Raw genomic sequence first — 72,089 nt, forward strand, 5'->3', positions numbered from 1 at the left:
TGGCTAAGTTAAACATCTGATACTCTGTGAAGTTATATTTTTCTGCATGCTTGGGGTTTGAGTGTGTGGTTGTGCATATTTGTACATTTTTTACATTTTTAATATTTTTGCCAGGTGGGCTTTAGTACAATAAAACTAACCCCTTTCATCTTTAATTCAAGAATACCAGTCACGCCTAATTCTTACAAAATGCACACAGTCAAATACATGCTGAATTTACCATACAGCATCCTTCTAAAATTCAAAACCTCTGCTAAAGCCAAACGGGGAGTGGGGAAAGAAGTAAACCAGTCCATCCCTCCTCACATGGCCTTAACAGAAATTTGGGAGCTAAGTTGGAGATTCGAACCCACAGACTAAGGAGAATTGGAAGTGGGAATTAAATTAATCCCAAGACGTAATTTAAAAACCTCCAGTGCAGGTTTTTCTTGTATTACAGTGTTACAGCATTAACATGTCCATTTTCGAAACTAGTCTGTTTTTAAAACAGAGTGAGGTAACTTGAAACAGTTTAAAGGCCCTATCCCTGAAAGAATTGACGCATGTGGTTAGGAAACATGAAATGCAAAAGCTTTTGGCGACAACCTTGATTTGAATTGGGAGAATCAGAGGTAAGCGTAGAACCCGAAACAGATAAACTAACTGTAGCAAAAATACAGCTGAAGCAGAAGAGACTAGAGCTAGAATTCCAGGCTAATGTGTGTGTGAGAGAGAGAGAGAGAGAGAGGGGACAAGGAGCGAGAGAAAGAGAAGAAAGGGAGTGAGAAGGAGCATTCCAAAGACAAAAGAGAGAAAGGGGGAGGCAAGGGAGGGAAACAGAAAGAGAATTTCAGTTAAAACAACTTGAGCTGAGAGGGAAGGCTCTGCCAGCGGGGGGATGACCCCTAACTCAGGGCCAAGTGCTGAACTTTTAACATTCTGTCAAATGATCCCAAAACCTGAGGAGGGAAATGTGGAAGTATTTTCATCTCATTTGAGAAGCTGGAAAAGTAAACTAAATGGCCAGCAGAATGCAGAGTGCTGCTAATGCAAAGTAGGTTAACAGGCTAGGCACACGAGGTTTATACCATGGACTCTGAAGAAGAATGATATGGACTCGAAACGTTTCTCTCCACAGATGCTGCCGGACCTGCTGAGTTTTTCTGGCATTTTCTGTTTTTATTTCAGATTCCCAGCATCCAGAGTATTTTGCTTTTATTTGAGGTTTATACCATGAAATCTGGTGAAAATTCAGCAAACTTTGAGATGACAGAGCAAGCTATCCTCTGCACCTATGAGCTAGCACCCGAAGCTTATCGGCAGAAATTCACAACCTTCTGAACACAACCTGAACAAGCTTGCATAAAGTTTGAAAGGGTCAAGTTTCTTGCTTTTGACCACTGGAAACAGGCACTTAAAATAGAGACCACCTATGAAATCCTCAGAGAGATAATTCTCCTCGAGGAGTTCAAAAACTCACTCCCTCTATCCATAAAGACCCAAGTGGAAGAGCAAAGGGTCTCCAGTACCAGGCAGGTGACAGCTCTGCCTGATGATTATGAACTTGTCCACAAGCCCTTGTCCCAAGGGAAAACCTTCCCTTGTCCTCCCCAAAAGCATAAGATGGATAGAAGGTGAGAGGGTGAAAGAAAAGTGAACAGCCAGGGGAAGGAAGGGAAAGCTGGCAACACAGGGTTTCCCCACTCAGGCCAAAAAGGAAGGTGCTGAGAAATAGGAGCAAGGCCTGAAAGCCCATGTGTTTCCATTGAAATGAGGTGAATCACCTTTGAGATGATTGCTGGAAGTTACATGGAAACCCCTAGGATTTGTCCAGGTACAACAGACCAGTACAGGAAAAGGGGTCTTGACGGACAACACAGCAGACATGGCTGTGGCTTTAACTGCAGCAGTAAGTCCTGGTGAAGACACCACTGTGAGGATGGAAGAAGTTAAATCGATCCCTGAGAATTACTGAGAATTTTTGTCTCAGGGAAAAGTGACCCCGTACCCCTTGAGTGAGGCGGGTAAGCCCATAGTCATACTCAGGGATACAGGGGCCTCCCAAATCTTTCTGCTGGGGAAAGGCATGACTTTTCTACCAGAGAGCGCATTGAGTATTGGTGAACAGTCTCAGAGTTAAGGGGGTGGGGATGGTTGGAGGGTTTGGGTGTATACAGCCATACATTTATATCAGGTGCACGTGAAGTGAGGCTGTGGGGATTGTCCATCGTTTACCTGTGGATGGGATTGACCTGCTTCTCAGCAACAACTTGGCAGGGGTGATGGTGGCAGCTGCCTTAATGGCCTCATAGAGTTGAGGTCAGGGAGACAGAGCAGTTACAGCAGAAGGTCTCTGGCATTTTTCCTCACTGTGTAGTAACATGGTCAATGGCCAAACAAGCCCCATCAGCGGAGACTGAATTAGCATCACAGATGGGTGACCGTACCATCTGGCTATCCAAAACTTCTTTCAGAGATTTATATGACCCAAAGGAAGTGATAAGCAGATCTTCCTTGGTCAAAGTCCAGCCCAGCAAGCTGACTCGGATTTAAAAGAATTAGCACAAACTGCCCAACCTGAAGCTGAAGCAGAGGGAGTTCCAAAGTGCTACTATTTAAAAAAATTGAGGTGCTGATGAGTAAGTGGAGAGTCCCCCCTCACAGACCTGTGAGCGAAAAATGGACAGTGGTCCACCAGGTAGCAGTGCTGCCGAGGTACCAAAGGGAGCTGTTGAGGATAGCCCACGAAATCCCTATGGCTGGGCTTGTAGGTATCCTAAAAACCCAAGCCCGCATTGTTACTGGTCATGCCTCCACAAGGAAGTTCCGTGAAACGTATCAGGTTGTGAGGAAGCCTCAAACTGTAATAAAATCAGCGCCCCTAATTCCCATACTGGATCTTGGGAAACCATTCTGTAGGGTGTTTGTGGATTGTGTGGAACCCCTGCCAAGAACAAAAGGGGGCCACCAGTGTAATCTCACCATTATGGATATGGCTATCTGGTTCCCAGAGGCCATACCCATGAAAACCACTTCTGCACAACAACTGGTTGGAGTCATATTCAGTTGTAAAGTGAGACTTAATAATCTTCTGTGGCGAGCTGTGTGGCTCTCTTAAAGTTAATTTACATTTGACAAATGCTGAAGCAGTGATACCTTAGAATTATTTTGCAGCATTCATTCATAAAAGGAAAAAAATGGAATTGAACATATTGAGCTTGGCTGAGCGACACACCAATAGTGCTTCCATCCAAGTATATGTACATTTTTCCTGAATATACAATTCAATATACAATTGCAATTAATTTAATTTAATTTGATTTTTTTGCGATACCCTGAGGTGGTGAAAGGTGCTATATAAATGCAAATTGTTTATTTTTTGATTGCGATATATTTTCACAAAAAAAAGAAAGAATTTTTTTGCTAATTAGTGAATGAGGGAAATTTCTGGGCATTTATCAGATTCTGTTTAGTCACTTACAGAATTACAAACCTGGCTGAATGTGGGCTTTGAAGATATGTGTCATAAAGTACCTGCTCATTTTGAAAAAGAGTCGAGTGCTTGAAAATTAAGTAAAATAAAACTATTGCAAAAGCATAGCAGCTTTTTTTTTCTGTGAATTGGAAAATGGCAAGACAGGAGAGTTAAGATTACATTTAGCAATCCCCTCATCAGCTTGTCCTTGTTCGGAACTCCCTCGATAATTTAGGGCCTGTAAGGAATTAAAGACGAGGTTTGGAAATAAAATAATTCTTCCCACCAAAGATGGTGAGAATATGGAAATTTCTGCTACACTGAAGCGAGTTCTGTTAGTGCCTTTTTAAAAGGGAATTATATATTTGCTTGCAAAGCGAAACAGTCAGTGATTTGGGAACTAAGCGGTAGAATGGAATTGAACTTGTGGCTCATGGAGACTAGCACTGACACATACTTGATAGGCTGGATCACATGTTCCATATTGTACCATTCTATGATTCTTGAAATAGGACTGTGGTAAAACAGAGCAAAGAAAGAAGTTGCATTTACATAGCATCTTTCATGACCTCAAGACCTCTCAAAACATTTTACAGCCAATAAAATACTTTTGAAATGTGTCATTGTTGCAAGTGTAGAAAACATGGATAATATGCCCACAAACAGCAATGCTATAATGACAAGATGTGCTGTTTTTATTCATGTTGGTTGAAGGATAAATATTGGCTAGGAAGCCAGGGAAGAACTCCCTTGCATGTCTCCTTGGGTCTTATGTGTCTATCTAACAGATCAAACTGCACGTCGGTGTAACATCTTATTTCAAAAGATGGCACTTGCGATAGTGCAATACTCCCTCAGCACTGATTTGGAGTGTCAGCTCGATCTTGTGCTCAAGATTTTGGAGTGGGACTTGAACCTACCACCTTCTGACTCAGAGGTAAAAGAATAAAGGTGGAGAAGAGCTGTAGTTGTACAAAGAAGGTAGAGATAATGTGGGAAATGGCAAATGATGTGCAAGTGTTCAGAGATCTGGTGCTCTACATGCTAGATGAGGCAGTACCAAGTATGGATGTATGCTCGTAATGGCTTATTGGGACAGCCTGCATATTTGCGGATTTAAGTATTGGAATCATGTGGCAAGATTTTAACTTACACAAAACTCATTCACTTAGAGATTAAATTGGTTCCATAGAATGTTACAGCAGAGAAACAGACCACTTGATCCATCAATTCAATGTTTTACTCCATCTAAATCACCTGGTCTAACCACATTCTCCTCTTTGTCTCCAAGGCCTTTAATATCTCTCTTTATAAGACAATTATCTAATTGTCTTTTATAAAGATTTGTGGGCTCAGCTAGATTCAACAACAATTTGCAAAAAAATCCACATTTCACCCGACCTCGGTGTAGATTTTTTTCCCAAATATCTTTCATTCTTTTTAACGGGGTTGTATTGGTCAAAGACTCAATAGAAGAGAAATGTGTTAACATGACATGTTGGAAATAAAATTTCAAGTCAAAGTGAGAAACATGGATATCTTCAGGCAATTTCAATCTCACCACTACATAAGAAAATTTGCTCAGAATGAACCTTTCCTTGGTTTATGCCTTGAGGTCTGTGACAGTTGTTAACATTGAAAGGGGAAAGAATACAAGTGAATATGGATGAATGCCAACAAGGGAAAAGATAGCAGGGGTGGAATATTCTGGTAGCAGAGAGGATGTTGGCAACAAGACTGGAAATGCACAGCACTTCCACTCAGAGGTGGGAAGGCTGGCCATGTGCGATCACGTGGTGGCTAGCCAATTAGGTGTTACGTGTGAGGAACATGGCAAATCATGTGGATGGGAAGTCGATGGCCTGCTGTTAACTCACAGGATCGAAGATTTTGGCACCACATTTAAAGAGTATCTGGACAGGCAATCGTTGTGTCAAGGCAGCATTTGACCGAGTGTGGCATCAAGGAGCCCTAACAAAACTGGAGTCAATGGGGATCGGTGAATAACTCTCCACTGGTTACAATCACACCTAGCACAAAGGAAGATGGTTGTGGTCATTGGAGGTCAATCATCTTTGTCCCAGAACATCATTGCAGGAGTTCCTCAGGGTAGTGTCCTAGGCCCAACCATTTTCAGCTGCTTCATCAATGACCTTCCTTCCATCATAAGATCAGAAACGGTGATGTTCACTGATGATTCACAATTTTCAGCACCATTCACAATTCCTCAGATACTGAAACAGTTCATGTCCAAATTCAGCCAGACCTGGACAATAACCACATTTGGGCTAACAAGTGGCAAGTAACATTCATGCCACACAAGGGCCAGGCAATGACCATCTCCAACAAGAGAGAATCTAACCATAGTCCTTTAACATTCAATGGCATTACCATTGCTGAATCCCCCACTATCAACACCCTGGGGATTACTATTGGCCAGAAACTGAACTGGACCAGCCATATAAATATTGTGACTAGGTCAGAGGCTAGGAATCCTGAGGCAAGTAACTCACCTCCTGACTTTCCAAAGCCTGTCCACCATCTACAGGACACAAGTCAGGAGCGTGATGGAATACTTTCCACTTGCCTGGATGAGTGCAGCTCCATCAACGCTCAAGAAGTTTGACACCATCCAGGACAAAGGAGCCCGCTTGATTGGCACCACATCCACAAACATTCACTCCCTCCACCACTGGTGCACAGCGGCAGCAATGTGTTCCACCTACAAGATGCACTGCAGGAATTCACTAAGGCTTATTGGACAGCATCTTCCAACCCCATGACCACTACCATCTAGAAGGACAAGGGTAGCAGACACATGGGAACACCACCACCCAGAAGCTCTCCTCCAAGCCACACACCATCCTGACTTGTAAATATATTGCCGTTCCTTCACTGTCGCAGGGGCAAAATCCTGGAACTCCCTAACAACACTGCGGGTGTACCTATGCCACCGGGACTGTAGCGGTTCTAGAAGGCGGCTCACCACCACCTTCTCAAGGTCAATTAGGAATGAGCAATAATTTTTGGCCTAGCCAGTAATGCCCACATCCCATTAACAAATAAAGAAAAATTCCCTACAAGCCAGGATCACTAGTTGGTTGGATTCTCCAGTCCCGCCAGTAACAGGAATCAGGCAGGTAGGAACACAAAATTGCGAGTGATGGCACAAGCCCATTTTCTGCCGGTGGCAAAAGGGATTGAAATTTTCTCCTCCCAACTTTCATGGCGGGTTGTGTTTCCCAGTTCTCCATGCAGGCAACCACATTTGCATCCCTTTGTATCTCATGGATGCTCATCAAAAACCAAGCCTGCCAGAAACACGTTCACACTCCACATCTAATTGCCCCAGCAGTGGAGTATTGGACTGTTCTGATTCACGACTGATATAAGTGGCCGCAAGCGGCGAACTAAATTTCACTCGGGACTTTGCGGTATATATGTGCACTGTTCGCCTACCGTTCACTGTACTGCCCTCACGGCTGCTCCAACTTGTTGCTGAGGCTGCTCGGCAAGACCAGTGGGAACAGAAGTGGGGGGAGGGAGTGACTGGACAGAGGCAAGGGAAGCAGTGGAAGGTACATGTTTGATTAGGGATGGGGGTTGACTGGCGCCTGGGAGGGAAGGGGTGGGCAGAGACACATGACTGGGAGTGGTGGGGGTGGAGGGTGACTGCGGCTCAGGAGGGAAGGAGTAGACAGAGACACATGACTAAGGGGTGGAGGGCATTTAAAAGAGGGGGGATAAATGTAAAGTGTTCCTGCGGCCATGCACATCATGCTACAGGGCTAATCCTGGCATGCCTGTCTTGATCTCAGTCCAGGGACGGGGAGGGCCTATCTCTCCTGTGTCGATTGTGCACAGCATGGTATGCAGGGCGTGATCAATCCCTCACACGTTTAGGATTGGGGGGCTGGTGGCTTGGTACTGATTGGTAGATGGCACAGTCACAGTCAGGGGAGGAATCTGCAGCCTGTAAATGGGAACTGGTAAGTAAGAGAGGGTCTTTGATGGTGTCATGGGAGGGAGGAGTGGTGGGTTCTCAGCAGGTCACTGTACATAAGGCCTCAAGATGGGGAGGGGTGAGTTCCACATGGGGCACGGGGACATCCACAGAAAAGGGTTCAGGGTGGCTGACAGGGATAGCGATGAGAATACTGATGGGCTGCAAGGTTAAATGGGGAGGCAAGAGAGTGATCAGAAGAGGGGGAACTTGCACATGATTTTCTCCCAGGGTCTTAAGAGGAATTTGGATGGTGACATTGAGGGGGAAAGAGGTTAGAAGCTGATATTGTAACAGAATTGGAGCAGCATCATTTTGACATCCGATGTAATGGCACTGTTGAAAAATAACTTTGGAAAAAAATCTGGGTGCTTGTGGGACGAGTTGACTTCAGCTGACTGAAGGGATACCCTAATAATTACCACTTCAGGACATGGAGAGCAAGGCTCAACTGAGACATGTTAGGAAGACTGAAATGCCAACTTAACAGGGAAGAATCCATGTGAGCTTGGGGCACGTTTGATTTGGTATGATTTGACAATTTGTCCCTCACAGAGGAATGTGAAAAGGTCAGAAGTCTCCAACTATTAAGGGTCCATGGTTACAGTACATATGTAACGTGCTTCAGACAACCCTACACATTTCAGTTGGGAGACATCGCCAAGCTAGGGAGTCTTTGTAAAGCCCTTGGGCTACCCTCATTCCAGACATTCTATCCCCAGGCCCTCCCTTGCAGTTGAAACGTAGCCTGAAGGATCATAGGTAGCTGACCTCCCCCCCTACCCCGCCACCACCTCAGGAATGACAGCGCATTCACACAGGGGGTTGGATTTGGATGAGTACATCCAGGCACTATAAGCCTCAATCAGGGCACTGTCAAGGCTGCTTCTTTTGGAGTACACTGGAGCCCAGCTTTGCATTAATGAAATGACAGCAAACATTGAGCTATGTAAAGCCTGAACCTCAGTGGGGTGGGTGGAGACCAAGGTGTGCCCTATGAGACTTTGTAGGGCTGCTTCCTCTCTTTCTCCCTCCTTTCCCCTCCCCTCGGTCAGCCTTCCCCTTTGACAGCTGCCACCCGATCTCTATCATCAATGCCTCCTTTATAATAGTTGATCAAAGCTCATATAAAATCCTTCTTATCTCCTCTCTGGTTCTTTTTTCAGCTATCTTAATCTTGTATCATCTGATTACTGATCCTCCTGTCAGTGGAAATGCTCCCATTAATCCAACTGCACTATTGGTTTGTTGGAAGGATATAATTGTATCTTCATTGCGGTGTAAACTTGGGCAGTGCATTCCAGATCACAGCAATACACATCATAAAAACCTCTGGTTCTTTTGCCAATAGTTACCTAGGCTTGGGTATGCATAATTTAAAAATTTGCTGATGTCACAAAATTTGGAAGTATTGTGAGGAGGAAAGTGATAAACTTCAAGAGGACATAAACAGGCTGGTGGAATAGGCAGACACTTAATGTAGAGAAGTGTCAAATCATACATTTTGGTAGATAGAATGAGAAAAGGCAATAAATAATGAAGGGTACAATTGTAAAAGGGTGCAGGAGCAGAGAGACCTGGGGTATGTGTGTACAAATCATTGAAGCTGGCAGAGGCACCTTGAGAAAGCAGTTAACATGGCACATAGTTCCCGGGCTTTATAAATGGAGGCAGTGCAGACATGATGGGCTGAATGGCCTCCTTCTACACTGGAACAATCCTGTGACTCTGTGATTCAGAGTACCAAAGCAAGCGAGTTATTGTGAACGTTTATAGAACAGTATTTCTGAAAAAAGAGATGTTTTTTGTCAAAGCTTTTCATCTTGCACTCATTGGGACAATTTGCAAGAAATGCCAGTGTCAGTGGAAACAACCATTTATACTGTGTGAGAAGGGAGTGCTGATTGGTTGGCAAGTGGTAGAGGTGTTGCTATGGGAATGCACCAGTGATAGTGAGAAACAGTTAACTGTTAAGCATTGCTTGAAATTTTAACTGGGCAGCTTGACTCTAATTGGTCAAGACATTGCCCTGGGGAATGAATCAGCAAATGGCTGTCACTTATTTTGTTTAGCTGAAACAGGCGCAATATGTAAACATGTTCTTTCTGTCTGCAAAGAACAGGGTCCTGTGTATTAATATATGTAGATTCCAATACACACAAATGAACCACACTGCGAGCCCAACTGACAATTTAACATTGGTTGTCAGCGTAATTCTTAGCACATTGATGTTTACTTAGCAAATGTGGTGCAATCATGGAAAAACATCTAATGTTGGACACTGTGTTTTGAGTTTTGCAATCATGGGCTGGTTGGGTACGGACTGTACCTTGCCTGTTGTGAAGAGCTGAAGAGACATACTGCTTGATACGATCCGTCAGTCTTTGGGATGTATGGCCTACATACCTAGCGTCACACTGGCACTGAAATTCAAATACCACATTACTCCTTTGTGTGATAGGCAGAACGTCTTTTTGACTTGGTGGCAGCATCCTGTAAGTAGCGAATACCACTTGTGTTTGGCCTCAGTTCTTGTATTGTGTTCAATTCTGAGCACCACACTTTATTAAGGATGTGGAGGCATTAGAGAAAGTGCAGAAAAGTTTTACAGGAATGGTCCCAGGGAGGAAGGATGTCACTTACCTGGATAGATTGGAGAAGCTGGAGCTGTTCTCTTTAGAGAGGAGAAGGTTGACAGGAGATTTGTTAGAGGTGTTCAAAATCATGAGGGATCTGGACAGTGTAGAAAGGGAGAAACTGTCCCCATTGGTCAAAGGATTGAGAACAAGAGGACACCCATTTAAGGTGATTGGCAAAAGAAACAGAGGTGACATGAAGACTTTTTTATGCAGCGAGTGGTTAGGACCTGGAATGCACTAATTGAGAATGTGGTGGAGACTGCAGATTCAATTGTGGCTTTCAAAAGAAAATTGGGTAATTATCAGAAGAGAATAAATTTGCAGGGCCCTGGGAAAAGGTGGGTGAATGAGTCTAGCTAAGCTGCTCATACAGAGAGTTGGCATGGATACAAGCTGAATGGCCTCCTGTGCTGTAACCATTCATTGATTCTATGATCTGTAGTTACTAACCCTTCTGCCATTGGAAACGTTTTCCCCTTATTCACTGTATCAAAACCATTCATGATTTTGAACACCTCTATCAAATGTCCTCTTAATCTTCTCTACTCTGAAGAGAACAACTTCAACTTCTGAAATCTCTCCACAGAACAGAAATCCCTCATCTCTTGTATTAAATTTCTTCTGCACCCACTCCAGGGCCTTGGCATCCTTCTTAAAATATGGTGCCAGAATTGAACACAATATTCTAGTTGAGGTCCAGCCAGTGTTTCATAAAGGTTTAGAATGGCTTCCTCGCTTTCCTCTGCTAATAAAGCCAAAGATCCCGTTTGCTTTTTGAACAGCCTTCTCAATTTGGCCTGCCACCTTCACATATTTGTGTACATACATCCAAGATCTTCCTGGTCCTGTGAAATGGTAACATTTAGCTCGTATTGTCTCTCCTAATTTTTTCCTACCAAACTGTATCACTTCACACTTCTCTGCATCTGCTATATCTCTGCTTGCAGTCTATGGCCTCCTGAGATCTGTTACTATCACTTCATTGTTTATATTCCTGATTTTGTTTCATTTGCAAACTTTTAAATTATGCCTACATATCTAAGTTCAGGTTATTAATGTAGAATACAATTATAGAATGGCTACACCAAAGAAGGAGCCCATTTGGCCTTCTGTCTCCGTGCTCTCCGTAAGAGTTACTCACCTGATCATACTCCCCTGCCTTTTTCCTGTAGCCTTGCAAACCCTTTCTCTTCAAGTACTTATCCAATTCCCTTTTGAATGCCATGATTGAATCTGCCTCCAGTCATACTCTCAGGCAGTGCATTCCACATGCTAAAACCGTCCATGTAAAAAAGTTTTCCCTTATGTTTGTACGCTACCTTCAACTGCATGACAATCCTCGTTCACTCTTCCAATACACCTCAACCGCAGGGTAGCCTTTGCCTCAACGCCTCCAAAGCACCTCAACCTTGAAGCCCAACAGGCGACCTGGGTGGGTGCTGTGCAACGTTAAAGTGCAGCCCGCCAAGTGCACACCTTATATAAGCTGTTGTGAAACATGTCAGCTTGATAGGGGCCAATGGTCCAGTGGTGGGGGTGGAGGTCGTTGGGGGGGGGGGTGGGGGGGGGGTTAGAGTCCAGCGGGTTGGCCTTATTGTGATATGCAGATGTATTACAATGAGGTTCCCGACATCCAATGGTGGGAAACGCGGCCTGCCATAGATGGGCTGAGCGAATGATCACAAACTGGTTTCACGATGTCGTGAAAGCGATTTTTGTCCTTCTCTCCATATTGCCGCTCACAGCACCAAGCATGCCCAGTGCCAGCAGGCATGTGTGATTCCATTCTATGCCTCTATTTACCATGCCCAGGATCCCGTATATCTTACTAGCCACTTTCTCAATCTATCCTGCCACCTTCAATGATTTGTGCTTCAGGTCCTCTGCTCCTGCACCCACTTTAAAATTGTATCCTTTATTTTTATAGACTTTTCTTGCTCTTCCTACAGAGATCATATCATTTTACACTTCTTTGTATTAAATTTCACACCACTGGGTACCCCCTCCAGTTGGAGAAAAAAAAAACATTTGGATGAAGGAGTAGAGTATCTGAGGAAATTATCAAGCACTACAACATCATGTGGGAATGTCACAGAGATTGGTGGATGCCCTGAATGATTGCCAAAAATCTGTCATCTTGTACACAATGTGATGCACTGTGACATTTTGCACTTCTGAACAGGATACAAAAACCGAGCTTGTCATCGAGTCCTTCTTTCATTGGATCCCCAACCTCCCTCTTTGTACTAACTTTTTAAATCTTTCCTTATTTTATTCATAATGTGATGCTATTGTTCTTCCAAACTTTCTTTTTGCATCTTTTATAAATTCAAAATACACGTTTACTCGATCCACTCTTTCTCTACCCTGCGTCTTGCTGCTTTTGAAATAAAAGCCATCACACACTTTCCAGACTCATTCTATCCCAGGACCTTAGATCTATTAAACTTCTTATCTCACTGAGGTGCCCTTCAATCCTAAAATCAGCAGGCTTTTAAAATCTAAATACCCTGTCACCTAAGAACCACTTTGCTGATGTATCTTATCTTGAGAGCTTTTAAAAATTAGTTTCTCTCCCTTATCCATCCTTTTTCCGAAGTCTGCTCCAGCTGGAATACATTCCGGTTCATTCCGGAAGATACCGAATACTTTGATAGACATCATCGGGAAAGTGAAGGAGCAAAGTTGATGCATCAGAGAGATCGCACAAACAACTCATCTACCCAACCCTCCAGGCACCACCTGCTCCCCATGTGGCAGAGTCTGCAGATTGCGCATTGGACTATCAGCCATCTAAGAACACATCGAACTGGAGTGGAAGCAAATTATCCTTGATCTTGAAGGAGTGCCTAAGAAGAAGAAGATACCATTATGGAGGTTACTGGAGCTGACCCCACCTCCCTCCTCGACCAGTTGACAGCAGCACCTACCCACTGTTACGAAGGTCAGGAGGGGTGAACTGACTTCTCTCTTTTTCCCACTCCTGGGTTAGTTATAACAGAGTTTGAATTTAAAAAGGTGATATTGTCAATTCAATATATATATTTAACTGTGTGTAGCTCGGCGTAAGAAATTCGCCAGCCGGATTCCTTTTAAGCTAACAAGTAATAATGTGGTTTTATTGCTAAAGCTCACTCAGGCAAAGGTACAGAATTTATTAATGAGAGGTTTAAAATGTACAAATATGTCCAGCTCCCCACTAATGCAAAAACAATATATACACAGCCCCACCAAGCAAGCAAAAAAAGAAATGAAACTCTGCAGCCTATCAGATCTTAACTTGGCCAAGGAAAAAGAAAAGTCAGAGGAAAAAATATTCATGGATGGTCTCCATAAAGCAACTTGTTTCCTTCACAAATGTAACATAATAGCTGCTGTAAGCCAGTGTCCTTTGCTTAGCAAAAGCTTCCTTTCCAAGAAGTTCTATATGTCCAGCCAATGACGTAAATTAGTTTTCTATGTAACACATCTTCATAACAAAATTGATATGTCATCGTAGCATCTTTGAATATCAGTCAGTCAGCATGGATCCTGGGTAACACTTGTTCCCTCAGTCTAGAAATGTGAAGATAGTTAAAACATTCTCACTGTTAACCCAACAGATTCAGCACCTGCTACAGATTAGCCCAGGCACCACCTCTGTCTTTATACCAGACAGTGTGTGTGTCCACTGAACCATTCTGAACTACCATTTAATTAAAGTAGATGGCCGTCTCCAAATTTCTAATATTCTGGCTTCTTGACTCCATCATCCGTAGGCTGATATTTCAAATCGACAAGAATTTGTTTCCAGTGATTTCTGTTAAGAACAGATTGCAGTTCCAACTGGATTTGCTCATCCATTAAATACTAAGTGAGCATTTATGAATCACTTCAAAATGTGCAATGCAAAAGATAAAATTTAATTTATTTTTTAGGCAAACCCGTCAAGTCCTTCAGTGTCTTCAAATTGTTAGAAGCATTCTTTTTCTTCACTGATGAATCAACATGCTCGATGTCTGGTCACAATTTATTTCAGTGAGCTATAATGCCTAATTTCATGAGAGCATTCACAATTTGCTTCCCAGGTCTATGTACTAGGAATCTATGTACAAATCATTTGGTTCCCCATACTGACACCTGCAATGCTTGCCAGACTCTCTCTCTCATTCCAATTAGAAACCACAGTTCCAATCACAATCTGTGCATCTCTCTGTTGAGTTACACACATGCAGAGCTACATGTGTAGAAGGTCTTGCGAAACCCCTGGACCAATGATCAGGAATGAGCTTACTCTTTGAGTAAGAAGTGGGAGACTGCCAGTTTTTGCTTCAATTAATGGCTTGCTGATGAAATCTCTTTCTCAGAAATTGCAATTTTAATTCCTGTGATTTTGTTAATGGGTCATGAAGAAAACCTGGCACTCTCCCAATTATCGTTAATAGAAAGTTTTCACTCTATTAGGGTACTTGCTTGCCATGAGGGGAAATAAAAAATTGGCATTAATAAATCAAGTAGCTGTTAGCTGCTGTTAGTACTGTTTTCATTTGGACCAACTTCTGATATTTACAACATTAAACCGAACAGATTTATGGGCTTACGATAAACTGAATGTGTCAGGAATGTAGAGATATTAGGAACAAGAGCAGGTCATTTGTCCCTTCGAGCTTGTCCATCATTCCATTAGGTTACGGTTGATTTATACCTCAACTCTACTTACCCTCTTTTGCTCTATGTCCCTTGATATCCGAACAAAAGTCCGTCAATCTGTCTTGAAAGCTCTGATTGTACCCCATCATCCAGAACCTTTTGGGAAGAGATTTCCCAGTTGCTACTTTGTGTGAAAACATGCCTCCTGATTTTCCTCTTGAATGGCCTAGCTCCAATTTTAAAATTATGTCCCCTTCATCTTGATTTCTCCCACAAGGGGAAGTCGTTTTTTTAATATCTATATTTGCTCCTTCAAATCTTTTTAACATTTTAAACTCTTTGATCAAATAACCCCACAACCTTCTAAACACAAAGGAATACAAGACAGGTATATGCAACCAGTCTTCACAATTTGACTCTCTAAGTCTCAGTTTTGTTCTGGTAAATCAATACCACACCTCTTCCAGGGTCAAAATATCCCTTCGGAGGTGTGGTGACCACAATTGAATGAGATTCCAGGTAGGCTCTGATCAAGGCTTTGCACTGATGTATAACTCTCTGAGAATTGGATTTAGTAGTGTGAATGTTCGTAGATGCAGCTCCTGGAATTCAAAAAACATGAACATAAAAGTCATTCCATCTATAATTTTCAGAGCTACTGAGCTAAAAGGAATTAATTTTTGATCTCCCAGGTGCATAGGGGGAGTTTTTAATTACCCACTCCCCACTCCTATGAAAAGGATGGGATGAGATCAGGTGCAAAAGTTTTTAAAAATCTAAAACTCAACCCCAAACTGCCACCAAGCCACTCTATGTTTAATGGGACAGGATAGAGAGTGGGCAACCAACCAGCTCCATTTGAATGGTATAATGATGCCACAAGTCTTACATTTAACCTGTCTTCACCCTGATTGACTGGGTTTCCCAGGCCTCTGTAAACCCAGCAGTTTAATGGAGGAGGACAGTTTCAGGGAAGAGTTGCCCTTGCAGCACTGCTTGTGGGCCAGGAGGAGCAGGAGTGCTGGCCCCTGACCCCTCAGTCCACCATGCTACTTGCCTCCCTGCTATTGGAACCCCCTACCATCCAAAGTTCCTCCACATCCAAAGGTATTTTGGGAGCTACCCCTTCCCATCCTTGGATTAGGGACCTGACCCACTCTCCCAGGATTAAGGTTTGGTCTTTCCAAGGATTTGGACCCCTGTTCCCATGAACACAGCAGCAGGATCCTTACCTACTCTGTGGGTCAGCTACTCCTCTGGAGTTCTCCCTGACTGACAGGGAGACAAGCCCATCTATCAGGCTGGCTTCCGGGCAGGGAAAATGTTGAACGAAAGACGCAGGCCATGATGTTAAAACTTCACAGCATGCCTGGCATTCTAGACTCCTGGGTGCAGACCTCATGGACACAACTCACCCTAATCAATATCAGGGCTATCGATTCCCAAGACAGCTTCACATTTGTAGTAGATACGAGGATGCTGGGGGTTAGAGCATTGGGAAAGAATTCTGTCATCTGAAAGAGAATCTTTTCTGAAGGTACTTCCATTTAAATGTACATTATTATTGATATGTAACTTTGTCACAAATTTAAAATTAGCTGGAACTTTCCAATCCTGTTTGCAGCAGTTGTGCTTGGTGGTGTGAATGGAAAATATTGTGAGATGGCCCTAGTCATGTTTCTTGGTGACATAAATTCAGGACGTGATTGTCCCCTCCTTCAGTCAATGGCAGACTGTGCTCCCACTGACCAATGTCAGGAACTTAATTTTAATGAATTTGCATCTCGTTATTGTGCCCGTACACTGGAATCATCTCCACACATCAAATTCAATTCCCACATCGGTGTGACTTCAGAACAACATGATTTACAATTGCCTTTCAATAATGTGCATTTGGCGAGCTGAACTTCGAGGGGAACATGGAGATGAGTGCACCAGCCTTGCACAGCACTCGCGGGAGACTGTGTCACATCAGGGAAGAGGTGCCGCGCATTCTGGGGGGGGGGGGGGGGCGCGCACAGGCAAGCCACTTTCTCCCGGCTGGTTTTCACAGCGGTGCTGAGGCAAGGGCTCCAACGCAGGTGGGACCGGGGGAGGGGGCAAGGCAGCACAGACTGATGGAAGTGCACAAGCACATGCTGGCATGGGTAGGGGGGCCAGTGAGGGAAGTGGCCGGCGCACCTGTAAAGTTTGTCAAAAGTGACTATTCTTTAGCAGCTGAGGCTGTTCACTAGCAACTCCATTGATGTGCTTGGAGTCTGCCCATTCAAGCAACACAAAAGCATGAATGTGCCACCAAATGCTCTAGAACGTTTCACTTCTCAGGTGCAGACTGCAAATTAATGTGAGTTTTAGGGGGCTGCAGAACAAATGGAAGACTGAGGAAGATGTGGAATCCCCTTGCGAAAGGTGGGTATAGCGCAGTCACTGGTGGAGGCCCTCACATCACAGCCCCTTGCAACGTATTTATTCAGGTTTGGACCAGTAACCCTCATGGTTCAAGCTAAAAGGGCAGCCTTGCAGCTCGGGTTAGGAGAATGCCTGCACCTGAGCTGAGAGCACAGCATGCAGTTGAGTAGCTGAAGTTGCTGCCAATCGGTCAAGTGGAGTGTGGCGAAGGTGGGTGGGGTTTTGGGCAGCCATGAAGTGCATTAAACACTGGCCATCCAGGTGTTGGCCAGCACTCTCTGGCATGCATGAAGTGGCCTTGAGACGCAGCCGGAGCTAGAGACTTAACCAAGAGAGGCCCTTAGGAGACATATGCTAGCCCTCACATCTTCCTCTTTGACCCTACAGGAGGAGAACATCAGGATCTTGGAGACTGGTGATCTAGCGGCATGCTTCATGGAAGAAGAAGATTGCGACAGAGGTGCCTGGCTCGGCACCACACTCAAGAGGAGGGGGTGGCAGGGCCTCCTCCTGATGCAGCTGAAGATCCAATTGTTGCTCGTAGTAGCCTCACTAGACCTAGGGTCTATAGACAGCACTTGTCATTCCTGCAGATGAGTGCGAACCAGCGTCACTGAATACTGATCATGTCCAGAGAACTGGTCACTCACAAATGCCACCTTCTGAAGGCTTTGCCACCATGGCGGCTTGGAGGCCATCCACTGCCAGTGGCCTGAAAGTTACCGCGATGCTCAATTTTTATGTCAGTAGCTCCTTCCAGGGTTCCACTGGTGACCTGTGCGGGATTGTGCAAGTCTCCACGCACAAATGCACCCAGTAAGGTGCCATTAACTGCACTCAAGTAGTGCTTAGATCTCCATGGCAACAAGCAGTCTAATATGTGAACGACAAGGTCTTCCATTCGCTGAATGTTCAGCTGGTCTTCAACCACAACAAATGCATCCTGCAGGTCTGCACACGATACTCTGGGAGCTTCCACAACTCCTACATCCTCAGCAAGCCTCAGATCCCTGACATATTCCAGTGCCCACAGAGGCTGCAGGGTTAGCTTCTGGGGGACAGGGGCTACCCACGGAGGATGTGGCTGATGACTCCAGTGTGGCGGCCTCAGACTGCAGCAGAGTGACAGTATAATAAGGCATATGCCCCAACCCGGACTTTCGTGGAGCTCATGATTGGCTTCTTAAAAATGAGGTTCCATTGCCCCACCGGGTCTATTCGAGCACTATAGTACAGACCCCAGAGGGTGTTGTGCATCATCATAGCTTGCTGTACAATAAACAACCTGGCGCTGCAACGGTGGGATGTGGGGGAGGACCTGGCTGAGAACAAAATGGAAGACCTGCACCTCTCCTCCGATGAGGGGAACATCGAAGGGGATGACAGTGATGAGGTCCTGGAAGGCGAGGATGCCAATGACGAGGCCATCATGCTGGTCAGATGAGGCAGGCACGCTTGTGAGACATTAATAGCTGTAAAGTTCAAGGAGGATGATGACAAAATGCAGTGAGGACAGTCCTGACATCCTTACCTTGCACCTGTGAACATTCGACTCCTGTGTGACTGGTGGCAGCGCACATACCCTCAGTGCTCAGGCTCATGTCATAGAGATGCAGCAGAGACACTAACAGTCGCAAGATTCCAGGAGGATGATGCCGACATGCAGTGAGGACACTCCATAGATCTTCACATTGCCTCTGTGAATGTCTGACTCCTGTGAGGCTGATGGCAATTCGCTTGTGTTCTTTGATCAGGGTCATATCATGGAGACGCAGTGGTGAAAATTTAAATGCATCTGATCCTTTCTCAGCCTTCAGCACCTGACCCCTTCAGGAGCACAGCATCGCTGGTCACAGATGCTGAAGAGATGGGGGGCCAGCTCCACCTCAAAGGTGCTGAGAGCACACAGACAGAATGACGGAACTCTGTGGTGCCTGCCCACGACATTCTGGCAGCAATGACAAGCACCACCGAGGTGCAGGCATCACTAATGTGTCCAGTGAGTGTGAGGCTGGACCATTACTTTCTTCTGAGTGTTACCCACTGTACAGAAAAGAGGCCCTGGACTGAGACATCTGCCTTCATCTTGTGCAGGATCCAAGATTTCACATCTGAGTGACATGAACACTGCTCATCATAACAAGGAGCCATAGGCAAGAAGACATTCTTGGGAGTTTATTTTCAATCGTGAACTTTATGTGCAAGTGATCAACACCCATGCCCACACTGTTCAACTACTTGTTCTTAACCTTCCTAACCGCTACATCTTGGTGCTCTCCCCACATCCACACTGGAGGAGGAGACAGCCTTCTGAATTCTTCGCCCTGTCTGTGGTGACTTTGGCAGGTGTCGTCTGAAGGGCCGAGATCTGGAAGGCCCTGAAACAAAAACAGAAAGTGCTGGAAAAACTCAGCAGGTCTAGCAGCATCTGTGGAGTTAACGTTTCGAGTCCGTATGACCCTTCTCCAGGCCCTTCTTCATACAGACTCATAATGTTAACTCTGTTTCTCTCTCCACAGATGCTGCCAGACCTGCTGAGTTTTAACAAGGATTTTCTGTTTTTGTTTCAGATTTCCAGCATCCTCAGTATTTTGCTTTTATCCTGGAGGGTTCTAGTCTGCTTTCGGGGTACTGTGTTGTGGCGGTATCCTGCTTGGCTGGGGCTGTGGGATTAACAGGAAGAGGGGATTGGATGGACCAGACACTCCCTGAGTGCACCTGCTGATCCTCCCCCATGTAGGTTCTCTGGGCCCCTAGCTCCTTGAGAGGAAGGGGCAGCTGGAATGAGTTTGAGATGCCCCATCCCCTCTTGCATTGACAATGATGGATGCGTGCAGGTGCCTCAGTGATGGAGTGCAGCTTTTACAGCAGTGCAGGACCAATGTCCTGGACCAGGGTCTCCTTGGTGGCTGCCACTTTACTAGTGTTGACCTCAGTGCATTGGCATGCCAGCGCTACCACCTCAAACTGATGGCACGCGGATTCCTCTATCGAGCCTTGCAATCTGAGGAGTGCAGCAGACAGCTCTTCCTGATGTTCCCGAGCTTGCCTTTGCAGCTCCAGCAACTGAGGGAGAACTGAATCCAGAGACTCGTCATCTGTCTTGGACTCATCAGATTCCTGGCCACCAACTGCCCTCCAAGAGCTGGCACCTTTCAATTTCCCTGCCTCCGCCTGCTGTGAATCAGACAGTGCAGTGTACACACCAGATTGTGGGACCCAAGGCTAATCTAGAACTAGGTCCCACCAAGGTGTGTGGATGTGCACTGGTGGAGGGTGTGGGTGAGCGCTGTGCTGGGTCCTCCATTGGTGTGTCTGTGGATTTCTCTTCAGAGGAGTCCCTGGGATTGGAGTTGATGACCTGGCTCATGGCCACCCTCAGCTGCTTCCTGGATATGCCTGCGAGAGAAAAGAGAGATAATTAATGCATGGCAGGGGACTGTGAAACAGGTGGCATCTCTCACAGTATAGTTGTCTGATGAATGTTGAGTGCGGGATCGTCAATTGGTAGAGCACCGCCGACCTCACTGTGCAGCAATGGTCCACATCATCGCCGGCCAGCTGGATGGCTCTATTTTCAAAGGCCGTGAGGACTTTGATGGCGGGCATTCCTCCGCCACTCTGAGTCGTCTTCCTGTTGTTGTGGGCTAGCTTATCCTGCATGGAAACATATGGAGAGAGTGTAAGCAAGTTCTCTGCCAGGTCAACTGAGAAGGACGCCTGGCATGTGTGGAGTGTGAGTGGTGCCATGGACGGCATAGGGACATGGTGGGCAGGGGAGGTGAGGGTGTTTGTGATAGAGTGAGTGGTGACATCCCCTGAGATGGCAGTGAGTGAGAACCCTGTAGATGTCAGAGGGGTTTGTGAGTGTGTGAGTTGAGAGTGATGAGAAGATTCACATACCTTGGCAAAAGGAGGAGATCATTCATCCTTTTGCGGCACTGTGTGGCTGTCCTCTTTTAGAGAGCGTTGGCATTCATCTCCACCGCCATCACCTCCCATGCTAAATTGGTGAGTGGGGTGACTAGTCTTCACCCAAAGCAGGGGCAGAAGAGTTTGCAGCTGGCTTCCACTGCATTCGGCAGGTGCCCCAGAGAGGTGTCATTAAATTTGGGAGCTGCTGTCTTCTTTGCTTTGGGAGCCATCTGTCACCTGGAGCAGTTGCTGGGTCTGAAGGCACAGAGGAAGCTGAGCTCTGGTGTGTTTTAAATATGGAGCCCGGAGCAAGGAAACGCTGAGATCATGGCGTGGCGGGCAAATCCCGGTCCTCCCGCCAGTGATCCGGCATATTTCCTGCGCATGCATTATTAATGATGTGGGATGCGCCAGGAAGCGGACGATATGGTGCAAAAACCATTGTGGCCAGCGGGTAAAGCATTCTTTTTCCTGCTTTCTTCCGCTACTGTACTTAGTGCAAAACTGGGACGATTCCACCCAACGTCCTTTTCACTCCCACTGCACTTAGTGTAGTTCAGAGAAAATTCCGCCTAATTTTTTTAAACATTATTATTGTATTTGATGCCTGCTGCTATTGGCTAAAGTTCATGCTTCATTCAATAAACCTGGATGACATTTTTTTGTGGACCGCAGTATTGTTTTTGTAAATTAAGTAAGTTAATGTTGCACAGCAGAAACTAGCTGTGCTATTTTTGATCCACGCTGGATTGCTTTTCGAACAAGCTGGTGCTGACTTGATGGGCTGAATGGCTTTCTTCTGTGCCATATTATTCTATGATTCTTTTCTACAAGTTGTCAAAAATAAATCCATTAGTGGAGCCGGCAGACAAACCTGTCCTTGGGAGTTACACAATGGGCAGTAGGGCAGTGCTCGTCTGACCCGATCGGGTGTAAAATAGCGCATGATGAGTCGGGGGAGCGTCCTGACATCATCGCGCACTCGCATGATATTTTATCGGCGTGTGTGTGTGAGAGTCGGCAGCGTGCCCACCGACAACTAAGAGGCCTATTAAGGCCATCAATCCATTAATTGAAAGCTATTTTTCGCTGCCCTTAAGGTTGACGGGCGGGGGAAAAGGCCAGGCAGCCTTTGGATTTTTTTAGGAAACCTCATCCACGGACGGGATAAGGTTTCCCCAAGTAAATAAAAAATAAATAAAAATTTTGGGGCAGGATTTTTATTCTGTTTATGTTATTCTGAGCGAGCCCTATGTCGGGACATTTTTTTTTTCAGATTTTAAAAATCTTTCTTTTTGATTTTAAAATTGTTCAGCTCCCTGCCTTCAGGGAGCTTTCAATGCGCGCTCCCCCACGCATGCGCGGACTTATGCGCTTGCACTCCTCCTGCCCCCACCCCAGCAGCGCTGTGCTTTGGGGGCCGATCGCGGGTGGTGGGCCATTTCCTGGCCGCTCCTGGGCCCCCTGCCGCACCCACCCAATAACCCAAAAATCCTGCCCAATGTGTTCTTCAGAGGATACAGGAAGACATTGAGGGGGAAAGAACAATTTGGGCTATCAAGCTCATTCATTCTACATGTCACGCCTGGTAAGGGTGTTGATCCCATTGGGTTATTTTCCTTAGGTTAAATTAACTACATTTTCTCCTGAGCCCCCAAAGCTTCATGACCTTTGTCTTAAAACTCCACTTCCATGATTGTAATAGCATAGAGAATGTGAACAATGACTTGCAATTATATAGAAAACTTGATACAGGAAGTTTTGAAAATTTCAGTCAAAACTACTCTCAACTAATTGTGTTTGTGTGTGTGTGTGTGTGTGTGTGTGTGTGTGTGTGTCTTTATGTGTTACAGTTCACTCAGGGAGTCCAGGTTGCAATGGCAACTTGCATTTGAACATGCCTGCTGTAGTCTGGAGCTATGGGCAGTCATGGTAGAGGCTCCAACTTCCTTTCCATCACATGGCTGACCAAGAATCTCTTCTCTAACTGCCTGGCCACATTATGAATGCACCTTCCTTGGCCAACAAATCATTGGTGAGACTCGAACCCAGAGCTTCTGGCTCACAGACAGGGTTGGTACCCACTGAAACACAAGACCTCCTATTAACTAGTTATTTATGTGCATTTTTAAAAAAAAGTTAATTGACTCATTAACTGTACTCCTCTTTCCCACACAGTGTTTTACCCTTCTCTTCTGAAGTTAGGCCAGGATTTTACCGTTGGCGAGTGGGGGATGGGGCCTGCTTGCCAATGTGTAAAATGACACGGGATGATGTCGGGCAGAACTCACGAGGTCACCGCACCCCATTTAAATTTCCAGGTAGGCAGGGGCTCAGCAAAATTAGCTGTACGCCCACCGGCCTGTCAATAGCCAATTGACAGAGTCATTGATGGAAATAATGGACCTGCCCATCCAACCTTAAGGTTGCCGGGCAGGCTGGGAGCCCTGAAGGGCATTAGAAAAAGCATGAAACCTTCTCCATGGGCGGGATGAGGTTTCATGCAGGTTTTAAAAAATGTAATTAAAGTGTTTTTGAAAGTGATGGACATGTCCCAACTCATGTGACAGTGTCATATGAGGGGACATGTCAGGGAATTTTTTTTTCTCTATTTTTAATATTTTTGACAGTAGAGGCGATCTCCCTGAGGCTGCACTTAGCCTCAGGGAGATGAGTGCGCTCTTTTGTGCGCATGCACGAAAGAATGCATTCTCGGCTCAGGGAATCCCCCCACCCCCCACTCGCACAGGGTGCATCCACCCGCCCACTCTTCAGCCTCTCTCCCGACCGGGGGAAAGTCCTGGCCTTAGTGATTCTTGGAGTTTCATCCAACAGGTGCTCAAAGGCTAGTGGTCATTCATTCTTTAAATGCCAGGAGAATCAGTGAATGTTGTCAGATTATTCATCAATGGGGGACCATTGCAGCTCACCCTGTCTCTACTTTTATTAGAAATCCACACATCAATGCTTGCCAGCACGAGTCACCAATGAAGAACCAGAAAGGGATCATGGCTAATTTCCCCCTCCCTTCCTAACCCAGGGACTGTCTAGCCAATTAAACAGTCCCCACTGCTATCTTGGGTAAGAGTAGCTCACTCAGGGGTGACCAGGATTTAAAATGAAAAAGAAAACGCAGGAAAAACTCAGCAGGTCAGGCAGCAGCTGTGGGGAGAGAAATGGTGTTAATGTTTTGAGTCCAATATGACCCTTATTCAGAACACAGGACCAGGATTTAACCCTACACATTTCTGGTCAAGGTGGAGGACATCCAACCTGCCTTGAAAAAGCAACTTGCAAAATCCCTGGTATGGAGCATTGTGCTGTATGGGTGTGAGAGCTGGACCCTCAATAAGGCTGATAAGAAGGGGTTTACAACTTTTGAAATCTGGCTCTGCTGAAGGGTCATTAGAGTCAGCTGGACTAAGCTAAGAACCAGTAGATTTTCCCACAGGAAAACCGAAGTTCCAGCAGCCCATGTAATGTTAACTGAAGTGAAGAAGGGGACATTGAGAACATATGAACTCGCTGGAAAAAGCCAGATGAGGGTCTGGTGTTGGCGACAATAGAAGGTGAAACAGCAGGAAAGAACAGGCCAAGGAAGAAAAAGGTGAACATCATCAGAAACTGGGCAGAAGAAGCAGTAGTAATGATATGTGGAAATGCAGTGAACAAAGGGAGGTGAATATGGCCCCTTATGGACGATGGTTAATTATTGGATGGATGGATAGTCACAGTAGCTAAGGACCACATCTGGTAAATTTTGCACTTACTCACTGATTTATCAGGGGCACTGCTTTCTTCATTTTTATTCCTTTTCATTCTGTACATTTATCCAGAAATATTCAATAAATATTTCTATTACCAAGAAACCTTCAGTACTTTTAAAAGGACTGATGTAATACTTAAATCTTAATGACAGGAAATAGTGAGTTGCAAAGCTGGAACTTAACTAAAGTTTGAATGATCTACAATGGGAAGAACAAAACATGATTGGTTTACAAATGCCTCTTAATCATCAACTTAGATTACAACCTTGAAATCATTCCCTTCTCTCTCCCACTGTTATAATATATAGTGGGCCTGCTTCCATTATTGCTAAATTCAGTGAATTGTTAATTCAGGCTTAAGAGTCAGATCTGAGTTGCAGACTTGGAAACTCTAGCTGTTTAATATTGTTAGATTTGTTTTTTAATGTATCTTCTTGTGCAGATTGTTTCTTTGAAAGTCTCTCAAGGACAATTTATTGTTGCACTAGTAGCTCATGGACTTGTAAATTTTTGTACAAGTCATTTTTGTTGAGCTCAAATTTTGTCAGGAATATTGACCTGTTCTCAGGGAGAATTCATTGTCTTTGTGTGGCATCTTTAGTCAGCCCTAGGAAATGAAAGCCAAGCAGAGGATCATTTTTCATGATGGTTGTTGTAATATGAGTTCTTTAGGTGTCTCAATGATGAGATGTTGAGACTTGTATATTTAAATGTGAGCCTTTTATTGTTAACCTTTAACTGTTTACAAATCCCAGGTTACTGTCATGCATGGCACTGTTATGTCCAGGCAGGCTGGTTCTAAAGTGTTCTCTCTAGACCGTTCTCTTAGTCTATTACCATGTGACTATATATCATACCATGAGCAGGGCTATTCCCCAGTCCCACATTAACCCTTGCTCTGCTGAGCATATTTACTTTACAGTTGCATGTGGGCACATCATACAGCCTCAAACAACATCCCCCTTTCTTCTCCAAATAAATTCCCTTCCAACGGAGTATAACTATTGGTTTTGCAATCTTTACTTGCTTATCCCTGATCCCCCATGACAAGTTTCTGACTTTATAAAATCAGACGGCCTTGAGCCTTGACAATTATTCCACACTCAGTCTATCATGTTTGGAGGAATTGTAGTAGTACTCTGTGTTTCTGGTACTTGCCATCTCCATTTGATTCACTTTTTGTGCCCCTTCCAGTTGGTTTCTCTTTATTAACAACACATCTGCTTTTTTCAGACACAGTGGGTTTGTCCTGTTCCTTCCAAAGGGGATGTCCACTCCATTCATTCCTAGAGTCAACTCGAATTTTCTTTCTTCATGGTGTCTGCCATGTTCTTGCTGGATGTTTATGTTTCGCAAATGGAACCTTTGTTTCTACTTGTTTCACAATTTCAGCCAGATATCTGTTTGCTGTTTTATTTTCAAACCATTTTGCAAGCTTATGAAACTTAGCATTCATCTCAGTACTTCCCAGCTCATCTGAGACATCCAGTGGTTTTTCTTTTCCTAGTTCCCTGTGTTTCAGTGTCAAATGTACATTTTCCAATCTTATTTCTGTTTTTTGTTTCTCTCGCCATGGTAGAACTTTGAGCTTGTCTGCCAGGCCTGTCTCCAGTGAAGTCTTAACTTGTTTCAGTTCTGTAATTGTGTTACTCATGGCTTCATTATCCATTTGCAGTTTGGAAAACTCTACAGCTTTTCCTGTCAATGCCTCCTCTTTTCCATTCAACTGCTTCTTCAGCTCTTCAATCTGTTTCCTGTAGCTTTCGGCTCCCTCCTGGGATATTGAACATCTTCATTGCCAACTGGTTCTTCAGTTTGTTCAGAGTGACATTAATTTCATTTTGCTTCTCTTTATCATTTTCCAGAGGAATATACTTTGTCCTGATGGATTCTTGTAGTGTGTGAAGGTCTTCCAACAGGTTTGCCTTTTCTATGTGAAGTTCACTTGCTTCATCTTAAGCTTTCTTCTAATTCAATAGAGTCTCCTTGAGTGTCTTCTGTTGTGCTTCCATTCTGTTCTTTAAGACAGTCTTCATTTCTTCATGTTACTGAATAGTGACACATTCCTTTTGCATTTTATCTTGAAGGACAATCAACTGTTCTTTCCACAATTTATTTTCTTGTTGACCTCTTGCAAACTCACTCTGGGCTTCATTGCTACTGATAGTTCCAATGCAGCTTTTTCTGAAGTAATATTTAATGTCCTTTTTAGCTCCTCATTTTTTCCATGACTGCATATTGATTTTTCAAGGAGTCCTGCAGGGCCACAACTTCTTTTGAGTGCCTTTTCTGCCTATTGCTTTGCCTGGCTGTACATCTGGTTGAGTTTTCCCAACTCCTGCTTTGATTTGCCAACTGTGCACTTGATAATCATTATTTCATCATGGTAACCTTTGTGTCACCTCTGAAATTGGTTTGTTCAGATCTTGAACAGCTTGGTTCATTCATTGCCTCTTTAAGACAATGAGAGCAATAACCATTTTTTTTACACTCAAGCTGTTAGCAGCTGTTGGCTTCCTTTGTTGCAAATTTCCTGCACTTTTGTGCTTTTGGCAGGCTCCCTGGTAATTTAAACTTTGAAAGCTTTTCTTTTTCTTTTTAAGGAAAGCCACCGTAGCGATTGCTGCCTTTAAACTCTGCAGATTTCTTCATTTTCCCCTTGAACATCCTGCACACTTTGAACCCTGGAGGGCTTGTGGTTGGATCATGGCCTGTTTTTTTAAACTTAAAGGGACAGCACTTCTTTCTTAAACTCTGCAGGTCTCTGCAGGTTCTTCTTAAACTTTTGAATTTGCCAGCCAATTTTTACTGGTTTTTTAAACCTTTGTCTTTTACTCGCAGCTGTTTCAGCTGCCCTCTGGATGCTGAGCCCTTGGGACCACCACCTATTCTAAAATGCAGGTACAACTACTTTTTTTGTATTTTTGCTCACCATCTCATGAACTGTTTCACTCAGGTTCTTGCAATTTCTGTAATGGACTTGCACTCACTCTGGATTCCCCATTTCCAAGTCTGTAGTGAAGCTTCTTCAGCTTTTTCAAGTTTTCTTCTTTGTCTGCATTTCTCTATTTCGGCTTTGGTTGCTTTTAGTCTTTCATACCTTGAGATGCTGTTCTGGATTCATACATTTTGCTATCATATTATTATGGTACTATCTCTGATGTGATATCTTGTAGAAGCGACCATCACTGCCTACCATGTTGTACTATGCTGATATCCCACCACTGCAACCATGTTGTTATATGGGTTCTTTAAAAGTATGAATAATGAGATCTTGGGACTTGAGTATTTAAACATGAACCTTTTATTGTTAACCTTTAACTATTTACAGATCCCAGGTTACTGTCATGCATGGTGCTGTTACCTCCATGCAGGCTGGTTCTAGAGTGTTCTCTCTAGACTGTTCTCTCAGTATATTACCATGTGACACTATACACCATACCGTGGGTGGGGCTATTCTCTAGTCCCACATTAACTCTTGCTTTGATGAGCACCTTTACATTACTGTGGCATGCAGGCACATCAAACAACTTGAAGTTCCATTCGAGCAGCTCTGAAACAAGAACACTGCTCCTACTAGCTGGAATACTGAAATTGTAAATAAAAAAGCTGGAGAAAGCCGACAAAACTTAGCATCCCTGGAAAAAGCAGGAGTAAATCAACATTTCAGGCCTCAAGACAATTCCTCAACATTCAAATGCACCCTGAACCACTGAGCAATTTTTAAAATTGTCTTAATATTTTTAACATCTGCTGTATTTTTTTCCTCATTGTATGTTTTAAATGTTAGAAAATTCACCACTAGATGGCACCAACAAACATTTAATGAACTGGAAATTCAGAAGGTATTGAAAATACTATTAGGGAATTACACAGCACGGGGGACCATTCAGCCCACTGTGTCTGTGCTGGCTCTTTAAAAATGCCATCCAATTAGTTCTATGCCTCTACCCTTTTCCATAGCTCTCCAAATGTTTCCATTTGAAGCATATATGGAATTTACCTTTGTCATAGAGGCCTACAGCACAGAAAAAGGGCCTTCGGTCCATTGAGGCTGTGCCGGTCAAACAAGCACCTAACTATTCTAATCCCATTTTCCAGCACTAAGCCCATAGTCTTGTATGCCATGGCATTGCAAGTGCACATTCAAATACTTCTTAAATGTTATGAAGGTTTCTGCCTCTACCACCTTTCAGGCAGTGAGTTCCAGATTCCCACCACCCTCTGAGTGAAAAAATTCTTCCTCACATCCCCTTTAAACCTTTAGCTTAAATCTATGCCCCCTAGTTATTGATCCCTCCACCAAGGGGAAAACCTCCTTCCTGTCTGCCCTTTCTATGCCCCTCATAATTTTATACACATCAATCATACCCCCCTCAATCTCCTCAATAACTCCAGTCTCTCCAATCTCTCCTCACAACTAGAACTTTCCAGCCCAGGCAACATCCTGATAAATCTCCGCTGCATTCGCTCTTGTGCAATCACATCCTTCTTATAATGTGGATTCCAGAACTGCATGCAATACTCTAGCTGTGGCCTAAGCAGCGTTTTATACAGTTCCAGCATAACCTCCTTCCCCTTTATTCTATGCCTTGGCTAATAAAGGCAATTATCCCATTTGCCTTCTTAACCACCTTATCTACCTGTCCCACTACCTTAAGAGACCAGTGGACATGCACACCAAGATCCCTCTGGTCCTTGGCACTTCCCAGGGTCCTACCATTCATCATGTATTCCCGTGCCTTGTTTGTCCTGCCCAAGTGCATCACCTCACACTTATGCCGATTAAATTCCATTTGCCACTGATCAGCCCATCTGACCAGCCCGACTATATCCTCCTGTAATCTAAGGCTGTCCTCCTTACTATTTACCGCCCCACCAATTTTCGTGTTACCTGCAAACTTACTGATCAGCCCTCCTACATTCAAGTCTAAATCGTTTATATATACCACAAACAGCAAGGGGCCCAAAACCGATACCTATGGAACCCCACTGGACACAGGCATCCAGTCATAAAAACAAAGCTGAAAGTTGCTTTGAATCTGCTTCTGCAGCCTTTCACACAGTGCATTCCAGATCCCAGCTCCCCCCGATTTTTTTGTCCAATTATCTTAGATGTGTGTCATCTCGTTACCAACCAGCACCCCCGCCACCACCGCCCCCCTCTGTCCCCCAGCCAATAGAAATCCTTCCAGTAATCCCACTGTGCTATTGGTTTATTGTGAGGATTCAATAGTAGTGTTTTCACCACAGTGTGAACTTTTTGCTTTTGGCAACTTTGATTTTTTAAAATGCATTAATCGGTAGCAATTTAAAATAAGAAAGTATGTAAATGGGTGAAGGGTTACTTTAGAAAAAACAGCAGCTTACTGTCACTGACAGTTACTTACTGATTCCAGGTAGAAAGGTTTTATCTGTGCCAGCCCACAAACCTACCAACATCTAAAGAATGGCCATTTGGGTAAAGACCTGCAGGAAGTGCAGCAGCTATGCAACTATTCCCAGGCCTTTTGAGAGAAGATGAGCCAAAAATGGGTAAAGGGAAGGTAGAAAAAAAAAACGGTTCATTAAATTGATTGGACAATTTTTAAATTAAAAGAATAGTCGACAAAATACCATCTGCCTCACTGAAGTCTGTACAGCCAGGGAGAACTTATGCATTTCCCAATACAGCAATAGAAATTATCCAGCTCCTTTGCTTTTCTCAATGCAAGAGATAAACTTTGTGGAAATGGTTTGATTTTGAGCAAGAAAAAATGAGGAGAATCTTGGCCCTGGCACTGATCACTGCATAGCCTCAAGGTCTAGAATGTTAATTATGATATTGCAGTTGAAGATAAAAAAAAAATTAAAAAAATGGGGACAGTTTTAACCTAATCCTTCCATTGGGAATCAACAAGACTGAACACTAGATTTACACCTCAGCTGGATTTTACGCTGCTATTCAATGGAGAGTAATCTTGGGCAGCGTGTAAAATTGGGTGTTCCACTTGAACTCATAATTTCCCATCTGGTGCATGAGGTTATAATTGCCCCCAATATGTTGTTATATATGAAAGCATGTTGTTCCAAATTCCATGCTTTGGATAACTGAGCAATCCAAATCAAACATAGTTTTAATTTATGAGAATGGGGTTGTGGGTTTGACTTATATTGAAAATGTAAGGAAACCAATTTCATGTGATGTTGCTTTGAAATAGTTCCCGCCTCATGAAATCAATTAAATATTCAAGTGATAACCCAAATGATACTTGTTTCCCTTGCTTCAGTGATATTGGGAGACCCAGAAGGTTCCACAATGTCAGTTGTATTAATGACCAGTTATTCTATGCTGGTGTTGTTAACTGAAGGAGAAATGTTGGCCAGGACAAATCCCTGTTCCTCAAAATAGTGCGTGACATTTTAAACATTTTTAAAAATTCTGGCAAGGACAGCATTTGTTGCTCACCCCTATTTGAGAACATTACATAAGATATAGGAGCAGGAGTAGGCCATTTAGCCCCTCAAGCCTGCTTCCCCCATTCAATAAGATCATGGCTGATCTGATTGTGGTCTTAGCTCCACTTTCCATTTTACCCCCAAAATCCTTGACTCCCTTGTTGATCAGAAATCTGTCTAACACAGCCTTGAATATATTCAATGACCCAGTCTCCAATGCTCACTGGGGAAGAGAATTCCACAGACTAATGGCTCTCTGAGAGAAGAAATTCCTCCTCATCTCCATGTTAAATGGGAGGCCACTTATTTTTAAATTGTGCCCTCTGGTTCTAGGTTCCCGTCAAGAAGAAACATCCTCTTAGCAGTTACCCTGTCAAGCCCCCTCAGAATCTTAAATGTTTCAATAAGATCACCTCTCATTCTTCTAAACTCCAATGAGTATAGGCCCAACCTGCTCAACATTTCCCTATAAAACAATCCTTTCATCTCAGGAATTAGTCTACAGTGAATCTTCTGTGAACCGCTTCCAATGTAAGTTCATCCTTCCTTAAGTAAGGTGACCAAAACTATACACACTACTCAAGGTGTGGCCTCGCCAATGCCCTGTACAGTTGTAGCATGAATTCTGTCAGGGGGCCAAGACCTCTATATTTTTCTATATAGATGGCTAATTTCTAAAATATTAAAAACTGGACGATGACTTTTTAAAATAGCTGAATCTACGACTATCTGTACAAAAACCTGAACAAAAGGGGCTATTTGGCAGTATCAAAGAAATGCGCATCTCATTATCTCTGAAGAGACCCTAAAGACCCTCTGTGGGCTGCAAAGACAAGATTCAAAGGGAACCCAACTAAGGCCTTCTACATTTCATAAGTTAGGCCTGGCCAACTGGAGCCAATTTGTCTGCTAGGACAAAGGACCCTGCAGCCTCCCTTTAATACTTTATGGTTGGAACAGTAACACGTTCAAGGACCCAGACAAAGGGATACACACCCTTTGTCAAAGCCAAAGTGGAGAGGGGACAGTCATGTGACAGGACCCCCGCATAGCTGGTGGAACCAATAATATTGTCTTGTGGTACTAAGAAACCTCAGTCTGCCATCTTTCCATCTAGCTAGCAGCAGCACTGAAATGGGGCTCTGCCTAGGTTTGAACGCCTGGCCCCCAGCTACACTGATTCCACTGGGACTTCTGAACTTCCATACCACCACCTACAAGATTAATTCACCTCACGTAATTCATCATGGAAGTTAACTCTACTGGAGAAGTGAATTATCCAGCATCAGTTTAGCCTGCCGACCTATGTGAAGGAATACGTTATTGGACATTTGATTCTGGACTTCGGACTCACATGAAACAATGGCCAGGATTTTCCGTGCCCGCCGGTGTCAGGTGTGTTTGGTGGTGTGAGTGGACAGTACGGCATGATCGGTTTCACAACGGCGTGAAACCATGATCGCCTGCTTAGCCCGCCAATGGCGCGCTGCATTCTCCACCATCAGACGCTGGGAACTTCATTGTAATACATTAGCATATCATTATTATGCCTGCCTGCTGGAACTGCCCCCTCCCGCTGGATTCTCCACCCGTGTCGGCTGGAAAACACACCGGTGTAGAACACACCTTGACAAGTGTGAGATGCAGAACTTGGGACCTACCTGCCAGGGCTCTGCTCACATCGTGGACATCCGAGGAGCAAAAGATGCTGGAGATGGACACCAACAGCACACTGGAGGAATGTCCATGGATACTGGGTGGATTCTCATGGACGTGGCTCTGCTGCAAAGCAGCACACGGAAGTTGGATCATCACCATTGATGCTCACAATGGGTGATGGTCAAGATGGTAGGAGAGGAAAGGTTAGGATCGGCTGGGAGAGGAAGAGGTGTCGTGGGGGTGAGGTTGGAATGAGGAGGAATGAAGGTGTCAGGACAGGGTGAAGTTGGGGGGGTGGGAATGAAAGTGTCAGGGGGGTGAGGTTGGGGTGGGGGAGTGAAGGTGTTAGGGGGGCGGTTGGGACAGGGAGGGAGAATGGGAGAGGAGGGGGTAATGGGGAGAGGAAGGCAACTGGGAGGTAGGTATAAGGAGGGTGGAAGATGCAAGGGGAAGAGCATAGAGAGGGGATGGTGTCTAGGGGGAAGAAGGGGTGCCGAGAGGGGAGGGTACCCTGGGGAAGGAAGGGGTGTGAAGTAACAAATAAGGCTGGAGGTAGAAGTGAGGCTGGAAGAAGATGTAAGGCGGGAGGAAGGAGTCAGGAGGGGGGAGGGACTAAGGGTGGCTGAAGAGGTAAAGGTGAAGGAAGGAGTCAGGAAAGGAGATGGTCTAAGTGAGGGGTGAATCTGCCGGGGGGTGGGAGGACTGGGGGGAGTGGAAAGGGTTCCGGGCCGGGGTGGAGGGTGGGGGGGGTGCGGTGAAGGGATGCGAAGGGGGAAAGGGGTGAGAAGGGGGGGACGTACCGGTGAGCATGCATGGGAGGGGTTGGATAGGTCCATGTGTGCCTCCGGGGGAGCGCACTGAGAGTGGGTGTGATTTGGAGGATCGGTGAGAATGACAGAGGGCAGGCAGCGTGAGCCCGTAGGGTGGGAGGACAATTGTTCGATGGTAGCGATAGAAAGGATAGCGAGGGTGGTTGGTGGGGACCAGGAGGCAGACACGGACCCTGGAGGTGGGAAGGAGGAGGTCAGGGAGGTTAACGTGGATGGGGGTAGGATTTTCATGGAGGTAGGGAATGTGCAAGTTCAACTGGACATCCCCAAAGGAAAAGGTTTAAGGCTGGTAATGGAGGGGAGGTGGAATGTGATGTGGGGGTGGGGGGGATCGATTGTGATGGGTGAAAGGAAATAGGTGACTGGGGGAGGGTGAAGGATGGAACAGTGAAAATAAAACTGAATTAGCACAACGCTGTCCAAATCAAAAGTGAAATGAGAGTTGTGATGGGCGAGACCAGGTGCTCCATGGTGGTGTGATCATTGCGGGGGTGGAGATGCAGTTCAGATGGATAACTGAAAGTGAACCCCAGCAGGCAGCATTGAAAATGCTCAGAACATTGAGATGAATGTAAAATGTGAAGGACCCGTGTGCGTGTGAGAGTTCTTGCATGACCCTCCTAAAGGCCCTACCACAAATAGACTTTTCCCTCCAGAATCACTCATGGGCCGGCTGCTTCCCTCTGTGGTGACGGGTCTTCCGGGCTGCTTATTTCCACCTCTTCACTGGAGGAGGTGTCCTCTTGGCTGCAGATGAAGACCTGGGTGGAGCTGAGGGATTGGCTGGCTGAGGGTGTCAGTCGCTTGGCAGATCTCCCTGTGGACCAAAGTAGAGATAAGTAGTTCATGGCAACAGGGTCAAAAGCAGGAGAGAGAGCACCTACAGTTGAGTTGAGGGAGGGATGATATCATGCAGAATCCTCATGTGAGTGTTCGCTGCTGACCTCACCATCGCCACAGGCAGGGTCCACGCCCTCACCAGTCAGCACAATGGTACGTACCTCAAAATGAGTGAGGGGCCTAATGTGGGCCACTTCACCCCTGGTCTGGGGACCTCTCCCTTCTGGTGAGAGTAGGCTTTTCCTGCATGAGAACAGATGGAGAGAGTGTGAGCAAGACACATGGCTCTGCGTGGAATGTTTGTGTGGTGAGTGAAGCCATCTACAGGATGAGGATGTGAGCTGGAGAGGATATGAGCCTGATAGAGATGTGAGGGTGTGTGTGAGAGCTAGTGGTGAGAGCTAGTGAGAGCTAGTGGTGTTGTCCTTTGAGGTGTGAGATCCTGTGGATGTATGATGGGTTTGTGAGTGTGTGAGTTGAGAGTGATGAGAAGCGTGAGTTACCCAAGTGGAACGGATGAGATCATTCATCCTCTTGTGGCACTGGGTGGCTGTCCTCTTTTGCAGGGCATTGGTGCTGACCACTACTGTCACCCCCTCCCATGCTGGATTGGTGATACTGCTACCCTTCCTGTGGCCGGAGCGGGGGTAGAGGACATCATGGCGGGCCTCCACAGTGTCCAAATGTCATTCCAATGACGCATCACTAAACCTGGGGGCTGCAGTCTTTTTGCCTTCTGTAGACATCTTCCCTGCAGCAGTCGTGGACTAGAAGCAAAGAGATGTGTGCTTGTGGCTGGACTTTAAATATGGTGCCCGGCATGATGAAGCAGTGAGGTGATGGTGTCATGGGCGAATGAGAGCTCATCCACCATGGAAATGGCATGTTTCCCGGGAATGCATAAGTAATGCGATGGATTTGGGATGATATGGCTTGAAAACCCACTATTGCGGCCGACGGGTGAAACAGCGTTTTACCCATCCACTACCACACTCAGTGCAAATCTGGGATGATTCCACTGAATAATTCTTTGCTCTGTGGTCTTTTCCCTGTAAACCTTTCTTTCTCTATCCGTCTTTTATTGTATGAATGCACATGGGGCTATGTAGCAACACCCCCTCCCAGGTTTTGAGTGTGTGTGAATAAACTAACCCCCTGAGTTTACCTATCTTGAGTTTTGCTGTGGGGTTATTAATAAAAAAATTGTATCACACCAAAACTGAGGGATTAGGAAATATGCCACCGCTTATAAAGGGGGAAATAAAGGGGGAATGCAAGAGGATGAATGATCTCATCCGTTCCACTCGGGTAACTCACTCTTCTCATCACTCTCAACTCACACACTCACAAACCCATTACCCATCCACAGGGATCTCACACCTCAAGGGACAACACCACTAGCTCTCACACAAACCCTCACATCTCCATCAGGCTCATACCCTCTTGAGCTCACATCCTCATCCTGTCCATGGCTCCGCTCACCACACAAACACCTTTTTGTTTACAGTGTCTCCATTTAAATAATATTCTGCTTCTTTATTCTTCCTACCAAGGTGGACAACCTCACATTTTCCTACCGTATACCCAATCTGACAAATGTTTGCCCACTCACTTAACCTATCTATATTCCTTTGCAGTGTCCTCATTACAGCTTGGTTTCCTACCTGTCTTCACACCTTCAGCAAATTTGGCTGTTAGATAGTCAGTCCCTTCATCCAAGTCTCTGATATAGATCGTAAATAGTTGAGTCCCCAGCACTGACCCCTGCAACACTCCACTATTTACAGTTTGCCATCCTAAAAATGACCCATTTATCCTGACTCTGTTTCCTGCTAGTTAGTTCTTGTTAATTGCCCTTGAGGTGGTGGTGGTGAACCACATCCTTGAACCATTGCAGCCCATGTTGGGTAGGTATTCCTTTTTGACTTTTCTGTCATGGTTTGGTACAACTGAAAAGGTTGCTAGACCAGTTCAGAAGGCAGTCAAGAATCAATCACATTGTGTGGTTCTGGAGTTACATGTAGGCCAAACAAGGTAAGGACAACAGGTTTCCTCCCCTAAAGGGCATTAGTGAACCAGATAGGGCTTTTACAACAATTTGATAGTTTCATGGTCACCATTTAAAGTCTGGCTTCAAAATTTATTAATTAATTGAATTTAAATCCCACCAGCTACCATGAACCTGTGCCTCCAGAGTATTAGCCTGGGCTCCTGGATTACTAGGCCCAGCAACATTGCCACAATGCCACTGTCCCTTTAACCTGAGGTGATTATGGAGATGAATAACCAAAAAGGGCCACAGTTTAATGTGCTATCTAAAATGATGGTGCCTTAAATACTGCCTTGGTACTGTACTGAGATGACAGCGTATGCTGAACTCTTGGAGTGTATTTGAATTCAAACCCTCTCACTTAGAGGTGACAAAGTTATCAACTGAGCCAAACCAACCCGAGTAGGGTGATTTTCTGAGTTGGTGCTGCTGATGAATGCAGGATACCTGTGATTTCTTAACAGACATTGTTAGGGGAGTAAGATAAAGTAAGCCAACACTAAGTCACACAGTGCTCATTTTAAATGGAGAGACTAGATATGAATATATAGCACATATACAGAATATTGTATAGTTAGCAGTCAGTGAATAGGTTGTAATTTAATCAAGGGGCATGGATGATTTGATGAACAATACAAGTGTTTTCTTGTAGTGATGTTCAGCAGCTAAATAGTGGTGTCAGTCACCTGTTTTTCTGGGACATGCGGGTGAATAGCTTGCAAAGCATGTGGTTAAAAGTGGACCATGTAAATTATGCTGAAATATCTTAGGCATGAGGATATAAGTTAAATCATAAATTAACAGGTACTGTAGTATAATGATGATGTATTTCTCAGCTCATTGTTATGGTTATAATAAATGTTCCAGTCTTATGTTTCAATAAGGTACAGGGAGCTAAATTAATTAGCTAGGAATCCCCCATTCTAGCATACAACACTGTGTAACATCTATTCTAATCATTGCAGTGCTGAAACATTCATTGTGATCATTAGTAGCTGGATAATGACATAGCCTTGAAATTAGCCTGAGTGATTTTAGCATATGAACATTATGAAATGACTGCTATTTTACTGGAGGCATCAATCTGTTTAAAATAACACTTCCATGAAAACAACTGTGAACCAAATTTCAGACCAATGTGTTACGTGTTCATACGCTGACATTGCACAGCACCATTTCTAGGTAACAATTACTGAGCTGTGGCATTCTCTCTTAGCCAATCCAACTGGTAAGATTTAAGATTTTTCTAATGAACAGTAACACATTAAGAGTAGTTTTTGGAAATTGGAAAGCAAACATATGGGAACATTGAGACCATTATTGGACCTCCCATTGTGCAGCTCATGATAAGTCAGATGATAATGCTGCTTCATAAAGACACAAGCATCATGCCATGTATCATGCAATGTATTATTCTGTGATTAAAGTGAATCTATGTGTAATTAGTTCAACCCCTTGAGGGTACATGGTTTAATAGCTGTAAGTATGTAAGTAGATACTCTTGCGGTCAGTTACGGGCTGCCTATTTCTACCTCAATAGTTTTGCCTGTTTCAGCCCTAATCAGTTCCTGCACTGCTGACATATTCATCCAAGCCTTTATCACCTACAAATTTGACTATTCCAGTGCTCAGCTTGCTGGTCAGCCACCCATTGTCTACTTTCCATAAACTCCAACTGCTCCAAAACGTTACTGCTATATCCTGTCTTGCACCAAGTCCCAGGCACCCAGCACTCCTGCCTTTATTGATTTACATTGGCTTCCCCTCCACTTCTGTCTTAAATTTAAAATGCTTATCAATGGCTTTAAATCCCCACTATGGTCTCCACAGCCAGCTCCTTCAGCTGTATATCTGCCTCAAACACTGAATTCCTCTTATTTGGCCTCTTGTGCATCCCTGTGCTTTAGGCGGGACTTTAGTCCGGCGATCTCAAACCTAACCTTCCTAAGCTTTTGGCCACCTGTCTTCATTCTTGGCTCCATATTAAATTTCCTCACACCTGTCTGTGAAGTGTCTTGGCTGATTGTTCACATGAGGGCTACTGTATGGATGCAAGTTGTTGTTATCATTGTGCTGAAGCAGCTCCTGAGGTGTGTAAGTAGGTATTTTATTTGGTTTCTCCTCCATGTCTGAAGGGGATTAGTGGCTCAATTCTCCCTTTCATGACTTATATTTTATAAGTGTGACACAGTAGTTTGTATCTGTGACAGAAGTATAGTGGACAGGCCTTAAAATGTTTATAATTATTCAAAAGATGTGTGCAGCATCTGTGGAGAGAAACAGAGTTAATGTTTCAGGTCAATGACTTTCATCAGAACAGAAGGAAGATAGGAAAATATAAGTTTTTAAGCCAATGGAAGGTGGGGGAGAGTGGGGTTAGGAAGAACAAAAGGGAGAGGTAGTGTAGTAACTAGGTGTAGTGTTCCTCCTTCCTGTCAATCACTCATCATGAGATGCAATTACGGGGATTTTGACCAATAAGCACGGGTAGTCCAGTGGGCAGGGCTTCCAATGGAGAGATCATATCTTGCGTGCAAGCAGCTCTACATGTCTCCTAAATGAAGTTTAGCATTTTCTTCAGCAAACCTGCTGCTCCATCAAGTTATTACATTTGGCGACGAGGATAAAATTGACTTCTGCTGCATTCTTTGCCCTGATTGCTGTGAGTAAAAAAAAGTTAAAAAAAATTTACCAGTCATACCGCTGTTTGGCAGAATTGATCCATATGCTGCTAACATTGAAGATCAGAGTCAGTATGCTGAGTGCCTCGGGCTTTACTTTGTTGTGAACTAAATTACTGTTGAAGGAAAACATAAAGCTACCTTACTAAGTGCATGTGTTAGCATAACCTATAACCTGTTTTGAAACCAGACTGCCTGAAAATGCCCAGTTCTAAGTCATACAGCGAGGTAGTGGAACTCGTGAAATCGCACTTTTAACCCAAACCTTCTGTGACCATATAGCACTTCAAGTTTAATCAGAGAGCTCATGCCCCAGGAGAGACCATTGCTACTTTTGGGTCGAGATTGGTTGCAGAAAATGAAACTTGATTGGTCAGAAATATTCCATTTGAAGTCTGATGGAATTCCAGAGCTCTTGAAGAAATATGAAACTGTTTTTCAGAATGAATTGGGAAAACTGAAGGGCATGCAAGTTAAAAGGCACGTCTATCCTCAGGCAACACCACGTTTCTTCAAGGCCAGACCCAGTGTCTTACTCACGAAAAGGAAAAGTGGAAGCTGAGTTGTGCGTGTTGGAAAAGCTGGGAATAACTCAGTCTGTCCAGTTTTCCAAATAGGCCGCACCCATAGTCCTAGTTGTCAAGCCAGACCAGACTATACTTATATGTGGTGACTATAAACTGACAGTCAACAAAGCAGCAAGTGTAGACAAATGCCCCATTCCTAGAATCAAGAACTTGTATGCCAAGGTAGCAGGAGGCAATTCACATACAAAACTAGACATGAGTCATGCCTATCAACAATTGGAACTGAATAGCACACCAAGAGAATACGTGACAATTAATACCCATAAAGGCCTCTACCAGTGCACCTGATTACCTTTTGGAGTTTCATCAGCATGCACTATTTGTCAGCAAACCATGGCGAGTCTCCGGCAGGGACTCCCATGTGTGGTCATTTACTTAGATGACGTTCTCAACACTGGACTGACTAAAGCTGAACATTTAGCCAACCTTGAGGAAGTGCTGAGATTTATGGAAGCAGGTGTGCATTTGAAGTGAGAAAAATGAACATTTCAAGTATTGGAGGTAACCTACCTGGGTCACAGAGTGGACGCTATGGGGTTGCATCCTGCTGAAGATAAGGTCCAAGCAATTAAAGATGCACCATCAGCCTCTAATGTGACAGAGCTTAAACCTTTCCTAGGTATGGTTAATTACTATAGCTGTTATTTATCTAACCTATCCACTGTACTGGCACAACTACATTTGTTGCTGAGGAAGAGCCACTGCTGGTCATGAGGTTCACAGCAAGAAGAAGCCTTTGTAACAGCAAAGAAACTGCTTCATTCATCATGCTTGTTGGTACATTATGACCCATTTAAAGAGCTACTGTTGACATGCGATTCTTATCCTTATGGTGTAGGAGCTGCTCTATCACATCAAATGGAGGAAAAATCAGAAAGACTCATTAACTATGTTTCACCAATTCCTATACGGGCAACATTTTACAATTGTGCCTGACTATAAGCCACTGACAGGTTTGTTCAGTGAAGACAAAGCTATTCCGCCTATAGCTTCAGCAAGAATCCAACGTTGGGCTTTGACACTGTTAGCTTATGAATACACATTCATGTACTGCCCTGGCTCACATATAGCCAATGCAGGTGCACTTAATCGTCTTTCATTATCAAATAGTCTTGTCAATATACCCATTCCACAGGAGTTAGTGTTATTGTTAAATTTCTTGGATTCGTCACTTGTATGTGACAAACAGATCAACAATTGGATGAACAGAGACTTTACAAATATTTGCTGGTTTTTCTGACTTTTTTATTGTAAATATGAGAAACTTAAAGGGAGAGGAAGTGTAGTAATTAGATGTATTGTCCCTCCCTTCTGTCAATCACCCATCATGTGAAACGATTACAGGGGCTTCAACCAATATGCTAATTGCGCAGGTAATTCTGTGGGTGGGACTCCTGAAGGAGAGATTGCGTATCGCGTGCAAGCACTTCTACATGTTTCCTAAATAAATTTAGCCTTTTCTTCACCAAACCTGCTGCTCCATCAAATTATTACAGAAGGTCTGTGAAAGGGTGGAGGGTGGGAGAAATTAACTAAGAAAAGATTTCATGATGCAACCGCCAAAGAGAGTGGTAATGGGTATGGTAAAGAAACAAGCTATAGCAGCCATTTGAATGCAACATGAAGGGATAAAGAAAGAAACAAGCCAGCAAAACAAAACATAGATCAAGATGGAGGCAGAGGGTATTCAGGTGGCTGCATTCAGGTGGGTAGGGTGGCAGGTGAGTGAGGTGGCAGGTGGGCATGATTGCAGTTGGGTGAGGTGGTAGGTCTATAGAGTGTTAGGTGCTCAGGGGGGCAGAATGGTAGTGTGGTGGGTGGATAGGTGGTTAGGGAGGCAGGTGCGTGAGGTGGTAGATTTATAGGGTGGTAGGATGGTTGGTGGACAGGATGGCTGGTGGGTAGGGTGCTGGTGTGTGAGGTGATAGGTGGATCAGGTTGGGGGATGGTAATCAGGTTGAGTCAGAACCGGTAGTCTGGCTGGGGGCTAGTCAGGTCAGTTGAGGTGGTTGTTGGGTGTTGTGGGTTACTCAGGTCTGGTTGGGGCTCATTTGAGTGGTCGGGGTTTGTCAGTTCAGGTTGGGGATAGTCGGGGTGCTCAGTGGGGTAGATGGGGGGTCTTGGGGGAGTCGGGAAGGGAGTCAGTGTGAGTGATTTGGGGGTCAGTTGTATAGTTGCCCACGAGTTATACAAGGGTTTTTCTGTCTAACATTCCTGGGTAACTCTTTTGGTAAGTCTCACTGAACTGTTAGAAGTGTCTGACTCTAGCTCAGAGTTGGAGGCATTTGCGGACGGTGCTGGGGAGCTGGGATATTGCTTCCCAGGCAACTCCCACAGAGTTCAGCATGTCAGCGCTTCTGTGGGGTCCCGATATGCATCTTGGGTTGTACATTCAGTCTCCAATATTCCAGAGACTGGAAGGTCTGGGCCACTAACTCTGTTTCTCTCCACAGATGCTGCCTGATCTACTGAGTTTTTCCAGCATTTTTTGCTTTTATTTCAGATTTCCAGCATCCACAATATTTTGCTTCTGTATTAGATAAAATAGAATAACGTTAATTTTCAAATTGAAATAGAAAAATAATTATAAGTATTGGGTCCTCCAACATGGAACAGAAACCCAACGCTCTATATATTTAAAACATTGTACCCTTATTACTATTTCTTATTTTTAAACTGGACTTATCCACTGAACAAAGACAATTAAGATGGTTGACCCTCTGCCTGGAAATTATCCTCCAGCGGTCTCCTGAACAAACGATTGTGCATCGAATGAAGACAATGAAGACAATCAGGGCTGACAGGTCATCCATCCAGCACTATCAGGATTGTAAGGCTATATAGCATCGATTAAATGCAATGGGGAGATAGGATAAGGACTGATGAGTTCTAAATATTAACCACGTAATAATGGTTGATAGGTTAGCGGGTGGTTGTATATCACCTGATGAATATACAACAACCATAGCTAAAAGGCTTTAAGAAATAAATTAATGCAACCTAGTTGTTATGCACTACTTGTTGCATGATTGATGGCATTTTTTTACATCTCTGTACAGTGCTGGATTTATTCAATTGCATTTGTATCATTCCTCAGATTACATTTAATCTGGTGGAGGAAAACAGGCATTTTTTTTGATAACCATAATTTTTATTTCACATCAGGCTGTTGATGTTGTCAAAGATAAGGAATCTGCCCACAGCCGAGTTTCAATGATACAAGAGTTTATTAATCTGTCTGTGCATGAATGGATTCTCAGGGCACCACAGGTCAAGAGAAAATGCTAAAATACCTGCTCTGTAATTTGTAATGTGGCTGCATTATTTACCCAAATCAATAATTCATTAATGCATTAATATGTGATAAAGATTGTGATTTTTCTTTCATAGAACGGTATTTCATCACAATGGCCATGCTTTGTTCCATTATTAATTCTTCAATCTCCACTCCTTTGTCGTCCTCAGTCGATCCACTTTGAGTAGAGTGTGCAGCCCATACTCTGTATAATCCACATTCCTGAGAGCTGAATTAGAACTACTTTCTCATTTTCACTGTGCAAAAACTTGTAACACCACCTGAGGATCTAAAACTGCATGCGTTGCAAGTTCGCTATCTCATGTCGAAGGAATTTACTTCATAACCACAAGATGATAAGCTGACCAGAACAGCTTCACTACGCACCACTGGAGGTTTAAAATTGTCTCTTTTTGCTCTTGTTGTCAGGAAACACTGGCTGTAACCATCAGACATTGGGTGCCTCATTGCAACACAGCAGCACATCATTATAAGGCTAGACCACCGGACTCACCTGTCCACATCGGTGGGAAGACACACCGACGTGTTTCACAATAGCATACATAAGACATGCACTTGGTAGGCTGCACTTCGCTCGGAACTACAAGGTTAGTTTTCCTACCTTGCTTCGGTCAGTACTCACAGTCACCAGCGCCAGGCTTCACAGACAGTACCACATCACTTTTAGGGGGGCCCACGGGCAAGTCTCTTCCTACCAGATTAGCCTTTGTGGATGGCTTTTCAACTGCTGCAGGGCAAGGTCTTGCTTGGGGAAGGGGGAAGAAGTGGCCTCAGACAAGGGAAGAGGCTGCAGGACGAGGGTTGTACTGGGGACGGGGGTATCCCAGGGTGTGTTAGGGGACATGTGTTGATCTGTGCAAGTGGTCTCAAGATGGTGAGGGCTGAGGAGACAGTCTCCAGAGGAGATGAGGCCAGATGGATATGCGAGTGTATGTGTATGAGAATGGGTGGTGATGTCCCTTGAGCCGGCAGTGAGTGAGATGCCAGTGAATTTGTGATGGACTTGAGTGTGTGAGTTTAGAGTGATGAGATGCCATACCCTGGCACACGGATGAGATCATTCATCCTCTGTCTGCATTGAATGGCCAACCTCTTCTGTGCAACATTAGCATTGGTCACCACTGCCTTTGCCGAGCAAGCTGGAGTGTTAATATAGCTGCCCCTCCTGCGGCCAGAGCCGGGGTAGAGGGCATCACATCAGGCCTCTATAACACCCAAAAGCTGCTCGAGGGCTGCAGTCTTCTTGCCTTTCGGGGCCATGTCTTCTTCGCTGCAGTCCTGGGAGGGAAGCACTGAGTGCGGCTGTACTTTAAATGTGGTGCCTGGCGTGATGAAGTGGCGAGGTGATGGCGTGGCAGGCCAATCGGAGCCTGCCTGTCATGGAAATGGTGTGGGAATGCATAATTAATGCGGCGGGTTTGGGACGATACAATGTGAAAAGCTGCCATTGCGGCCGATGGGCACTTAGTGCAAATCTGGGATGATTCCACCCTCTGTCTTTCCACACAAGCTGTTTTCCAAGGAGTGTTGTGCAGAATTCTAAAATTTAATCTTCTGTTCTTGTAGGCTCCCAGGAGGAATAGGTGACATTGTCCAGTATGCAACCTCAATTGAGCAGCTGACAACACCGTGCAGCACCCATATGTGTATTGCCCATCATCATTGAGACAGTCACTTAGGGGAAACTCATTGAGTAATAGGAGGTAGCACTTGGTGAGGGGCAGATAGTGAGGAGGAGCAATTGCAGGTTGAATTTGAGGAACTTCAAACTGCTGGCTGGATGGTGAGCATGAGGACTTTAGCAGTTGATGGGCCTGGGGACTAGGACCACAGAGAGCCTGCCTACAGGCACAGTTTGATAGTACAGCAGTTGGTGGAGGCGTATGAGAGTGTGCCAAGCAGTTGGTACAGTTTGAGGGTGTCAGTGGGGGAGCCCACAGCTTCTGATGAAATGTCATTGACCTGAAACATTGACTCCGTTTTTCTCTCTCTCCACAGATACTGCCAGACCTGCTGGGTATTTCCAGCATTTTCTGCTTTTATTTATAAAAAAGAAATTGTATTTGGCAAATCTGTTTGAATTGTTTTGAGAACATAACTAATACATAGGGTAGATTAGAAGGAACCAGCAGTGTAATGTATTTGGATTTTCAAAAAGCATTTGATAAGAGGTTATTACACAAAATTAGGACTAATGGATTTGGGCGTAATGATATATTAGCTTAGATTTACGATTGATTAATGGGCAGAAAACAGAGATTAGAAATAAATGGATGATTTTTGGGCTGGCAGGCTGTAATTACTGGGGTACCACAGGATCAAAACTTGGGTCTCAGCTATTTACATTTTACAGTATCAGTGACTAAGGTGAGGGGAACGAGTGTATTTTATCCAAGTTTGCTGATGATACAAATTTGGTGGGAAAAGAGGCTGTAAAGAGGGCGCAAAGAGGCTGTAAAAAGATTTAGACAGGTTAACTGAATTGGCAAGAAAGTGGCAGATGGAATATAATGAGGATAAATGTAAAGTTGTCCACTTTCAAAAGAAAAATATTCTTGACCATTCCAATGCACTCGTGGCTGGTCTCCCACATTCTACACTGCATAAATTTAAAGTTATCCAAACTCTGTTGTCCATGTCTTAAACTTGCAGTAAGCCCCATTCCCCTATCAGCCCTGTGTGTGATGACCTGTATTGGCTCCTGTGGTAACTAAGGGTATCGCCCCTCCTGCTGTCTATCAGGGGCCACATAATATTCTGTTAAGGTTCTGACCCGTGAGCCCTAAGTGCAGTTATCTGGTGGGGTTGGTGGGTGTGGGGGTGGGGGGTGGGGGGGGGGGTACTACCTGACGAGAGTTCTGGTCGAGTGTGTAGAACCTGAAAAGCTCTCTGTAATAAAGTTTAGCTGTTTCTTGTTGAAACATGTCTGCTCCCTCGAGCTATCACATTTGGCGAGGAAGTTAAAATTAGCTCCGATTCTGCGTCTCGCCCTTTTAGCATGAGTACATTGAATTTTAAGAAAAAAAAACTACTGATCAGTCTTGCTACTCTTCAGCAGAATCAGTCCATTTGACGTGACTATGGAAGCCTGGAGCCAGTATGTCGAACGCTTCGCATTTTATTTCGTAGCGAATGGAATTACCGTGGAGCAAAAGCAGAAAGCCATCCTCTTGAGTGTATGTGGAGGTAAAACATACAACTTCATTCACAACCTGATGGCCCCAAGCGTGTCCAATTCTAAGTCCCATAATGAATTAGTGGACCTCGTGAAAACGCACTTCCAACTGAAGATATCCGTAATAATGCAGCGTTGTAAATTTAATCCCAGAGTTAGGGCCCTGGGAGAGTCCATCGCAACCTATGGAATAAAGCTGAAGCAGTTAATAGAACACTGCGACTTTGGGGACACATTAAATGATAAGCTGCAGGACCGATTAGTTTGTGGAGTTCAGGAAGATGCCATACAACGCCATTTACATTGCCAAGGTCGACATTGACTTAAAGCAAGCCCTAGGAATCTCTCATGCCATGGAGAGTGCTGCAAGAGACTCGGAGGCTTTGCAACACATAGAACATGGCGCCATACTTCATGTGGGGTGGGAACCTATCGACAACCGTGGTATGAATACCAGACCCACGGCATCAAAGCAAGATACAATTTCCGCTGTGAGAAACATGAAAAGGCCTAGCAGAAATACTTTAGTAGTGATTTCAAGGTCAAGTTGTTATAGATATGGGGGTGACCACAGACCAGACACCTATGAATTCAAGGAGGCAGAATGTCATTACTGCCATAAGAAAGATCACGTGATAGGGCAATGCCGGACAAAGCTGAAGCAGCCTGCAAAACAGCAAACCGACGTGATCGGATTATAGAATGTACCAGAGACTGGAGCTGCTGACACCAATGTTTATTCCCAGTATAACGTAACTGCTATGAAAACTGAACCTATCAGTGTGACAATCCAAGTTAATGATAGCCACTAATAATGAAGTTGAATACGGGTGTCTCAACTACAGTGGTGGGAGAGCACACTTTTAGATAAATTAATGAAGGTAGACAGTCAATTAACCTGGAGTGGATATCCGCTAAATTAAATATGGGAGAAACCATTCAGATAAAGGGCATCACCAAAGTACGAGTTTCTTACAAGCAACAGACAGCCCAGCTGCCTGTAATAATTGAAAGGAGAAGGACCCAATCTTTTAGGCTGAGACTGGCCACAGAAAATCAAGTCTGACTGGTCTGAGATTTTTCACTTCAAATGGATGGAGTTCCAGAACTTCTAAGAAAATACAAAATGGTCTCTTAGGGTGAGTTAGGAGAATTGAAGGACCTTTACATGCTGCAAGGATCCCTCAGGTCAAAGTTGGTTCCTTTGGAAAATCATGTAGAGAAAAAAAATGAATTTATTGCCACTTTGAACAAACTGAAGAAACAGTTGGTAGAGATTCAACAATGTTCAATGTTCCAGGAGGAATACAAGAGACACAGAAAGCAACTGAAGAGCTGAAGAATCAGCTGAATTAAACAAAGGAGGCATTAGAAGGAAAAGTAGTAGAACTTTCCAAGGTGCGAGTGGATAATGCAGCCATGGGTAGCTCAACCCCTGATCTGAACCAAGTTAAGATTTCACCAGAGAGAGACTTGGCCAACTGTGAAATCAAAATGAAGGACAAGGCAAAACTCTGTGGCAAACAGAAAAAGAAAAGGCAGAAATCAGACTAGACAGGCTAACCCTACACTGGATCTCAAGGAACTAGAATGAAGAGCATTGGATGCTGCAAACATACCATAATCCAATAATGGGTTTATTCAGCGAGGACAAGGCCATCCCGCCAATAGCATCAGCAAAGATACAACGATGGGATCTGACATGATCTGTATACGAGTATACTTTTATGTACTGTCCTGGCCTACACATTGCAAATGCAGATGCGCTCAGTCGTCTCCCGTTGCTAGACAGTATTGTGCGTACTCCCATTCCACAGGAATTGGTGCTATTATTGAACTTCTTATATTCTTCACCTGTGTGTGCGAAACAGATTAGTAATTGGGCAAACAGGGATCCAACCTTATCAAAAAACAGAGACTTTGGCTTAAAATGATGGCCAAACTTGCCTGTATCTGAAGAATTGAAACCATCCCATGTCAGACAGACTGAGTTCAGCTGCCAAGGCAGGATTTTGTTGTGGGGGTCAAGAGTGGTGATCCCACCACAAGGCAGAGAGCATCTCTTGACAGAACTCCATAGTGCTCATCCGGGCATATCAAAAATGAAAATGCTTACGCAAAGCTATTTACGGTGGCCAGGCATTGATGGAGGTATTGAAAACTTGGTCAAGCACTGTCTCCACTGTCAGCAACAACAGAAATTGCCTGTTCCAGCTCCCCAGTATCTGTGGGAATGGCTTGGTTGACCCTTGGTTCGATTACATATCGATTACGTGGGACCATTCTTGGGGACCATGTTCTTGATAATTGTAGATGAACACTCCAAATGGATAGATGTATATGAAGTCAAGTCGCCTATGTGAAGGGCAACTATACAGAAGGTACCTCATAGTTTCAGCATACATGGCCTACCTGAAATTGTCATTTCAGGTAATGGCACCCTTTTATCAGCACAGAGTTTCAGAAGTTTAAGAATCTGAATGGAATCAGACATATTAAGACAGCCCCTTCCCATCCCTCATCGAATGGCCTAGCAGAGAGGGCAGTACAAACTTTTAAGTCTGGTAGGAAAAAGCTATCGACTTTGCCGCTTTCTTTTCTTCTCAGTTATTGTACCACACTACATTCGATTATGGGTTCAACACCATCTGAATTATTGATGAAATGCCACCTACGTACACAGTTACACCTGGTGTTTCCAAATTTAGAGAGGAAGGTGCCGAGTAATCAGAGTAATCAAAAATTGAACCATGATATACACAGCAAAGCTTGCACATTCACTGTAGGTGACATGGTATATTCGGCCATGACCCTGTTGGGCTCCTGGAACCATTGCCTCAGAGACTGGTCCATTAGCTTTCCAAGTACAAAGAGATAGAATCATCCATAAGCACGTAGACCATATTCGTGCCAGAGAGACATTCCAACAACCAACTATTCCACTTGTGGTTAACGTCAAACTGTCAATTCCTGAGGTGACTAAGTGACCTAGAATTGACATGCCCAAAGTCTCTGCAGAGTTGCCAAACCCTGAACCGCCACATTCCAATGATGTGTCTCATGCTGCAGTTCCAGATCCAGTCTATCCTGTTAAGGAACCTCAAGTGGTAGAGCTATACTGCTCTAGCCATATAAAAAGAGCACCTCAGAGGCTTGATCTTTAATCACCTGAAATTGCATATATGTATATGTTGTTGGATGTTCAAATGTTTCCCTGTTAATAGAAATTGTAAAAAAGCTAAAGGGGGAGGAAATGTAGTAACAGAGGATATAGCCTCTCCTCCTGTCCATCAGGGGTCACATGATATTCTGTTAAGGCTCCGAACATGAGCCCTAAGTGCAGGCAATCTGGGGGGGTGGGGCTTCCTGATGAGAGTTCTGGTCGAGTGTGTAATACCTGAAAAGCTCTCTATAATAAAGTTTAGCTGTTTCTTATTGAAACCTGTCAGCTCCGTTGAGTCATTACAAGTCCCAATCAAGCAAAGTCTTGATTTTAAAATTCTCATCTTCATTTTCAAATCCCTCCATGGTCTTGCTCCTCCTTATCAATATGTAATCTCCTTCAATACCACAAATCTCTGAAATATCTGAGCTCCTCTAATTCTGGCCCCTTGGACATCCCCAATTTTAATTGCTCCACTGTTGGTGGCTCTACCTTCATATACCTAGCCTCCAAGAGTTGGAATATCCTCCCTACAGCTCTCTGCCTCTCTACCTCGCTTTCCTCCCATAGGACACTCCCTAAAACCTACCTTTTTGACCAAGTTTTTGGCCATCTGCCCCAATATTTCCTTACGTGCCTCGGTGTCATACTTAATTTTATAATGCTTCAGTTGGCAGAGGGGCATCAGGTGGTCGGGGTGGGTGGGGTAGGGGGGGGAAGGAGAGGGCAGTTGGGGAGTACTGAGGGCCACGTAGTGGGCACTGTGAGGTGTCAGGGATGTAAGGCCGTGGTGTTTGGAACCGTGTACATCTCCCCTCTGCCGGGCCCTGGTTGGCGATGCTGGACTGGCACTCCAGTGCGCTATGGCAGCACTACACCTCTGATTCTAGAGGTAACAAAGTGTTACAAATAAGAGGTTTATAAGATTGAATGTTTTGGGACTGTCTCTTTAATTTAGGATTAAGTGGAGAAATGAAGGATGTCATGTGGCCTGTTCTGAATTATTTCTGACAACAACCTGAGTTGGTCGCTGCTATGGAGACAAGAGGGGGTCATTCAAGAAATTTGCTGTGAAGGGGCAAAATATCCCCACCAAGGGCAAGAGTGTCTCTGCTGACTGTGGGTAGATTGTTAACCTCACAGTGAGGTTTAGGAATGTAAGGTTTTATATGCTTTAAACTGTCCATTTAATTCCAAGATAAGATGGAGTTTGAGGACTAGATGATTGTTAATTAGCATTTTTACCTGGATACTACATACATATGATTCATGTTTCCATGGAGATGGGCTTTGAGCAGGGAGGAGTCCATAGCAAGCCATAGTAGTGCCTCTAAATTATCCAACAACTTGTTTAATATCTAATATTGAATCAGCATATTTTTCTCCACTCAAGTATTCAGTGGACCAAAGACAATGACAAAAGAATGAAAGAAGTTTCTTCTATTGAGCCCATTCCAAATGATATTTATCAAATATTTTTGTTGCTCTAACCTACCCAATTCTGTGAAACAAACAGATTAGAAATCTTTCATTGCTATTTTACCCAAATTAATGACTACCTCATTTTTAGACATCATCTGGACAGTCACCTATATTGCTTGTTACTATGAGGATATCTTCCCTAGTATAAATATTTCTGCTCTGATGTCCATTCATGCAGACAAGAACAGACTCCTGTTCTTTGCTTAATCAAGCACTAGTGCACCCACACTGAAAAACAACAGCAGGCTGTGTTTCCATTCTTCTCCGCTCTTTCCAATGTTCTGCCTGTTCTAAGGTTAGTGGGCAGCACTAAGTAACAGTTGTTTGGCTGCTGACCATCATCTTTGACCACCCTTCATGCATGAGCCTTAGCTGTCAGTAAGCTACCCCACTGTGCAGCCCCATATGAAACCGATCCCATCCTGTCCACAGGTGCACTGTCCAGCAAAGGATCACAAGGCAACCATAGAAACTGGATGTCTGGATGGTTCCACCTCCCTAGTTCAGGGCCACCATAAATAATTATAGAACCCAGTCACTATGGGGACTGAAATGGGCAAACTGATCACAAACCAGTGATTTGAAAACCTGCCAGATTCCCAGTCAGTATGGTTCAATAGACACTAACTAGATGGCATATTTACCCACTGACACAATGGGAAATACACCTTCCACATTTGGGAGATTGTCTCTCCCTGCTCCTAGAAATAGTTGAGACAGCAAAACAAACGACTATTCCGGGCTGCAAGAATTAACAACCAAATCTAATTTCTGTGCATGCATTCCCCAAGAGGCCTGGCCAATATCTCGCCCTTAACTAAATCACTAAATCACATTGTCATGCCATTATCACATTGCTGTTTGTGGGAGCTGGCCTTCACACAAATTGGGTGGAATGTTTCTGCCATCACAACAGCAACTACAATTAAAAAATATCTTATTGCAAAACAGTTTGGGACATCCTGAGGTTGTGAAAGGTGCTACATATATGTGGGTTATTCCTTTCTTTCTTTGTAACTATTATCATGTCTGCAGATTGTTCTTGGAGATTATAAAATGCCAAATTTAAAACTTTTCTTTTTTTTCACTTTTCCTGTAACTTTTTCTCTAATTCTTAATCCAATCTTTCTTTCTCTCTCTTTATTTCTCTTTCTGTACTTGATTTGACATTGGATTTACCCACTCTAATCCAATTTACACTTCTTTCTTAGTCCTTGCACTATTAATTTCACAACCCGTTAATCTGATTGAATTACTCCGCTTGCTTGGCTATTTTGCTCAGCTCTCACTAATGCCTCGCCTCCCTCACTGTGATGCTATCAGCTCGTACTTGCAGCCACTTGGTCATGCAAAGAAAGCTAAAAGCAAAAAACATGCAGGGGAGGTATCATTAAGAGCAGGTGCAATTAATGCCCTGCTATAGCAAGATTTGGACATTTAAATTTGTTTGATAAAATCAAGTAAGCACTTGTTGCCGCTCTGATTTTTAAAAATTGATTCTTTCATGGAATGTGGGCATCACTGGCTAGGCCAGCATTTGTTATCTGTTGCTAATTGTCCTTGAGAAGGTGGTGGTGAGTTACCTTCTTGTACCGCTGCAGTCCATGTGGTGTAGGTATACCCACAGTACTGTGGGTGAATCTACACAGAAACAAGAGGAGGACCCTGGGTTACATGGGATTAATCTCTGTTCCCATATTCCTGAGCTTTGTGCAGGGAATTAATCATAGGAAAGATGTGTGATTGCAGGATTTCTCCTGTAATGCCAGCAGCTGATGAACGAGTCAGAGATTGGGGACTATCTTCCCTCAGCAGCTTGTTGCAGGTTCAGGGAAAGGTAATGGATTATTTTATTTTGTTGCAGTATGGCACACAGGCTGCAGATGACAATAGCAGAAGAGCCTTTTGACTGGAAGCTGTCAGGGAGCGATAATTTCAGCATGCCATCTCCGCTTGTAGCTTATGGTCTGAGGTGAGTGAATTCATAGGGTGCTGCTCTTTGTCATAGAAATGGCTCGATAGCTAACTGCTGTCTTTATCATAAAAACTGACACTTATAATAAGTCTCCAGGAGCAGCACAAATGACAAAATAGACATTATATTTCAGAGAATTACTTCCACCCCCTCCTCAATGTGAAACACTTCAATTGACAGCATGCCTGCTGGTAAACTACATAATCTGTACATCGGGTATATTAAAAGATATACTTCTTAATAGTATTTGGAGCCCTACAGTCTAAAACAAAAAATCCTCAAATGAATTGTGTTTTCAAATGATATGACCAACCATTCAACATAATTTGTTGAGTTTAGAGGGTAGTTAACTTTATTTTTTTCTATATTTCTCCACTTTCACTCTATTCTGCTCATTCCCCCATCTGCTCAATATTTTCCACAATGAAACCCCCCTGAAGAACAGGTGATTAACCATTTAGTTTGATTCTACCCTTTTCAACCTCAGCAGCGTCCTGTACTACTTAGAACCATATATTTTACACAGAATGCAGATTCAGCAAAGCTCCATCAAGTTGGCTAACTTTACAGACAGTATTTTGTGATTTATACAGGGTGTGTCTATGAAGTTCATTGGCTCTCTCCAAGATCAATGATTTGGTATAAAATGCCCTAGCCATCAACATTGGCCAATCATTTTGCTTTGGAATTTTTAAAAATACAGCATTAAGAACATAAGAAATAGGAGCAGGAGTAGCCCATAGAGCCCTTGAGCCTGCTTCACTATTCAATACAATCATGGCTGATCTTCTGCCTCAACTCTACTTTCCCATCCACTCTCCATATCCCTTGATTCCCTGAGTAACCAAAAATCTGTCTATCCCAGGCTTAAATAAATTCAGTGGTGGTGCTTCCACAACCCTCAGGGATAGAGAATTCCAAAGATTCACAACCCTTTGAATGAAGAAATTTCTCCACATCTCAGTCCTAAATAATTGGCACCTTATCCTGAGATTGTGCTCTTGTGTTCTAGATTCCCCAGTCAGGGGAAACAAACTCTCAGTGTCTACCACATCAAGTCCCTTCAGAATTTTATATGTTTCAATGAGATCACTCTCATTCTTCTAAATTTCAGAGAATATAGGTTCAATTTACTCACAGGACAACCCTGTCATCCCAGGAACCAATCTAGTGAACATTTGCTATAACACCTCTAAAGGCAGTAATTCCTCCCTTAAATCTGGAGACCAAGAGTATGCACAGTATTGCAGCTGTGGTCTCCCAAAGCCCTATACAACTATAGCAAGATTTCTTTATTCTTTTACTCCGATCCCCTTGCAATAAAGGCCAACACGTCATTTTCTTTGCTAATTGCTTGCTGTACCTACATGCTAACTTTGTGTTCTTTGTGTAAGTGCACAGGGTCTCTTTGAGTATCAACATTTAGAAGCTTCAGACCTTTTAAAAACTATTCCCCTTTTCTATTCTGACAACCAAAGTGAATAACCTCAAACTTCCACAGCGTATACCCTATCTGCCACCTTGCTAGCTATTCACTTAACCTTTCTATATCTTCTTACAGCCTCTTTGTGTCCTCCTCACAGCTTACACTCCCACCTAGCTTTGAATTGTCAGAAAAGTCTTGAGTTTTTGATCTTTCCATAGAAGATGTCATTTTACATACACTGATTGCTTCCAATTAATTGAACTCTTCAGAGAACACATGGCATGCATTCTCCCTTGTGTACTGTTGGATTCTAAGACGACAGGAAGTCACTGCCTTGAGATTCAGAACTGATTTTCCAGCAGATAAGTGTAATTGGAGTTAATTTTGGTAATAAGCATTGTTTTGATTGCAGGTAGGTATGTGGGGAGTTTCCTTTTTAAAATCACACATACCCTACAGGGTGAAATGTGGTAGTAATTGGGATTGATAGCAGCTGTTGTATGACACCTCACCTACATCAATGAAATTCAAATGAAGCATTAAATAATAGAAATAAGATGATGAATTCAAATCTCAGGGCACTGAAATTCAAGAACCATCAAAATGTATTACTTGGTGGCTAACTTGGATTAACCCATGTGAAAGCATTGGACTTGGTGGGTGTATAAAGTAGAGAAAGTCTCCAAAAATAAAATTCCAGAGCTGTTCCACGGTAACAATAGGGCATTCTGCACTTAACCAAATGTTCAATGATCTCAGTTTTCACATATAGTTTGAATGATTAGAACTTGCACTAATGCATATTTATTTAAAAATCCACTTTCTTTAGCTGTCTATAATATCCTTTCATCTGGGTCTTTTGGCTCCGAATTACATTTCAACCATTCAGTCCAAATAAGTTTATATCTAACTGATCAGTCACCTACCATTCGTACAAATGACACTTAAAGGGGAGCCTTTCAAGGGCTGCTTAGCGGGTCTATAGAACTTGCTTCTGTGAACACAGTTAACTTACTTACTTCTTATTAACTAACTTATCCCAATTACATGGTTATAGCAGTAAAAATAGGAGATTAATTCAATGCTGGTCCTAATTAACTTGAGCTCTTTTTCTTGCTGAATATTATATAAATGAACAAATGACTGCTGATAAAAACATGTGCTGTAAAACCACAGGGTGTGTCGTGTGAAGAATGCCCCAAGGTGCCAATGCACAGTCAGCAGTTGCACTCTATCTCCTATGCCATGCAACTCACAGCTGCTCACTAAGCAGCCCAAGTACATAATGGTAAGTGAACTAACAGTCATTTAAAAAGAAAGGTGTTTTAGCACATGCCAAAATAATAAATACATATTACATAGAAGTACATAGGATGTAAAACATGGAAACAGAACATTTGGCCAAACAGGTCAATACATGGGTCATCATTCACCCAGGCCGGGATTTTCCTGCCTCGCCATGGCGGGTACCCCTGCGGCGGATGAGGCGAGACATTTAAACGTTCATTCACGTTGGCGGGACCGGAAGATCCCGCCAGCTGTTTCATTTAATACCATCAGCATAACCATATATTCCTTTCTCCCTCATGTTTTTAATCCAGCTTCCCCTTAATTGCATCTGTGCCATTTGCCTCAATTATTCCTTGTGGAAGCGAGTTCCACATTCTCACCATTCTTTAGGTAAAGAAGTTTCTCCTGAATCCCCAACTGGATTTATTGGTGACTATCTCATATTTATGGCCCCTGGTTTTGTCTTTTCCACAAACATCTCTTTATCTACCCTATCAAGGCCATGCATAATTTTTAAGGCCTATATTAAAGAACCTCTGAGCCTTATCTTTTCTAGAGAAAAGAGCACCAGCCTGTTTAGTTTTTTCTTGATGAATATGTTTTCCCTGTTCTCAGTTCTGGAGTGTTGAGGACTGTAAGTTAATTGGTGAGTGCAAGACATTTGAAAAACATCTTGCACCTGAAATGCCCCATTGAATTATGGCCTTACTGTGTGTGAAGGATAATTCCGTAAAAGTAAAGACAAAAAGGCACAGTGCAATTCTACCATGGCATTCACAATCTATAACTCTATCACCCTCATGAAAGAAATGATACTTTCTTTCACTTGTGTATTCACTGGCTAGTTCAGAATTTATTGCCCATCCCTATTTGCCCTTGAGAACATAATAGTGAGCTGTTTTCTTGAACCACTGCAGTCATTTGGCGTAGATACACCCACAGTGATGTTAGGGAGGAAATTCCAGGATTATGTTCAGAAAGTCAGAGAGGTGGATCTAGAAATTACTGCAGCCAATATTAGGCAAATGGATAATGCATTTGTGTGCTCTTTAAACGGACTAATGTCTCTGTTAAAAGGGTAGTCAGAGAAATGCCACTCATCCACTTATCTCACCATTACTCATTTCTCGGCTTTAGTCTCCAGTTCTTGGCATTTTGCAAGTTTGAGTCGGTGTACGGGAATGAGTGCAGTATGTTTGAACACTTTCCCTGCAGCTCTGAGAACTGGGTCCTAAATCTTGGGCTGGAGCCCAGTTTGTATCTGATGGAATGAATATCATTGCCCACACACCTTTTTGGCATTAATTATTGTAATTTTAAAGTCGACGTTCCAAATTCTGCCCAACAACCTTCACCCATGTTTCAGTGGCAGACTCTTGGGGAACATCTTGATGTCTAATTACTAGACAGCATCACTTTTGATTTAAACAAAGATCACATTTGCACACGGTCCCAAGGTGGTGGATGAACCATGCCATAATTCATCATCTTCTGACGGATAATAATTTTCTCATAAGTTGCTGGGTTTGAAATCCACTTTGTCAGCTTCCAGTCATTTCAGGCACGAGAGTAAAAACAAAGCAAATTGACACATGGAAGATTTTGCACAGCGGATTTGCTGAGCCGTGCATTAGTAATTTAATTTAAGCTTTCAAGTGGGATAATGTGGAATGAGAGAGGTTTTCTTTCCAATTAAAACATTAAAGCATCCAGTAACACTTTTGATTGAAAAGCACTGGCTGCATATTCTAAAATGGTTAATCCAGCCTTTCAACAACCCATTTGCCTGGTAATCATCAGGAATAAAAGAATAGGTTCATTTTCATTTGATTGACTTGGTCAGGTTCCAAGATTGTGTTTGCCACAATCTATTATGTGCCAGCTTGGTTCAGTTGGTAGTCTCACTTGAAGAAGACTACAAGTTCAAGGTTCATTTTACTACTTAAGCAAATAATTCAGTCTTACATTCCAATAACATACTGAAGAAACATTGTCCTTAGAAGTGTGGTTCTGCAGATCAACTGGGGTCCCATTCAGTGGTTCCGGTAGATGTTGAAGTTACTGTACTGTTACATCAAACAGCACCATCAAAAACAGAAAGCAAACTAAAGGCAGGGAAAAAAGGATGAGATTAAAAGTGAGAGTGAAAAGAGAAAGAAAGAGCAAGTAAATACAATTTTTTACAATTTCCAACAATAATTAAATTCCGAAGGAATGAGACTCTAAATTTGTTAAAGTTAAATTTCAATGTTGAAATTCATTGCATTGTTCAAATTTACTTACACAGGAATGGATAATCTCTAACATTTTCTGGTGAGTTTACTATTACCTTGGTACTGCGACTTCATGCTATTTCATGTATTTTAATGCTGAGTGTATCAGTGAGATGCCAGTGCAACAAAGCTTCTGGAGGACCAGGGCAACCTGGACATCAACTCCCTGATTTCCGGGTTTAACTGTACATTTGCAGTCACTGTAAGTTACCGTCAGATTTACACTTCAATAATGGTGAGCATTGAGAGCCTCACCATTACTTCTACTGCCAAATGGGCAAGGAAACCTCCTGCTGATTACCACCTACTGACACCCCTCCTCCCCCCCACCCCACCCCCAACCCCTCAGCTGGTGAATCAGTACTCCTCTATGTTGAATGCCACTTGGAGGAAACACTGAGGATGGCAAGGGCACAGAATGTACTCTGGGTGGTGGACTTCAATGTCCATCATCAAGAGTGGCTTGATTGCACCATTATTGACTGAGTTGTCGGTCTCCTAAAGGACATAACTCCTAGGCTGGGTCTGGGTCAGGTGCTGAGGAAACCAACAAGTGGGAAAAACCTACTTGATTTCTTCCTCACCAATCTACCTATCGCAGATGTATCTGTCCATGACAGTTTCAGTGGGACTGACCACCGTACTATCCTTGTGGAGACAAAATTCCATCTTCACATCGAGGATACCCTTTATCGTGTTGTGTGGCACTACCACCATGCTAAATGGGATAGATCTTGAACAGAAGGAGCAACTCAAAACTGGGCAACCTTGAAGTGTTGTGGGCTATCAGCAGCAGCAGAATTATATACAACCACAATCTGTAACCTCATGGCCCGGCATATCCCCTACTCTACCATTAACATCAAGCCGATGGATTAAGCCTGGTTCACTGAAGAGTGCAGGAGAACATGCCAGGAACAGCACCAGCCATACCTAACAATGAGATGGCAACCTGGTGAAGCTACAACGCAGGACTACTTGCATGCCAAACAGTGAAAGTAGCATGCAACAGACCTAAGGGATCCCACAACCAATGGGTCAGACATAAGCTCTGTGGTCCTGCCACACCCCAGCATGATTAGTGGCAGACAATGAAAAAACTAACAGGTGATGGAGGGTCCACAAATATCCCCAATCTCAATGATGGGAATAAAGGCAAAAAACTGCATTTGCTGGAAATCTGAAACAAAATCAAAAATTGCTGGAAAAACTCAGTAGGTCTGACAGCATTTGTGGAGAGAAAGACAGGGTTAACGTTTCAAGAATCTGAGGAAGAGTCATATGGACTCAAAATGTTAACTCTGTCTTTCTCTCCACAGATGCTGTCAGACCTGCTGAGTTTTTTCAACACTTTTTGTTTTTGTGTCAATGATGGGGGGAACCCAGCACATCAGTACAACAGGTAAGTTTGAAGCATTTGCAACAATCTTCAGCCAGAAGTGAGGAGTGGATGATCCATCTTTACCTCCTCCGGATGCCAGTCTTCAGTCAATTTGATTCACTCCATTTGATGTCAAAAAATGGCTGAAGGCACAGAACACTACAAAGGCTATGGGCCTGGACGATATTCCGGCAATAGTATTGAAGACCTGTGCTCCAGAATTGGCTGCGCCCCTAGTCAAGCTGTTCCATTACAGATACACTGGCATCTAGCCAGCAGTGTGGAAAATTGCCCAGGTATGACCTGTACACAAAAAAGCAGAATTAGTTCAGCAGCATCAATTACACATTTCTGTTTGCAAACTTTTTTTGGGGGGAAAGGTAACTTTCAGAGGCATTGGAATCCACATTATAGGAAGGATGTGATTGCACTAGAGTGAGTGCAGTGGAGATTTACCAGGATGTTGCCTGGGCTGGAGAGTGTTAGTTATGAGGAGAGATTGGATAGACTGGGGTTATTTTCCCTGGAGCAGAAGAGATTGAGGGGGGACATGATTGAGGTGCATAAAATTATGAGGGGCATAGATAGGGTAGACAAGAAGGAACTTTTCTCCTTGGTGGAGGGATCAATAACCAAGGGGCATACGTTTAAGGTAAGGGGCAGGAGGTTTAGAGGGGATGTGAGGATGAATTTTTTCACCTAGAGTGTGACTGGAATCTGGAACTCACTGCCTGAAAGGGCGGTAGAGGCAGAAACCCATATAACATTTAAGAAGTATTTGGCTGTGCACTAGGGATACCATGTCATACAAGGCTATGGGCCTCATGCTGGAAAATGGGATTAGAATAGTTAGGTACTTGTTTGAACTGGTGTAGATTCGATGTGCCGAAGGGCCTTTTTCTGTGCTGTAGACCCCCATGACTCTATGACTCTACCAGCCCATCAGGCAACAGTCGCTCATCAGTAAAATGATGGAAGGGGTCATCAATAATGTTATCAAGTGGCACATGTTTAGCAATAAACCTGCTTACTGATGCTCAGTTTGGGTTCTGCCAGGGTCACTTAGCTCTTGGCCTCATTACAGACTTAGTGCAAGCATGGACAAAAGAGCTGAACCCAAGAAGAGAGGTCGAACTGACTGCCCTTGGCATCAATACATCATTTGACCGAGTGTGGCATCAAAGGGCCCTAGCAAAATTGTAGTCAATGGGAATGAGGGAGAAAACTCTCCACTGGTTGGAGTCATAGCTAACACAAAGGAAGATGATTGTGCTTGTTGGAGGCCAACATTCTCAGTCCCAGGACATCAGGACTGCGGGAGTTCCTCAGGGCAGTGTCCTAGGCCCAACCATCTTCAGCTGCTTCATCAATGACCTTCCTTCCATTATAAGATCAGGAGTTGAGATGTTCACTGATGATTGTACAATGTTTAGTACCATTCTCGATTCCTCAGATACTGAAGCAGTCCATGCAAGACCCAGAAAACATTCAAACTTGGGCTGATAAGTTCCAAGTAACATATATGCCACACAAGTGCCAGGCAATGATCATCTCCAACAAGAGAGAATCCAACCATCTCCCTTTGACATTCAATGGCATTACCATTACTGAATCCTCCACTATCAACATCCCTGGGGGGGTTTCATTAACTAGAAACCAAACTGGACTAGCTATATAAATACTGTGATTACAAGAGCAGGTCAGATGCTGGGAATTCTGTGGAGAGTAACTCAACTTCTGACTCCCCAGATCTTGTCCACCATCTACAAGGAACAAGTTAGGAGTGTGGTGGAATACTCTCCAATTGCCTGGATGAGTATAGCTCCAACAATACTCAAGAAGCTCAACACCATCCAGGGCAAAGCAGTCTGCTTGATTGGCACCCCATCCATCACCTTCAACACCCACTCCCTCCACCACCAATGCACAGTGGCAGCAGTGTGTACCATCTACAAGGTGCACTGCAGGAACTCACTGCTCCTTTGACAGCACCTTCCAAACCTAGAAGGGCAAGGCTGCAGATAGATGGGAACACCACCACCTGCAAGTTCCACTCCAAGTCACTCACCACCCTGACTCGGAAACATATCGCCGTTCCCTCACTGTCGCTGGGTCAAAATCCTGGAACTTCCTCGCTAACAGCAGTTCAAGAAAGCAGCTCACCACCACCTTCTCAAGGGCAATTAGGGATGGGCAATAAATGTTGGCCTAGCCAGCGATGCCCACACTCCGTATACAAATAAAAAGAAAAAAATCAGTTAGAATTCTGCAAGACTGACAGATCAGTCAGATTTTCCCAGCTTGGGAGTCTTGCCGCTGCCTTTCTTAGTGGAGCTGTTTCATGTCAGAATATCCTGTTTCAAAAGGTGTGGTTAAGAATTATGGGCACACACATACACAATGCTCTTTCTCTCAACTACTGTAGAGTTTGCAGCCATTGAATTGTGTTACAGCATGCCAGCAGCATCACACACGAGGGCCTGAGCGAATACACTGGGACCTAGCAGGAATACATTTTTAGACACGATACAAATCAGAAGAATATGACAATGCCCCTGAAAGTTACTTGTACCTTTCCAAAAAAAAATTTGCAAACAGCAATTTATAATTAATACAGCTAAGCTAATGCAGTTATTTTTTGATGTCTCCATATATATTTTTTAAAAGCTTTTATAAAATGAAATTGTTTGGTCCTTAAAAATCCACACAAAAAGCTCTATGATGCTGAAAGTAAAATGTCCATATTAATTGAACAATTGCAAAATGCACAATTTCTGCTTTCCGCTAAGAGGGTTGTAACTGCAATATGTGACATGTCAAGTTGTTACTACCTGCAGTGTAACTAGTTGTGGCATGCCTTCTGTCTCTTTCTTTTTACCCCCATGGCACATCTTCAGTGACAGGTTCAGACAGGTTGGCTGTTATTAAAGGAGACATAAATATGCCAGCAGCTTCTCAGCATTGGATCACGTCACTGTGCTCACAATAAGAGAGCCAGTGGGGAAAGATAGGAAATTGCAACAGGATGCTGTGTGCACTGGAGTAACTATCAAAATAACTCTCAGCCTATTTGCAGCTCGTAAATACCACAGCATCCAATGGTTTTAATGAGAAAGGAAACAAATGCACAACCTTGTTCTATGCAACTTGGCTACAAAAGCAGAATCCAACTAGACTTGTAAGCAGAATTGCTTGATCGCGCGCTGACATCTTGGGAGTAAACTGGGACTATCAAAATGTCTAGATTTGCAGATACAAGAGATTTTATTGAAAATATCCTTCCCCATTCTTTCATTCCTTAAACTATTCTTTTGTGAGTTATCAAGTAATGACATGGGGTCACAGAATACATGCTATTAATGATTCATTCAGAACTCCTATTGAAATTCCAACAGCAATTCTGTTTTTCCTACATTCCAAGAGTGGCTACACTTCAGAAGTATTTAATTGACTTTAAGGCACTTTGGGATGTCCTGGGGTTGTGAAAGGTGCTATATAAATGCAAGTCTTTATTTCCTTCTTTCTGTCAGACCTAATGGAAATTTTCTGCCCCATTAGAATTTATTGCTCTGGCCCCCACGTCAAGATCGAACTGAAAACTTAAAGGCCTGAATTTTTCCCGCGTCAGGCAGGCTCGGCCGCCCGTGATCAGCTCCGCACCGCCATTTTACACGGGGGGGCCACTTAAGGCCAATAAGGCCCGCCCAGTGTAATGCGCAAGCGGCAGTGCTGTGCTACCTGTGCGGGCAGAGGGAGGAGGGAGAGTCTGGCACGCAGTTCATGCATGTGCGCGGGAAAGAGCGCTTCAATCTCCCTGAGGCACGGAGCTGCTTCGGGGAGATTGAAGCGCTTTTGAAACAATAAATAAATTCAATAAAAATGTAATGAAACATGTCCCCTCATGTGACTGTTTCACATGAGACGGGACGTGTTTTTATTTTTCAAAAAAATGTTTTATTCAATTTGTATTAGCTTTAGGAAACCTCATCCTGCTCATGGATGAGGTTTCCCAAAAAATGTAAAGGCTGCTTGGTCTTTTCGTTTGCCCGCCAACCGTTAGGTTGGATGGGCACCGTAATTTGAAATTAATCAGTTTCCTTAATGGCCGTAATAGGCCTTTTAATTATCGGTGCGCGCCCGCTGAATGAAATATCGCGGGACAGACCGATGATGTCGGAAGGCGTACCCGATGTCATCGCATGTCATTTTACGTGCCGACATGTCAGGTCCTCCCCCGCACACCGACTGTAAAATCCTGGCCAAGGGGTGACAAATTGGGCTCGATAGCATTGTTTTTTTTTTTGTGGGCTAAGAGTGCCTTAGTGTTCCGAAATGAAGTCCACAGCACTTGCACACTTGTGGGGCAAATCGTGATGGACGCTATATTGCTGAGGGGGTTAGTACACGCGCAGTGAACGTCTGCTGGAGGTCTCGGAGCAGACAGATCATGACATCAGTGTACCATTACAGGTTGATTTCATTGGTGCCATTTTGGAGTTCAACATTCCATTTAATGCACTCTCTTAACATTGCAAATCTGAACATGCCTTCAGAAGCAGGAAGGATCTCCCTTTGCCTCTATTTAAAGGAATCATCAACTACTTACAGGTTAGTTGCTGGTTAATTTCTCCTTGCTAATGCTACAATTTTACAGGTGTTTAATGCTTTCGAAAGTTGCTTGAGTTCGCCAAATTTTGCAAGAAGTGGTGTGGCATGCCCTGAAGGACTTCTTGCTGATTCCAAGCCTTCTACACAAACCAGTCATCCCAGACATTGATGCGCTAGTAGGCATTCCTCATGGAATACAGCTTGGAGAATGAACAGAGAGCAAGCAGAACAGGATTGCTAGAAGATGAAGAAGGAGGAGGGGGAGGAGGACTGTCAGCAGGAGGTTGTATCAGCCCAGGATGTTTAGGGAGAAATTCTTCTACATAAACCTCAGAGAGGAATAATATACTTCAATAAGCTGACCCTCACTGGAATATCATCTGCTGCAGACACATCTGAAATTTAAAAGTTAATTCGGACCACATTGTCAGTGACTGTGAGGATGACCATGACAATGAATCTTTGTAAATCAGACTCCATTCAGGGTGGAGCTATAGGTATTTACAACATCTCACATAAGGTGGGGGGGGTGGGGGTGGGTCATTTTATTCCCTCTTGCCAGAGACAATAGCCCAGGTTATCGTCCTAACATTAACATTAGGATTACACTAAGATTATACAGACCTACAAAGTACACTTAGTTAAGAATGGGGAACCACACGGCATAACAAGGGAAAACATGCTACTAATCCCCTTACCCTTGTCCCACCCCCAAAACCTAACTAAATTGAACTAACAGAGGTCAGGGATCATGCTCACCAGCCAGGTTTCCTTGACAGTTCGAAATCCAGCCAGGTAAGCCAGTTGCAGTTTTGGGGGACCAAAGAACCCATCAAGTTCAGACCCCCTCTTCCCTGGTTTGCTCTGCACACTCCTGTATTCACACAACTGGGGGGCAAAAACCGGAAGCCGGTGTAGGCAGCTGATGAGTTAAATTTCCAGCTCCCTTCACGATTCACATATGTGTGAACACCAGCTTGACTCCAAGTTCCACTCCTGCGAAGGTGGGAAATTCCAGGTTTGGGGGTGGGACTTAGAAGTTTTGGACATTTCCGGGATTTTTGCCATGACAGGGAGCCTCTCTATCATTGCGAGAACCTGGGTCAAACAGGCAGAGAAGCACACAGCTGTGTGGGAGTTACAGGCTTTCCATGGCACAGAGTGCCATTGACTGTAGCACAAGGCTTTACGGGCACCGCACGTCAACTGTCCTACATTGGAACTCCATCGGTGTCCAGCTGGAGAGTGGCCATTGGTTGTGCAAACAGGCAGCCCAGCTTCCTGGGAGCAGTTATGGTGCTTTCACCCTGTGGACAGTCTGTTGTGCCAGTTACATTTTGAGCCACCACAGGAAGAGTTGCTACAGTGCGACAAGGGTTCTCTGTGACCACATGGCTCATGATTTTGATGTGCAATTGCAAGTGTGAAGCAGGCACACAATGAATTCCGTGCTGCCACACCAAATGTGATAAAGCACGCCAATAGTGTGCTGAAAAAAATGGGCGGAATCTTCCGCTCTCACTGGTGGTGAGCTGGGAGGTGGGAAGGGCACTTAATTAGGTGGGATGGTGGCATACTGGAGCTCGGCTGCCATCCTGCCACTGCCAGAAATAAGTTCTGGGCGGAAAGGCACATGTTCGACCTTCGCATCCCACTGCCAGTCGAGGCCCTTAAGTGGCAAATTAATGACCACTTAAGGGCCTCATTCTACTGCTGCTGGTATTACCCCAGCTCAGGCAGTCCTGTCACCATGTGGCATACATGGCAACTAAAACCGACAGGTCAGCTTGCCACCTCCGGCTGGGGGAGGCCCTTGAGCAAAGGCATTCAATGTCCGATCAAGGGACCTGACATTGTGCAGCAAGGGGGGTCTGCTGAAAGCCACACCCCTACCCTTACTGCCAAACCTTTACTGCCAAAACACCGCCACACCCTTCACCCCTTAATCACCACCCCACAAAACCACCCCCCTCCCCACTCCCTTCACACATTACTTCCCTGTTGTCTGAGTCGCTCCACAATCCTGGGCGTACATCCTCTGGACATTAGAAGAATAAGAGGCAATCTCATTGAAACATACAAGAGTCTGAAGAGGCTTGACAGGGTAGACAAAGAGATATTGTTTCTGCTGGTCAGGGAATGTATAACACAGGGGCACAGTCTCAGGCTAAGGGGCCAGTCATTTAAGATGGGGATGAGGAGAATTATTTCACTCAAAGGGTTGTCTATCTTTGGAATTCTCTGCCTTAGAGGGTTGTAGATGTTGCATTATTGAATGCATTTAAGGCTGGAATAGACAGATTTTTGGTCTCTCAGCGAATCAAGGGATCCGGGGAGCAGGCAGGAAAGTGGAGTTGAAACCTGTGATCAGCTATGATCATACTGTATGGCGAATCAGGCTCTATTGGCTGTGTGGTCTAGTCCTGCTCCTATTTTTTGTGTTCTTGTGACTCTGATAGGTGTTTCTCCTGCAGCAGCCACAGCCTCCTTTGTGGCACTGCTGAGCACAAGAGCTGCCAGCCTCTGATTGGCCGGCAGCTCTTGGTCGGCGAGACTTCCACTCCTGGGGCCTTGATTCCAGGGGAAGGCCATTGCTGGCCTCACCACTGCCTGATTGGCTTGTGCTTCAGTGGGCTCTTCTGAAAAGAGGCAGCGCGGGTCTCCCACTGACTCCCCAGCCAGCAGGGGAGACGCCCAATGCCTCAACAAGATTCTGCCCAACATTCCCACTGCCTGGACCTGGAGGAGCCCTGCAGTACTTGGCGGACTGTGTCAAGACTTGTGGTCTGCCTCATATTACACAACCTCGCCATGGTGACAGGGCAGCCTTACCACCAACTATAGGGTGAGCAGCTGAGGATAAGGAGCAGATGGAGGAAGAGGAGGATGAGGATGAGGAGGTGGAGCCAGAGAATGAAAAGAAAAAGGAAGAAGGGAAAGAGAGGAGTCAATTTAGGCAATCCCTTTCTTCTAGGCTGACCATGAAGAACTCATCCAATTGTGAACCCAGCAAACACAACGCCAATTCCCCACTCATCAATAGTACCACACCTTACCCTCCCTTCATCACTGACCATGTCAGTGTCCTCTTGGCCACAATACAAAAATAAAAACCACAAAAACAAAGATTCCAATCCATATAAATGAAACCATGTCATATTAAGCACACAGGGAACTAATCGCTCTTAATGCCTGTCTCCCATGTGTCTTTGCCTGTCCTAGAGCTCATATTCAATTGCTCATCGAGATCCTGGTTGCAGACTGCACCATCTCAGCATGGGCAGCAGCAGTCTGGGCTGGCTGGTTGACAGGCAACAAGTGCACTGACAGAGGGGCAGGGGTGAGAGAACAATATCTTCCTGAGAGATGACAACAGGTCTTACTTAGCCACTGATGCTGTCACTGCCAGCAATCATAGTCAGCTGTTGGAGGACAGGTTGCTGGACTGCTAAGACTCTGACCAGATTGCTCTACAGGGGACTAGAATGGACTTGATGGGCTGAAGGGCCTTCTTCTGTATTGTTATAACTATGATTCCATGACCCTGCAGGCCCCTTTGCACACTATAATCCTCAGTTATGACGACAACAGCCGGAATTTCCACTGCAGCACTCGGATGTTGAGTGGCTGCTGCATGAGCTGCAATGGAAGTTGCGACACTAGTCACTAGATGTTACATGCTGGTTGAGTTCACAGTTTGCAAACCAAGTTGGCCTATACTTCCTGGCAGGAAAGGATGAGATTCAAGCTTTGAGCAAAGCCAAGTTGGTGATGGATTCTCCCATGCTCTTTAATGTTCACAGTCCTCTGCACCAGTGTGTGACCTCACCTTCTGGGGAGCTGACACCTTCACCACCCTTTTTACCAGCCCTGGCTGCATGCCACTCATGCCAGGTAACTCACCACATGCAGGTCCCTCCTTTAAGCTACCCCCAAGGTACTCGCAGCACCAATGTCTGAATTGATGTCTGCGAGCCTGAGATGATGATATTTCAACGCCACCAGTCTCTTGCTCCTTTATTATTTCACACTTCTGCACCCATAACTGGCCAGGCGACAGCTCTTGGCTGTCAGAGAGGAGAAAGGCACAAGCTGAGGGTTGCAGTGAGTGAATGTTTGGGAAAGCAAGAGGTGCATGCACCATGTAAATCTGAAGAGATTGTGGGATAAGAAAAAGAAAGATTTGCAATTGTTCAGTGCCTTTCACAACCATGGGACATCACAAAGCACTTTACAGCCAATGAAGTATAGTCACTGTTGTTACAGGCAGGTGAGAGATGATAGGGATGGTTCCCTTTGAACCCACCTGTCTACTGATAGAAGACAGTGGCCGGGATTTTCCGATCCCATTGCGGCAGGATCAGTTGCAGGGTATTAAGCGAGCCGTCAAAGGTCCATTGACTTTCAGCTACTCTGGACAATCCTGGCAGCGGGCAGTGCTGGAAAATCCCACCACGTGTGCTTTTAAAAAAATGTTTCAACCCCTGAGTGCTGTAACTGTTAGGAACAGATGAATGACAGGTTTTCTTGTAAGAAAGACAAATGTTTATTATTCCACACCCAAATATATAGGCCACTACACCCACTTTCACACTTGTACAGATATGCACTCAAGAAAAGATTGTGGTTACAGAAGTATCAAGCATTTAGGATTTCAAAAGTTCACTGCTACACTTGCTTTTCTCCAGGATGAAATCTTGGAAGGAGTCTGGAAGTTTAGGAAGACGGGTTCGCTGTTGTTTTAAACCCGAAGTGGCAGATTTCTCTGTTCCACTCCAGTCAAGGTGCAATTTCGTAGCCCGTACTGAAACCTTGGTACAGTTCCACAGGTAGAGGCCAAGACCAACCTGAGTCTCTGCCTCCTGGTGTTTCTTAGGCAGGGCCTACTTATGAGGATAATGGAAAGACATGCTCTGGTCACATGACAGAAACTAGGGTTGGGATTTTCCGGCCCTGTTGTGTCAGGAACCTCCACAGGAGGCTTGGCGGCCTACCCAGAAGTCTATTGTTTTTCAGCGGGACTAGAGCATGTCTTTTCGTTGTCCTCATAATAGTTTGTGATTGTTGGGCCATTGTCAGATAATGGAGCTTGAGTATCAGCTATCCACATACCATCCTGATAAGATATATCTTGCACCCATTTTCTGGATTTCAGCTTTGGAGTTGAAGAGTCTGCAAACAAAAATGCGAAACCAGTTTTTTAATTGGTTGGAGAAGTGCAGCCATTAACTATAGGAAGTTTACATTTTGATGACTCCTCAAAGATATGTCCATAAAGGTCATTTGCACTTTAATGGCTTTGTCAAGTCGTCTAGACATGAAGATTGACTCAAGGTTTTTGCTGTTCCATGGGTACTGGCAGGGATGGCAAGGGCACCTGACCTCTCAACTCTATTTTGTTTTACAGGAAAGTGACCATTTCAGGTTTATATTTCATAAGTTTATATTTAACTTATAAGTTTATATGGCGTGAGATGTGTTATATTGTAATTAGAAAACAAAGCAACCAATTTGCACATGACAAATTTCCACAAACAGCAATATGATAATGACCAGAAAATCTGTTTTTGTGATGTTGATTGAGGGAGAAGTATGTGACAGTTTAAGTAAGGGTACAGAAAAGATGTAAGAGAATGGTTTCAGGGATGGGGGACTTCAGTTACATGGATAAATTGGAGAAGCTGGGGTTCTCCTTAGGGGAGAGAAGGTTGAGAGGAGATTTGATAGAGGTGTTCAGGATCATGAGGGGTCTAGGCAGAGTAGATAAAGAGAAACTATTCCCATTGGCAGAAAAGCTGACAACCAGAGGACACGGATTTAAAGTGATTGGCAAAAGAGCCAAGAGAAAAACATTTTTAGGCAGTGCGTGATTAGAATCTGGAATACACCGTCTGAAAGGGTATTATGGATTAAGTCATGGCTTTCTAAAGGTAATTGGATGAGAACCTGAAATGAAAAAAAATTGCAGGGTTACAGGGAGGGAGCAGGGGAATGGAACTAACTAAATTCCTCTTGCAGAGGGCCATCATGAACGTGACAAGCCAGCTAGCCTCCTTCTGTGCAGTAGCTATTCTATGATTCTATAAACATTGGCCAGGTCACCACCAATAACTCCCCTGATCTTCTTCAAAATAGTTCCATAGAATCATTTACATCTACCTGAGAGCACAGACAGGGACTGTGTCTAACATCTCATCCAAAACACAGCACATCCCATAGAGCAGGAGTTAGGAAGAACAGAGGGGTCAAAGGTTGTATTTTTATTGAGGAGGGGCTGGTGATGGCAGTTTGGATACAAAGAAGACATTACCAAAGTGAAGGGAAACTTTTCCAATATCAGCTAGCCTGGGGACCAGGAAAAGAAGTTGGTTAGTAAGGAATTTAACTAGAAGTGGTCAAGTGGACTGCAGTGTCTCTTCCAATCTTTTACATTCCTACATTCACATACGATCTTATATTTGCTATCTTGGTTGGTTCAATGTGCTAGCAGATCACACTGAGACAAACTTGCGACCTCTAATCTCACACAGATTGGTGAACATTTTGAGGACATTCCCAGCAATAGTGACATGACTACACACAAGTGCTGAGTGGCCCCGAACACAGTCGGCTTGTTGTTTTGGCTCGTCCTATGAAGAGGAAAAATGTTGGCCATGAGACCAGAAGAATTGCCTCAACCTCTTCAAGCAGTGCGGTGGAATCTTTAATATCTACTGGCACAGGTAGAAAGGACCTTAATTCAGGATCTCATTTGAAGGAAAAATATATTAAAAACAAGAAAAAAATAAATAAAATCATGGAAAAGTTGTTACGACTTTTCAGATTTAATCATGCATCCAATGTTAAGCAAGTAAATTTCTTCCTAGTCTTCATAAACACAAATATAAGAAATGTTTCCTGAAACCATTTGAACATAAAATATGACATGTAATGTGTACCATCTGCAAGATGCACTGCAGCAAGTCTCCAAGGCTACTGAGGCAGCATCTCCCAAGGATGAATTTTTAAAAGGTGCATTTTTAGCTCCTCTTTGATTTTATTTCATCCTTGCGTTCCTTTGGAAGGTAATCTGTTAAGTGGCATTAAAAGCAGCCCTAGTCTGTATGACAACACAAATCCTTAATGAGAAGCTATCATTTGTCATTTGACCATAGCTCTGCGATTTTTGCAAATGACACAATTCAGGTCATTTTGCAATAGCGTGAAACACAGATTACAGCTACCTGTTCAGCTGATTAATGGTTGACGTGTTAGCCCATTTTAATGCACATTTCTAACTGATATGAATGCCAACTGTTCTATTTCCCATCATAATCAATTTTTATGAGCATACACAAGAATAATTCAATTAAGTGAATTACATATTTATCATAAAAATTCAACTTCTATGCAATATCAGCAGACATTCCTAATTCAGCCAACGCCTCCAATTATTTTATTAACTTTTTAATTATTCCCAAATTCATTTCTAATATTGTTATATATGTGGACCAGAGGGAAGCTAAGTCATTATTTATTACCGTTCTGTTGATTTTTCTTCCAAGTATTTCAAAGTAATGACTTGACAAATCATCTAACTCTGTTACTGTAAAACCAGTTATATAATTTACAGCTCCAGGCTTACCTTAGTGTCCTCAAAATATAGAGCTGCGCCATATAAATTCTCATATCTCATTGGTTCCTTACTGAAGAAGCTTATGTGAAATTAGGTTGCAGCTAGGGGTTAGTTTACTAGGGGTTGAATTTTACGTTGGGGGAATGGCCTCACTCCTGACATAAAATTTGGGGGTGAACCAGCCTCTGCTTGGCTCGTTGGCCTCACAGCCATTTTATGGCTGCCTGGACCTTTAGTGACCTGAGGCTGGACTTCTGCCCCTTTGAGGAGGAAGACCCTGCCTCCAAGAGCCAGCCAATCAAATGGCTGGTAGCTCCCTGCTTCCCACTGGTGGGGCTGCATTCAGTCCATGAAGAAGAGGTGGCAATGGAACCTGGTGAAGCTAAGTCCAGGTTCTTGCTGGGGTCGGGCTGGCAGGCCCCAGACACTTTGCGCTGCCTTCCCTGCTGCCATTAAAATCCGAGCAGCAGTAGAAGGGAGCCCT

The sequence above is a fragment of the Carcharodon carcharias genome, chromosome 23 (assembly GCF_017639515.1).
Source record: "Carcharodon carcharias isolate sCarCar2 chromosome 23, sCarCar2.pri, whole genome shotgun sequence".
Lineage (NCBI taxonomy): Eukaryota > Metazoa > Chordata > Chondrichthyes > Lamniformes > Lamnidae > Carcharodon > Carcharodon carcharias.